This window comes from Notamacropus eugenii, chromosome 3 (genome assembly GCF_028372415.1).
Source record: "Notamacropus eugenii isolate mMacEug1 chromosome 3, mMacEug1.pri_v2, whole genome shotgun sequence".
In the NCBI taxonomy this organism is placed as follows: Eukaryota; Metazoa; Chordata; class Mammalia; order Diprotodontia; family Macropodidae; genus Notamacropus; species Notamacropus eugenii.
In genome coordinates this window covers 349796343-349868431 of record NC_092874.1, presented here as the reverse complement: position 1 = coordinate 349868431, position 72089 = coordinate 349796343, and the positions used below count along the sequence as shown (strand labels likewise).

The 72089-nt window shown below is 35.9% G+C and overlaps 2 pseudogenes; one reads left to right on the top strand and one right to left on the bottom strand.

The window, feature by feature from the left end:
* Window positions 1-35853: 35853 nt before the first annotated feature.
* On the top strand, window positions 35854-36622 carry LOC140531636 (protein N-terminal glutamine amidohydrolase pseudogene; annotated as a pseudogene).
* A 16648-nt stretch (window positions 36623-53270) lies between these two features.
* LOC140532171 (sn-1-specific diacylglycerol lipase ABHD11 pseudogene) lies at window positions 53271-55530 on the bottom strand (annotated as a pseudogene).
* Between the last annotated feature and the right edge of the window lie 16559 nt (window positions 55531-72089).

Sequence of the window (72089 nt, the reverse complement as noted above, 5' to 3'; positions counted from 1 at the left end):
AAGGATTTTAACTTTGCAAGATGAGTTATTTTTAGTTGCAATGGTAGCTCTCTTGCTTTCTGGAATATTGTATGCCATGACCTCCAATCTTTTAATATAGAAGCTGGTAAATCTTGTGAAATCTTCAATATGGCTCCACAATGTTTGAGTTGTCTTTTCCGTTTGGCTACTTGCAATATGTTTCTCTTTGATCTGAAAGGTCTGGAATTTGGCTATAATGTTGCTGGGCATTTTCATTTTGGGATTTCCTTTTAGGAAGTGATTGGTGGATTCTTTCAATGTCTATTTTACCCTCTCCCTTCTTGGATATTAATCATTTAACTCTTCTAGGAATTCTTGCTGGTCTTGTGTCCAATTTACTTTTTTTATTTTATTTTAAAACTTTACATGTAGCTGTTTTGACATCACTTCTTCTGAGTTTGTGTCTTGATCTTACCCACCATAGTATTTTTTATGGTCAGATTTATCATTGTAGTTTGCTCATTTTCCAGCCTATTTCTTGACTTTGAATTTATATTAAAATTGAGATCTGTTCCTGGGCTGGGGTTAGAGAGGCATTGCCTTTTTCAGATCTAGCTTTAGGGATTGAGAAGTTTTGGTCCTTACAATATGATATAATCTGGTCAATCTTTCCTTAGGAACAGAAATGATACTGCTCTTCAGTATCCCTGCTCCCTTGGAACTCAAGTGATACTGCTCCTCAGGATCCTTACTTCCTTGTGACTGAAAGTGATACTGCTCCTGATCCCCTGAGAATACAAATTATACTACTCCAGACCTCTGATCTCTTTGTGACAGAAAGTGTTTGTCTTCCCTATAGAATGGTGACCCAGAAGTGGGTTTAGGCAATGGAGTTTCCAAACAATGGTTTGTCCTTTGCCCAGTGCTAGCACAAGAGTCTTGTAAATTCTTTTTCTTATCACTTGCCCAATCTCCTTTTTGTATCTGGTTTTGTTGAAGTTTCATCCCAGGAAAGCCAAAAATTGTTGAGGTTTCAACTCTGGGACACCAAAAACTGTTGGGGTTTCATGATGTGTTGTGGTAGAATCATCTCAAAGAATTCGAAGTCAAACCACCTCTAATCCAAGTATAGTCGTTTATTGAGATTGACACCTCTCATGAAGCAGGCTAAATTCCAAGAAAACCAGCAACTTCAAAGAAAGCAAGATGGATTTTATAGGGTAAAGAAACAATTACATAACAGAATTTTACATAGAATATAGGAACATGATTAATATTTAAAAGGCAGGAGGAATTTGTAAAGGTAATGGAGGAGGGGGCCCATCTATGATTTGGTGGTTAAATATTTTGGTCATTCTGGCCTTCACTTGGCTGGCTATTGATAATGTGATTGTAATTCACTACAAGAGTACAAGTACAAGGGGAATGGGTCTGGGGGCAGCAGCTAGGTTGAGGCAGTGCTTGGGTTCTTGTCACATGGACATGCCTGCTGTTTCTGTGGGAACCAAGAGTTCAGGGATACACCTGTTGTTCTAGTGAGCAGTGAGACATACATGAAGAAGTCATGACATTGGTGAGGGTGGGGGTTTAGGTAGGCACAGTGGACCTGTAATGAAGTTAGAATATTGGGGCTGGGGGCAGCTCTATTAGGATCCCATTCTGTGTGAAAATTCCCAAAGCCATTGCTGTTGCTGTTCTCATCTTAAATACCCAGATTGTAATGCTTCTGTGTGGCTTCTGGGCTTGCCCCTACCAGCACATCATAGGCGTCTGCTTTCTGCCTCCAAAGTTGCTTAGATCTGGAAAAATATCTAACCTTTTATTCGTTTGTTCTTCCACTTCAGAATTTAATTTAAGGCATTATTTTAAGGGGAAATTTGAAAGAGTTCTGCTGCTTCCTCTGCTCTGCCATCTTGAATCCCCATTAGTATGTCCTCTGCCACTATCTTCTCCTTTATCCCTGTCTCACATGAAGTATTGCCCTTACCCATTATCAGATATAATCCTTCTTCCAGCAGAAGTGATTTTATTCTATCTCATCTCTTCCGAAAGAGATGAAATACCATCCAAACTCTATCATTTATTTTTAATCTGTCTCTTACTACTGGCTTTTTTGCTTCTGCCTACAAATATATCCATGTCACCCACATACTTAACCAATTCTCATGGCTTATATCTTTTCTAACCTTTGCAGCTAAATTCATTTTAAAAAGTCATCTATAATAGGTGTGTCTATTTTCTCTCCTCATTTCCTTCTTAATACCTTAGAATATGATTTCTAAGCTCCTCATTACACCAAAACTACTCCCTCCAAAGTGACCAATGATCTCTTGATTGTCAAATCCAACGGTCTTTCCTCAGTCCTCATTCTACTTATCTTCTCTATACCTTTGGTGCAATTGATCACCACCTTTTCCTTGATACTCTCATTTCTCTAGGTTTTCAGGAAACCATTATCTCCTGATTCTCCTCCTAGATATCAGATCTCTCTTCTTTCATTTCCTTTGCTGGATGCTTATCCAGATTGCACTAACTGTCAATGTCACTCGGGGGACAATGTCCTGGGCCCTCTTTTCTTCTCTCATTCTGCTTCATTTGGTGAATTCATCAGCTTGCATGTATTTGATTATCATCTCCATGCTAATGATTCTTAAATTCACCTATCCTTCTCTTACTTATCTACTGACCTCCAAACTCACATTTCAAACTCACTTTCATACATCTTGTACTGCATATCCAGGAGACATCTTTAGCTAAGCATATTGTCTTCCTCTCTAAACCCTCCTCCCCAACTTCCTTCTTTATTGTAGAGGGCAACACCATCTTCGGTTTGGCAGACTCAGAATCTCAGTATCATTCTTAACTACTTACTCTTTTACACCAGTTTCAGATCCATTGTCAAGACTTGTTAATTTACCTTTACCAGCATCTCGTAAATACTACTCTTCTCCATTGATATTATCATCACCCAGGTACAGGGTGCCCTATTACTTTATGCCTGGAGTATTGCTATAGCCTGCTGGTAGGTTTCCTTACCTCAATTCTTTTCCCACTCCAGTCCTTCCATTCAGTCACCAAAGTGATCTTTCCAAAGTGCAGCTCTAACCATATCTCATCCTACTCAATACAATCTAGTGACTCCTGATTATCTCCAGGATTAAATATAAAATCCTCAGTTTGATATCGAAAGATGTTTATAAGCATCTAGTTACACCCTCACCTTTCTAGTATTTTTGCATCTTACTACCAAACACATATTCTTTGATCCAATGACCCTGGCCTCTTTGCTGTTCCATGAACAAGACACTTTATCTTTGAGGTCTGGACATTTTCTCTAGCTGTCCCCAGTGCTGAAATACTCTCCCACCTCATTTCTGCTTACTGGCTCCAGTCTTTTAAGTCCCAAGTAAAGTCACATTTTCTCCACAAAATCTCTCCCAACCCTTCTTAATTCTAATCTCTATTCTATTTTAATTATTTCCTATGTTTTCTATGTATAACTTGCTTGCACATATTTTTTTCCTTGTTGCCGCCCCCATTAGATTATAAACTCTTAGAGGACAAAAACTCTTTTCTGCCTCTTTTTGTTTTCCCTTACACATAGTAGGTGTGTAGTAAATGCTTACTTCCTGGCTGACACACACTACTTCGGACTTGTCCCATGCTTCTCTCTCTGCTTACTGGGTGACATCAATGTCCTTGCTCTGTCAAATGTGCCACTCATGAGTATTCTGCATAATAGCTTGTTATTCACTGGAGATGAAGAGGTGACTCTTTGGTTCTAGCAATAATTCCTAACTACATATTAATAGACTGTGTAAATATTTACATGAAATGGATTCATATGTGAAAATCAAGGGTTTAGTTGTTCTTTAAAAACACATACATACAAGTATGTTACATTAACTTATATAAAACATAGACATGAGTAAGTTTCCCTCCCTAGTCCTAGCCCAGAGTTGAAAGAAGAAGGAGAGAAGAGTAGAAGGGAGAGAAAAGTAGGAAATTCTCAGAGGGAAAAATGAATTTGATTAGATTCTTACAAGTCTTCTCTATTGATAAATCTAGAACAAAACTTTATAAGCCCGAAGAATTGAAATCTACACCCAAGATAAGATATTCTACACTCAGTATCTGAATAAATTAACCACTTCTTTGCCATGAAGAAGAAAAGTAGGTATGGCTGACCAACGTACAGCAATAGTGACAGAATTAAAAGATGCAAATAAACTAACCTGCTTATCACTCAAGAGGTATTGCTTCTGACAAGCTTAATCAGCCTTCAATTACTGATCTCTTATACTAACCACCTTAAAATACCAAGAGAAAGTGGGAATAAATGATGGAAACATAGGCATAATAATTGTTTATTATGTGACGAGAATACCAAAGTTAATTTTATAACAGTAATTTTGAAAGCTACAGTTTCTTGCCTTCTTAAAATTAAATAAATTCAAGAAGAAGTCAATTTATATACTGAAGACCATATTACCCACTTCCCAAACTCCTTGGCATACAGAATTGCTTGCATTAATTTTACTAATTGATCAATGAATTTTTTATATCATTCCTATGCAAAAAAAAAAGAAACACTTTCTCAATGCACAAAAACTCAACTTTAAATCTGGAAAAGAAGAAGATGGAGGAGGAATATAAATCCAGTCAGTATGGGAACCATTATTAATGATAACAGCTCTGGCAGTAACTATGACAGTCCTGTCCTAAGGATAACAAATTTTTATTCTTCATATTCCAATCAAGTTAATCAGATTAAAAACCTCTGAGAACTTTCTTTAGTTGCCCTTGAAGTGAATATATGCAATGAAACAGTAAACATCTGGCAGAGAAGTGCCTGAGTCCATGCAACCTGAATTGAGAGTTCTGTTTCTTGTAAGAGCTATCATTCCCTTCCCTCTTCCAGGAAAGATTTTCTGGGACCCTGTATTTAGAATATGACAGAGACTTAGCACAGTTTCCAAGGATAGCTATTTCTCTTATTCCAAAGAAAGTATAATGAAGGAGCTATCCAAAGTCCCTGAATGAGGGTAACTGGCGTAGTGTGTTCACCTTAGCTGCAATGGGACTCAATCCCCGTGTGTATCCATGGAAGCACTATGTAGACTTGTAAGGGGAAAAAAAAAGAATCTGCATAATATGGGAGCACAAAGAGCATTGAGCTAAAAGTATAATGTGTTAAAAATGTAACTGGAAACATTTTTATCTTTCATGAATATTTAATTCTCCTGAAAGCTCACCATCTGTATATCACAATGTTCCAATGCTTGTGTGTGATTTTCTCAGTTAAGTTTTTAAAAATAAAACAAGCCATTTTCATTCTCCCTGCGATGCCCTGAAACTTGATTAATGCTCATTGATTTCTTTGATCTAATTGTCTTCGTTTTAGAACACAGTCAGCAGTGTTGCACAAATCTCTTTGTGGGGGAAAAAGAACAATTGAGAGAAAGCAGGACGTTCACATTGTTTTTATGGTGTCCTGTCCAACTGTTCATTGACATTTTGAATGCTGTTTAATTTTTGCTGATGTCTTTTAATCTTATGCTTCATGTGAATCTAAATACAGTTCCATTGATATTCAGCCTACTGTGTATTATGATATCCTGTGCCCTGTTGCACTGTAGAAGCCTGCAGCTGTCTAAAGCTTAATTATGCATGAATCCAAAGCCCAGATGCTTGGCCAATAGTGCCTCAACAGAGTACAGTTTCTCACTTGTTTTTGTTTGAATTATAATTGAGCAGATCTTTATTTCCAGCCACATTTTTGGTCCTATTCCCATGTTCCTTTGCCTCTGCTTTCGGTTTTATGAGTAAGCATCTGAAAGAACCTTTTTGCCACTCTGAAGTGCCATCGCAATCTGATCTGAGAAGAGTCATTCATGTGTCTTACAAAACCTTTCACCTTGATAACAATTATGAAAGGTAAAAAAAAAATCCTCTCCCTCCTCCCCTATTTTCTCCACAATCAGTTTAACTCCAGATGGTTGGCAGTTTGAAAAAAGGGAATAGTTAAATAGAGGCTGGCATGTCAGCTGAAACAAAGAAGGCAGGGAGCCAGCCTTCTAAAAGAGGAAGTTATTTCAGCAAATAAAGACCTACACCTGCCAAAAGAAGGTAACAGAAACCTGTAAAAGATTTGTAACCATAATAACCCTTTGTTCAAAGCTTTTGTTAACTGTTTTCAAGCAGATATGCTTGTTATCAACAGATAACTAGGTCACCAGGTGAAAAGAAATTACACAAATAGGGGACTCAAGGATTCTCAGAAGTACCTTCAAAAAAAAGAGAGCTAGATATTTCTTGAATTTCACATATGCTGAGTCTAACTTCTTACCAATGTTACAGTAGTTTCCTGAGTCTTGTCTATAACTAAGTTGCTAGTGATACTTTCTAACTGAGCATTGGTACAACTCTGTTGTTTTGTAAATGTGAGAATTCTGGATTTTTAAAAAATATTTCTTTTAGTTCAAAGTAAGTAAAAAATTAGAATCAGGAAAATAAATGGCGTTTTGATTAAAGACTGAAAGAAAAAATTACCTTTGCTACCCAAAACTTGCTTTGATTTAATGGGACCAGTTAGTTCAAACAAGAAATCAAAAATTATTCTTTGTAAACTTTTTTTGCCATATTATCAAATAATACCTTTTCAAAACATCCAAACCCAATATCTTTCCTGGCTTAGTTATGTGGCAACATATGATTCTCTAGTTCTTTTGTTTTTACCAAGCTCCTACATGTTCCCTTTATTATATAAAATATATTGTTTGTTTCTGAATAAAGTGCTAATACAGTATAATATACATTGATTACTAATATTACTCCTTGGCAAGTCAGAACATCTATTTAATGACTTGCTAGAAATTAACAAATGTTCTTTAAGAGAAAATGAAATTGTAATTGCTATAGATATGATGCCATGAACCATGAATATACATTGTAGCAGAAGGGAAGATTTTTGCACAGAAAATGTCTCTGTTATTATGAAGTGTGAGAATGCAAACAACGTTTCTCGCTGAAAGCCTCCGAAGTAGATCTAACTCCCATAATGACTCTTTGTGTAAGCATATGTGAGCACTTCTGAACACAATGTGAGTTTGCATATTATCTTCTAGCTTCATGGTAGCTCAGATTTTAAGCAATTTGGGGTCATATTCAAGGTCACACGATTTTTAAAAAATCTCTCAGCGAAAAGAAAAATAGGTGTCCACAGTTATCTTCTTAATAGCCATGTCTAGAGAGAGTAAATAGGCTCTTTTGAAATCAAATTACCTATAGCTAAATCTCATAGGCCAATGAAGGCCAAGAGGAGTTTAAACCTCCAGTTATGTTTTCAGCTAGGGAAGGGAAAATATTCAGAATTAATTCAGAAAGCATCTCTGTTACATGTGAGACATTGGGATAGGCTCTAAAAATACAAAGACAAAAATGAAACAGTCTCTATCCCCAAGGAGATTGAATGATACTGAGGGGAGAACCTGGTGACTTGTTCCATTTGTAAAACTGACTTCCTTACCTCACATAGGGATTACTTTTGTTCTTAAGGTTAATTCTTCATCTGATTTGAGCATGTCATGTGATGAAAATATTTACTAATTTAATTGCTGACATGCCAAACAGAACTTTATTTTTAAAATAAGGTTTTACTGATGTCTGGTGTTTTTACAACACCACAGTTCCCTCCCTCACTTCCTCCTCCTGCCCTTTAATAATACTGCCCCTTTCAGGAAAGGAATCCCATAGAAAAATAGTATTTTTAAAGGCAAAAAATATGAAAAGAAAAGAAAAATCAGCATAACTGATCAATACACATCAAAAAAAAATTGTAAATATATTCTGTGTGACACTTGTAGATCTTCCATATCTGTAAAAGGATAGTGTGGGAAGGTTTTCTCATATGTATTTTTTCAAGCCAAGGTTGTTTTTTATGACTATGCAACAATTGATTTTGATGATTTTGCAGTTGGTCTTTACATTTATATTCTTGTAGTTATTGTACACAATGCTTTGATACGTCTGCTTTATTCTGCATCAATTTATGTAAATCTTTCCATGTTTCTCTGTAGTTGCCACTCAACATTTTTTTAAAGCACAGTAATATTCCATTACATTCATATGCCACAATTTGTTTACCCATTTCCCAAATCAATGGACATCTACTTTGTCTGCAATTTTCTGCTATGACCAAAAAGAGGCTGTAATATTACTACAGTTTTTTGACAGTTACTACCATAAATATTTTGGTATATGCAGGGACTTTCTTCTTATCAATGGCCTCCTTTGGGTATAAGCACATAATGAAATTTCTAGGTTTATTAAAGGTATTGACATTTTAATCTCTTTATTCACTTAATTACAAATTATTCCCCAAAATGTTGTACTGATTCACAGGTCCACCAATAATACACTGCTCTTCTTATATTCTCACAACCCATCTAACATTGACTATTCCCATAATTTGTCATCCTTGCCAATTGGAGGGTATGAACTAAAAAATTATGATTTTTAAAATTTGCATTCCTCTTAATAGCATCAATTTGGAATATTATTTCATATGATTCTTTTTTTTAAATTATCTATCCAGAATATTTATTTCACTGCATTCCAAATGGTACAATTAAAAGGTAAAGGGGAAGCCAAACCAAACAAACAAGAACCAATTATTGACATGAGTTTTCCACCATTCTTCCTAGAACCACCACGATAAAAAGCTATATGAATAATACCAATAGTACTCAGTACAATTCAAGATTTGTTAATATACTTGGTCAAATGTGACAGAGGTTATACAGCTGCCTTCTTTAAGAAAGGCAGCACTCATGCTCATTTTGAAGCATAAGCTTCCTGGTGCAAAATTGATTATGACAATTTAAAAGACTTTAGAGATATCTAATAATATATTTTGCTAGACTCCCATATAGCAGAATTCAAATCTGTAAGTAGAGCAGGGAGTGTTCATCCAGTTTGCACCGCATGGAATCAAGCAAAGAAAAAAAAGCAGTACATGAACTAAGCTCTTAAAAGAGAATTTACATACAAAAGCTTACTATCTCAGGGTTTGGAGGGGGAGGGGAAAAGATATGTCTTATATCATCTATTCTAATTAACAGGCACTTCTATTCACCTGTATGTAGCTCCATATTTGTGTTTGTTTCTTAAAGCTGTTTTGGACTCCTTTAAGATATAAACAATATTTATCATTGTAGTAGACATTATTAACACTGATCGATACTTAGAAATATGTTCATTATAACACAGAATTAAGGGTTATTTTATCATTGTGAAGAAACATAGATTTTGTTCAGTTTTTCTAAAAGTCTAAAAAGGTCTTAGCACATAATAGAAGATGGGTGACTTTTGATTGGGTTCTCCTCCTCTCCAGAATGTCAAGGGTTGGATGTAGTTTGGCCTATCCACATTTTGCTACCTAGTTAAGTAGGGCTCTCTCTATGGAAATTTCACATTTCATACATACAAACAGGAAGCAAGTTCTGGACAGGAGCAAAGAAAGAAAAGCTATTCTTGCCATGGATTTAATGAACATCATGGGGTTACAGACATTTATTCTTTTCCTTTAGTGGAAACAAAACCCTCAGAGAAATTTCATATGAAGATTTCGTTTTCCCATTTGACTGAATACCTTATTCTATTTTCCTTAATTATTTTTATGCAGAATCTCTGCAATTTCATATAATCGAAATTTTCTATTTTGTCATTTATAATTCCCTCTATGGTTGGTTAAGAATACATCCAGTACTCCTATCCCTGAGACATATGTGATCCCTTCTAGTATTTTTATGATACTATTTCAAATGTTAAGGTTCTGTATCCATTTAGGATATATTATACAATGTTGTGTAAGGTGTAGGTCTATGACTAATTTCTACCGGATTGCTTTCCAGTTTTCCCAGAAGGGTTTTTTTAGTCAAATAAAGAACTATCTCCTCAGCAATTTTGTTTTCTACATGAGTAAACACAGGTTACATAGTTCCATTGTTTCTGATTTTCCCTCATCCAGTTTGTGTGATTCATATTCCTTTCTATTTTTAACTATTACCAGATCATTTTGATGGCATTTTTTTAATATAGTTTAAGATCTGAGAATGATATTCCCCCTTGATCCCTATCTTTTTTATCATTTCCCGTAGTTTTCTATATCTCTTGCTCAAATGAATTTTATTATCATTTTATCATATTCTTTAAGTATCCCTTTGATAATTTAAAGAATAAAGCATTAAAAGCATAAACGAACTTTGATAATATTATTATTTTTCATTCATTGTTGCAGACCACACATGAACACTGTATTCTTACATCTGTTAAAATCATTCTTTATTTCTTTAAGAAGAATTTCATAATTAAATTATTTTGTGTGCTTCGACACATATTTTCTCTGAAACATATATTTTATAGTTATTTGGAATGAGATTTTCCTCGTTTTGTCTCATGAATTATATTATTATATAGAATGAAGTTGTTTTTGAGGTTAGCCTGTAACTTTGCTGAACCTATGATGTTGATGTATTTATGTCATCCCTACTGTGTTTGAGGCATTGTGTTAAGCACTTCACAAATTAATCACATTAGATTTTGACCACAACCATAGGAGCAAGATACTATCGTTATCCATATTTTACAGCTGAGGAAACTGAAGCAAACAGAGGCTAAGTAACTTGTGCAAGATCACATAGCAAATAAATGTCTGAGGTCAGATTTGAACCTGAGTTTCCTGTGTGTTTTTTACTCCATGTCCAGTGCTGTATACATTGCTCCACTTAGCTACCCCAAATGATTATTTCCATTAATATCTTTACTGCTTCCCTAAAATTTTCCAAGTAAATCATCATATCTGCACTAAAGATGATTAGTTTTACCTGTATTTTACCTGTCTTTTAAACTTTTATTTTTTTGTCTTGTCTTACTGATATTGCTGTCATTTCCAGAATGATATCAAATAACAGTGGGGAGAGTGAACATGCTTGCTTCACTCCAATATTTTTGGAAACAATTTCTAATACGTATTGATTGTATGTGATGCTTGCTTTTTGTTTTAGGCTTTTGTGAGTCTTTTCATATAACAGCATTATACTTTATGAAAGACTCTTACTGCAAATATTTTGATAATTGTGGTTGTGGATGTTTCTGTTTATTATTAATCACATTATTTTCCCCACTTTGAAATATCTTTGCATTCCTTGAATATATTCATAATGTCATAATGAATTATTTTTAAATAAATCATTGTAGTCTTAGAATTCATATTCATTAGTGATATTAATTTGTAGGTGTCCTTCTGGATTTTATCCTTCCTTGGTCTAGGTTTTAGGACTCAATAAAGGATTCTGATAGGGTGACCTTTTTCTCATTTTTAGGAATAATTTTTTAGTATGCATACTAAACATTCTCTAAAAGTATGAAACTTTTCCTATGTATTCATCAGGACCAGGTGTTTTGTTTGTTTGTTTTTTTATTAGTTACGGTACAACAAGTACTATTTTCATTGCTAAGATTGGGTTATTTAAGATCAGTATTTGCTCTTCTGTCAGTTTGGATATGTATTTTAATGCATTCTTCTATTTCTTTTTTGTGTTCTAAATTTTGTGAATATGCAACTCTATAGAAGATGTTCTTAACACTCTTTTTATTACTTTGAAATTTTGTGATTTCACCTGACTTATTTGGTACTTTGGTGATTTCATTCTCTGCTATTTTATCTTTATTAAGACTGGCTAAAAGTTTATGAGTTCTATAAGTTTTGTTTTCATTTTATATTACCTTCCAAAGTGTTTTGGTTATTTTTAGTTTTGTTTTGAATGCGAAATTCACACACACACACACACACACACACATACATCTTTAATTGATTACTCTTTAAGAAGGCAAGAAAAAGAAAACCTATTACAAATATGAATACTATAAGAAAAGAATTCCTGTATTAGATGATTTCTAGGCTCTTTGTTGCAGTGTGGGTTTCAGGTATTCCAGAGCTTCCTAAATTATTTCTTCTGGATTTATTTGCCAGGACAGTTGTTTTTTTTTGTTGTTGTTTTTGTTTTTTTTTCCAATGAGCTACTTCATATTATCTTCTATTTTTTTTATTCTTTTGATTTAATTTGATTGTTTCTTGTTGTCTCATTAAGTCATTAACTTCCACTTGTTCAATTCTAATTTTTAAGGAATTATTTTCTTTAGCGATCTTTTGTACCTGCTTTTCCATTTGGCCAATTCCACTTTTTAAGAAGACCTTTGTTTCATGAATTTTTGTATGTCTTTTTCCATTCAGTCAGTTCTGCTTTTCGAGGCATTCTTGAATGCCTTGCTTGATTGCCATTCTTGAATGCCATGCTTGGAATTTTTGAGTCTCTTTTATCATTTGGCCTATCCTGGTTTTTTAAGTGTTATTTTCTTATTTTTATTGTTACCAAACTGTTGACTCTTTTTTCATGATTTTCTTGCATCATTGTCATTTCTTTCCCCATTTTTTCCTGTACCTCTCTTATTTGATTTTTTTAATCCTTTTTGAGCACTTCCAAGGCCTGAGCATGTTTTTTTTTTTTTAACTTTAGATATAGAAGTTTTAACTTTGTCTTCTGATTTTGTGTTAGCATCTTCACTGTCATCATAATAGCTCTCTATAGTAAGGATCTTTTTCTCCTGTTTGTTCATTTCTCCAGATGCTTTCCTTTTTTATTAATTTATTTTAAACTTAAATACTAAAACAAATGCACAATAAAAATAAGCATATTATAAACTTAAATACAACATAAGAAAAGAAAAAACAATTGCCATATGCACAGCAAAATACAACAAAAGATTGAAAGTATAGAGCAATAAATTTACATTTCACAAAAGCCTATATAATAAATACCATACATTATGTGCAGAGCTGTCTATCTCTTCTTTGCTTCCTTGTATGTTTTCTTTTATTCTCTGTTGTGAACTTTTTACTTTGCTCTTTCTTCTCCTTTCCTCCACCTCCTTCCCCAAGAAGGTTACATTTAAGCATGCATATATTTACATACATGCATATCTATGCATGTGTACATACAGACATATACATACATGTGTGTATGTATACAGAAAGACATATACACAGAGACATGTATATGCATATATGTACATATACACATACATATGCTTATATATCTATAATCATACTCACATATAGACAAATATGTTCATAGGAATTTATGTAAGACTGTACTATACTTATTTGTTCTCTTTGTCTCTGAGCGTGGATAACATCTCCCTTGATAAGTCCAAGTCCTTCTATGTATTTCTAAGTCCACCAACTCATCATATCCTACATCACAGTAATAGTAATATTCACAGTAATATTCCAACCTTACAATGTCTAGTAATTTTAAATACTCTAAGACAACATTAGTTAATAAGGTCTAGTATACCTATTTTTCTCTTCTGATTAAACCTATTTTAGGTTTGACTTTGGCTGAGATCATGATTGTAACCCCTGCTTTTTTTCCTAATAAATTCTATTTGTGATCTTTATTTTATCTCTTATTTCCTATGCCTTCTGGCTCCTCTACTTTACTTCTACCTGCCATTTTACCCTCCTGTTATTTAACCTACCCCTTCCAAAGATCTCTCCCTTATCCTCTCCCCCAATAATCTAGAAAACTTTCTATATCCCCCCCCTTATCCTATTCCTTCACCATCTTATTTCTTTATAAATTTAGAAGGCTAATGTATACATTGTTCTGACTTTAACCCAGATCTGATGTGAGTAGGCTTCCTTCTAAAAGCCTTAATCCTCCTTTATTCACTGTCCTCTTCCTATCCCCTTTGTCTTTTATTTCTTTCTGATTTCAGAAGACGTTTTTACTTGTCTAGATATATATGTACACACACACACATATATATAATATGTATGTATGTATGTATGTATGTATGTATTTTTCCCTCTTTAATATATTCTCATGATAGTAGAGATCTCAATACTTAGAGATCTCTGGGGACTAGCAGAATTTCCCCTTAATGTGTGTGTTCATCCTTCATTGCCAAAGAAGATCATGCCATCAGAGAAATAATGACATGACTTGCACTTGGCTTTGTTTTTGGTGAGGGAAAGCTGTGCAGGTCACCAACCTCACTCTTCTTCCAGGGCTGTCTGAATCCAGTGACCAGATATTCATCAGATGATTGAAGATGACCCAGGATGAAGCAATTGGGATTAAGTGACTTGCCTAAGGTCACACAACTAGTGAGTGTCAAGTGTAAGAGGTGAGATTTGAACTCAGGTGCTCCTGATTCCTGCACTGGTGCTCTAGCCACTACACCACCTAGCTGCCCCAAGGGTTAATGAACTATGTGCCCTCCTCGTCCTTCTAATTCCTCTGTGTCAGTTCTTCCTCTTTCTCTGTTCTCTGACAAAGTCCTGTTGCAGCACAAAGTGCTACCACTCCTCACTATCCTGGCACTCTTCACTGTGGTTTAATATATGTTTGATATATGTATGTATATTTATGCATGCACATCTCATTATTATTCTACAGAGTTTAATATGCTCTAATTTCTATTTATCTCAGATTACCTGTGATAATAAATGTTCTGTTCAATACAATATGGAACAGTTCTTCACCTTAGTATAAAAGATCCTGTGGCCTTAAATGATACAGACATTTACTGTAGGATAGTCAAGAAATACTGAAGGACTAGTTTTTCTCAAAATCATCCTCTTTGCACTATGAATGAAAAGCTACTTACAGATGGGCAAACTAACTCAGATGGCACATTCTGAGGTATGCTGTAGCAGATGGGAAAGACTGAAGGATTCTACAATGCATCAGTGTGACCTGACACAGCTAAAAAAGATTAACAGATTTGTCATCTATGATTCATTTATTTTCAAGGCAAATCTTCTTAAATATGTCAATTATAGTTCTTCACTGAAAAGATAGTGGTTAAGATAACTTGAAAAATTCCAAAGCAATGTCCTTGGTATGATATGAGGCAGCAAAAAGCAAAAAGTATAAGAAACACCAAACACCTCTGACCAACACTCAAAATACATTTCTTTTTCCTTCAAGTTTTTCCTCTTTCCAATTCTCAACACTAAGAAGTGTATAAGGATGTAAAGTTCCAGACTCACAAAACTCTTAGATGTAAAATTAGAAAGTTGTAAGGGAATGAGTCTTAAAATACTTTATGCATCTCATGAGAAAAGGTAATTTCTAAGTCTCATGTAACTTGCTTATTTCTCTCCTCAAATATTTATTGGTAGAAAACTTCCATTCAAATAGATAAGATTCTAGGCCAAGTATGGGGAATTTGTGGCTTCAAGGCCACATGTAGCCTTCTAGGTCCTGGAATGTGGCCTTTTGACTGAGTTCAAATTTTATGGAACAAATCTTTTTATTAAGGACATTTGTTCTGTGAAGTTTGGAATCAATCAAAGGACCACACTTAAGGACATAGAGGGCCACATGTGACCTCAAGGTCACTTCTATCCTAGGCTAATGGTATAAAGCATGCCTCACAGTATGCATTTCTGGCATAGATGGTATAGTAAATAGTAAACTTAGTCCAGAGTTGGAAAGGAAGAGGGTAGGCTGATCTTTTTGAGGGGAAAGAATTGCATTATTCTTTTACTGACCTCAAATTTCCCAGGGAAACAAGGGTCCACTTTTTCAGTACTAATGTTTTATCCTTCTGTATGGCAGCAAGACATGAAGCACCTCTGCTTCCAAAGAACTAAAACTGAGTATTGCACAGAAGACAATGGATCATAATAGGAGGGTGTAGACTATGATATATAACTGATGAGGACCTCTGAAGAAGAAAAGGAGCAAAGAATATCATCAAGGATTCATGAGAGAAAGAAAATGTGAAATGAACATGTTGCAAGAGAGCAAGATAACCAATAGACCTTCAGAACATGACTGAACATTCAAGAGAAAAGAAGGAAGAGCTAAGAATGATGGGCAAATCCTCTGTTGCAAATTCTGGAGAGAACATGAACAAGAGTTACACAAATTTTGCAGCTGTAGACAAGTTATAATCTATGTCACTGAAAAGAACTCCTAAATCAAATACATCACAGATCCATTTGAATATAACTATGACAAAACCGTTAGATCTTTTCTTTTCCCAATCCCTATGCCTTCTATTATTTCTCATATGATGTGGTTTCTAAATTCACCACCATCCTGATCACCTATTTATGGATATGTTCTAGTTTTAGTTTAGGTGGTTCTAGAACTTAACACACTAATACAGCTGCCATTTATTCAGTGCAGAATGAAATAGAATCATCCCCGACCTTGATCTAGATAATGCATTTTTGTTAATAAAGTTTGAATATATTGAATTTTTCATAATATAAACCCAGAATGAATTGAAATTTTAGATTTTACTATTAATGCCAAAGAAATTGAACTTTTCAGGGAGCCTCAGTGATGATGCCAGACTTTTCAAGACATAGGAGAGGCAGTGGTGTAAATACTTATGTATTTGGCATCAGAAAACTTGGATCCAATGTGCAACTCTTATGTCTACTAGCAATAGTACTGGGCCAAATCACTTAGGTGTAAAATAAGAGTTATACTAGTTAACTTGCAAGATCTTCCCTATTCTATCACTTTTATCCTATGAATTGCCTTAATTAGAGACAGATGTTATCACAAACATCATGGTTGATAATAAAAAAAGAATCTTATTAGAAAAGGGTGATCAAAATAATAGATAAAGGGAGCCTAAAACATAAATTTCAAAGAGATCGATTTTTTAAAGGATTTTGGAGAAATATTCAAAGAGAACAACTAGCCCATGGTTCACTTCATTGTGAAGACAATGATTTCAATGTGAAATAATCGATTAGACCTTAAACCCAGAAAGAAAGGAACATACTTCAGGGCCAAAAGTGATAGTTGGCTAACTTTACTGGATAGAGAATAAATCCGAATTGTTAGGGGAAAAAAAGAGCATACTTTTTTTAAAAGTCCCACTGAGTAATTAAGCTTTGTATCTATAATTTATCTATCTGTATATAGATCGTATCATTAAATTCCATATATATTAAGTAAACTTCACACTCCAGGACTGTATAGGCCCTGACCCTTCCATATTTACCTTACTGCCAAATAAAAAACAACAAAAAAATTACTAAGGATAGCTTGAATGTGTTTCTCCCCTAGAATATGGAGGAGAAAGTCCTCATTCTTTGAAAACACTAAGCCTGAAAGATCAATTTTTGTTTCTAGTATAAAGGAGTAAAATCTGTTTAGGGGAAATGGTCAGGTACCTGGAAAGGCAGGAAGTTGTGCTTTCAAAAGCACACATTTATTTTCAGTTATGGATGAGCACAAAACTTCCAGTTCACTAAATTAAGCATATTATCTATAACTATTTCTCCATGTTCAAAAATATTTTTAAAAAGTCCAGGTAATTGTGTGTATAAAACACATACAAATAAAATGTATGTGGACATAATTAATGTTGGATAATGCGTAGCAAAATTAATTGTTACTTCTCTAAACGCTTAATCTGCCAGTAGTTGAAAAAGATACTACCATACAGAACAGAGGTTTATATTTAGGTCATACAAAGTCATTGCAATTTAAAAAAAAAATTAAACAGCTGACAATTAAAACACAAAAATGTTTCAGGAGTACAGTTCAGAAATATTAGCAATGAGATGTCATTTGGTACAAAAAGTTTCCACAGAATACTCCAGCGACATGTTAATCAAATCTTTTTAATGGATTCAGTCTGATCTATGACAGGTTTTGTTCTCAAGATGAAATTTGCAGGATAGAGTTGCAAGTTATCAATAAGACACAGTAATTTCTGAGAGTGATTGAGTTCTGTTTCTTAGTCTTCATAATATCTAGTCTTTTTTTTCCAGTCAAGGACCAGGGATGTCTTATAGTAGGAGTAATGATGATGACTTGTTTCTTTTATCTGAAAACACATATTGAAAGAAATTTAAACAAGAAAATTGCAGTAAAAATCACGTGATCCTTTCTTTTCTCCTCCTTGCTTTATTTTTAAAGTCAGAATTGGACACCAATACTTTTTTAGCATGACCATATAAATTCCTTTTAACAGGCTTCAGAGCTGCTCTAAGGCCCTGCATCTTTCAATTTTACCTTTGTCCCTAAATTCATTCATTCTATTTATATTGTAAGTGCAAGCATACCAAGTTTTGAATTAATTACTACAGGTATGTAATCATCTAGAGTGTCACTTGGTCTGATTACCACTTCAGAAAACTAAGCCTCAATATTAAAATGAAAACATCTTGGTTTTCATTCAAAAAGTAACAGAAACTTTTCTTTTTATATTTTTAATGAAGTCACAACCTTCATTCCATAATGATCCAACTAAATCTAGAGTCAAGAGATTACAGAATGATGTGTGAAATATGAACAAGATAGAAGCAAGCCATAATTCAAAAAAAATCATTCTGATTTTAGGCATCTTTCAGTTTCACAATCACATAAAACTTTTCTTTTCCCTGGTACTCAAACAAAAATATCATTATAAAATATCTAATATCTGTCTAATTATCATTAATATCCAAAAAAATAGGTTAAAAATTTGACAATTTAGGCACACTTGAAAATGGTTTTATTTGATGTTTCTCCTGATGTCAATGTTTCTGCTATGGTTATTTTTTTTTTAGATCATCATTCTTAATTAGTAAAAACACATACTTTTGCTTTGGCGACAAAGATTGTTTCTGTCTTTAGCTGTCACATGGATTCTTACATATGTGGCCCCCCAGATACTGAGATGCAAAAATCTAACTACTTATGACATTTCATTGAAAATATATCAGGACTTACTTCCTCGGGTCTTTAAACTTTCTCTACCACTGGCAGTTACTAATACCACTCTCTTTGGTGGTATAACCACCTTTCTTCTGCTATACTGAAATAGGTCAAGGGAGAAGGAGAAAAGGAATTCTTTTTTTTTCTCTGAGGGTCAATAAGAGGAGAAAGTCTTCTGACTGGCTGGAGAAGAAGCATGATAGGATTAAAATATTTCCAAGTTAGTGCTTCTAACATTTTCACACAGGAAACTAGTACTTTTCAAAACCATAATAATATAGTTAGTGGATAATATAACAAAATTATATTAACATGTATCATACCATATTGTTATATATCACTTTTAGTTACTATGGTAATAGTATAGTAATAATTATATTAAATTGTTGATACTTCAATGACACTTGATTTATTTCCTTAGAGTATGCTTCCTCCTTTCAGCATCAAAATCTGCCTTAGACAACTGGTCTTTGTTGAGCTATTGTTGCCAATGGAATTATCAGAGATGAGCTTCTTTGTTAATTTAGGTGAACTGGACATCAAAAGACATGTTTATATTTAAGTGCCAGACTCACATTCATTTATTCCCAGCATAAAAGGATCTATCAAAACTTGTAGTCACTGGCATAGCCTTGAGATGACCTACTGTCAACATTGCACCATCATAGTAGAAGAATATTAGAGGATGTCTTTAATGTTTCTAATAATGTTAGTATCACTATGGGATTTTGTGATTTAACTTGGGAACCTGTCTGCCATTTATAATATTATTGCTTCAGAAAAATGAATTCTGATAGCCAAATGATAAACAAACATGAGTCCAACAATTTTTTACATGAAGGTCATCTCCTATATCTATATGAATCCATGGATAGTACACAGAAATATGTACCATATCCCTACCTACGTATAGAATTCCTTGACCCATGGCTTCTTTAAAAAAAATTGCATTGTATCTAAAATCCAACTCCCTCATATTCCAAGTATGAAGTTGATTGTTCTATTTGAACTCAGAGAAAGGCATTTAAATCCAGATAAAGGTAATTAAAGCAACCTACCAATTCATTTCTGCTATACACTGAAAACACAAGTTTCAAAATCTTTTTCTCTATGATAATAACTACTATTTATATAGAATATTAAGGTTGTGAAGTGCTTTACATATGTTAATTTGAACTTCATAACAACTCTGTAAAGTAGGTGCTATTTTTATTCTAATTTTGCTGAAGAAAAAACTAAGGCACAGAGAGGTTAAATTATTTCCCCCATTTATGTATTTGGTGCTTGAGGTAGGACTTGAACTCAGACTTTCCTGAATTAAAGTCCTGCATTCTATCTACTGTACCAGCTTGCTGTCTGCTTGTATTGTAGTATCATGATGCTCATTATTAATTATGCTATCAGCTTATTATGTATGAATGGTACTAAAATTATTTTACAAATAAACTTTTTAGGAATGAGAGCAGAAAAAAAACCACATAGGTTAATTTCTCAGACTAACCCATACAGATTCATTTAACTAATAATTTACCATAAGTACTTTTTGTGTATTCGAAACAACACTACATAAAAAGAGAGTTCACCCAGGAAACCTAAGGTCTTCCACTAAGTGTGTAATGTTGGACATCCTCTGCATGCCTCATTACCCTCAGTCTATAAAATGAAGGCAGTAAAACCAGTACCAAATGAGATAATGTATGTAAAGTATGTTATATTTGTCAACTAATAGTACTGAAGAAGAGACAAAACCAAGATGGCGGACTAAGAGGAAATAAGGTCCACCCCCTACATCTCAAAAAAAAAATCTAATGAGTGAATAAACTGGGATTGGAAAGGTCAAGAAGTAAAAGTGAGTCACTTTCCCAACCAGTGAAGCTTAGTGAGACATTCAGAGAGGTCTTTGTAGAATAGGGACGGGGACTGGACAGAAGTATATGGTAGTAGTGGAGAAAAGCATTTGTCAAGAAACAGAAAGTACCAAGATTTGGCACCAGGGCAGGAAGAAAAATGATTAAAAGAGATCTCAGGAGATGTGTGAGCTAATCCTTGGTGAGAAAATGGGTACCAATCCTCAGTTCTGTCACTCACTGCACTGTTTTGGGTCATAGATCAAGACTGAAGAGAAGTGGTTATCTGCAGTGGTTCTAGATGTGTCCTGAACAAGGAACAAATTCCAGAAGCAAATGATAGCTATGTGTCTCTGATCAAAGGAATAGATCACATGGTCTCAGACCAAAGAACACTGAACCCATAGAATATCCCCAAAACCTAAAGTGACCAAGAACAGTATCAGTCTATTGAAATTCCCAACCAGATGTACATCAAAAGATATTAAACCTGGGTAAGGAACTTACAGAATTCAGTAAGTAATGACCAAGAAACAGATCTCCCCTTGGATGATGACATTTTTGGGGACACTGAAAGTTTGCAGACCCAAATTTAAATACGAATACAGCAAAAATATGTAAGGAAACTCAAGCCAAATAGCTCCCCCTCCAAAAGTGTGCAATCTAGCAGCAACATGAAATCCAAAATCAAGACATAGGCTGGGAGAAAGTATTTTTTACATAAATATATATGCAAATAATTGAAGAAGTATTACTATTTCACAGATAGGTAAAAGCAATATAATGAAAATGACAATAGTACCTACATTGATTTACTTATTCAATGCCACATAATTAAAACTACCAAAAATTATTTTATAAATCTAGACAAATAATAATATTCCTATGGAGGGGGTAAAAGGCCAAAAATATAAAAGGAATCAATGAAAATGGGGTAAATGAAGGAATTTTAACAGTACCAGATCTCACTTATACCACAAAACTGTAATTCTCAAAAAAATTTGGAACTGGGTAAGAAATAGAGAAGTTGATCAGTGAAACAAATTAGGTATTCAATATATAGAATTAAATGAGAAAAGTAACCTATTGTTTCAAAAACCTAAAGACCCCAGTAATTGGTAATACAGCTCCATTCAATAAAAACCATTTGGAAACCTGGAGAGTAGCCTTAAAAAACTAGGTATACAGGAATATCTAATAATGTATACTATGATAAGCTCAAAATGAGTTTATGATCTAGACATAAAGAAATATCATAAGCAAATTAGTGGAGCATGGGAAGAAGTCACTTATAGATATAGGAACAGAGGAAGAGTTTATGACCAAACAAGACATTAAGAGGTTCAGAGGAGATAAAATGAATAATCTTGATTGTATAAAGATAGAAAGTTGTTGCAAAAGCTAAACTAATGCATCTAAAGTTGGTAGAAAAGCAGGAAACTTGGAAGAAAAGTCTTTTGATAAAGATTATATTTCTAAAATTTGTAGGGGGATGAATCAAGTTTACAAAAGTGAGAGCCATTTCCCAAAGGATAAATGATCTAAGGATATACTTAGGTAGTTTTCAGAGGTACAAATTCAAGCTATCAAAAATGCTCTAAATCACTAAAGTCAGAGAAATGAAATTTTTAAAAACTCTGAGGTATCACCTCACATCCATAAGACTGGATAAAAAAACCAAAAAAGGAATACAATAAAAAAGCTGCTGGAAGTGCAGGGAAAGCTACATTAATGTACTATTGATGTAGCTTTGAACTAGTTCAAGCACTGTGGAAAGCAATTTGGAACTATGCCCCTAAATATCTTAAACTATTTGGTTAGGGTACATTGCTACTAGATCTATACATCATTAAGATCAAAGAAAGGGGAAAGTACCTACGTTTATACCAACTCTTTCTGTGGTGGCAAAAAAAAATTGGAAACTTAGGGGACGACTATCAATCGGGGAATAGCTGAAAAAGTTTTGGTACATGAATGTGATGGAATATTATGGTGCTATAAGAAATGATCAAGGGCATGGTTTCAGAAAAATCTGGGAAATATGAATTGATGCAAAATGAGATGGGTGAACTATGAGAATGATTTATCAGTAATAGCAATATTATAAAAAAAAATCAACTTTGAAAGACTTGGGAATTCTAATGAATACAATGGCTAACTATAGTTCCTAATGCTGTTGCTCTATTTCCCTCTATCTTGACTTCCCTCTGTATTCTAAGTTTGACAAAAACTACTAGAAAAACTGGAAAGCATGGTGCCAGAAACAAGATTCAAATTTAAATCTTACACCGTATAGCAAGATAAAGGTTTGATTCTCTTCCAACTAAACATGTCCACAATGAGTACATATTGCAAATACAAAAGAAATCAATTTGCTTAAGTCTATAGCAAAACAGAAATCATAGAAATTATACACAGAAGGATATATATGTATGTATATCAATATCAGAAAATACAGAGTGAATAAGCTCTCCCTTTGAGAATTAAATAGCTCAACTCAGCAAGAAAGAGTCCTCCCCAAAGTCTCTAGGGTAGTAAGGTTACAATGGGGACATCATCAAGGTTGTCAGCTTCTCTACATTGTTGACCTCTTTTCAGAGTCTTTCTCTACCTTCACAGTCTAGAAGCAAGTCTGAAAATGTGTTTTCTCTCTCAAAGTTGGAATTCAACAGATCAGAATCTCTCTTGCCTTCAGCTCTTACAAACTCTGCCCCTAATGAAAATTCAGAATATTTAATTGATCAATATTCACCATTGTAAATTTCCCTTTAAAATAAGGATTATCCAAAACAATTTCAAAAGAAAATAGGAAAACTGGAAAATCTCAATACCAAGTTTCTCTGTTAAAGGTCTCATTTCTAAGATGTATAAGGAACTGAATCAAAATTATTTTTTTAAAGAGTTGACGATACAGAATGGTCAATGAATGTTATGCTTATGCTTATGAATAAACATAGCCTAAGCTCCCAAAAGCTCTGAAGTCCCACTTTAAACTCAATAGATTGACAAAAATTGATAAAAAATAAAATGGCAATTGTTGGAGAATTTCAAGGAAAACAGACACAGGAATGCACCATTATCAAAGTTGTGAATTGGTTCAGCATTTCTGGAAATCAATTTGTAACTAAGTTATTAAACTATATGAGGCAGCTGCTGGTTAAGTGGATAGAGTATTACTTCCTGAAGTAGAACAACCTGAATTCAAATCCAGCCTCAGACCTTTCTAAGCTATATAACTCTGGACAAGTCACTTAACCTCTTGTTGCCTAAAAGGGTCCACTGAAAATAGCAAATCACGCCAGTATGTTTGACAAGAAACACTCATGGCCAGAAACTGGTTTTGCTTGACTGACCATATTTGTTGAAAAGGTTTTATTTTTCTTCCTAGCTTTGTCATACTCTAATGTTATACTCTGTTTTATATAGAGAGATAGAGAGATAGATGTATAGGTATATGTAAATATATAGAGAGACAGAGAGATACTTTGTTATATTCTAATGTGCACCTGTCTATCTGCTAAGTTCAATTCTTTGTGACTCCCATAATGTTGCAGTATCATGACCTTCTGAAGCATTGCTGCGCAATCTCTGGCTCATGAGTGGGTGAAGCAAATGATTAAATCATAGGTCTGAAAATAAGTCTCCAGGGATCAAATGATTCTTTTTGCTTCTCTTAAAATTTTAAGTAAATTGTTTTATACTATTCACCAACCTGAATAAAGTACTTAATTGGATATTAGGTGCAGCAAAACACAGAATATAAATGATAGTGCAATGGAGGACAGAGAGAGGGAAAGAGACAGACAGACAAAGAGACAGAGAGAGAGAGAGAGAGAGAGAGAGAGAGAGAGAGAATTTGACTGTAAAGTAGAATGAGGAGAATACAAAGTTGGATCCATTGTGGAAGGCCATTAATGTCAGGCTAAGAAACTTGTGGTTTATGCTATATGATTTCCAAAGTGAAAGCTTCTAACGGTTGTTGGGTTGTGGTATGTCAGAAATCTAATAGGCAGAAAAATGGGTTGCATCCCATCTTCCCCACAATAATCAATCACAGAGTCTAGAATCTGTTAAACTCTTTCCCCTTGCCTATTGTCATTCACCAATCCCCCATTCTGTTCCCTTCCCCTGCTAGACTCCCTTGAGCAAGATCTCTAAGCGCTATTATTACCCTACAGCAACCTGAGGATCCAGCCCATTATTTGTGAAGGCAAAACATCATAGGCTCCCAGTATACCCACACTCTCTCCCCTACAATACACACCCTATTTCATGCTGTTTCTGTAGCAGTTACACCTGCACAAGTTCTGTGCTCCCAGACAGTAGCCAATAGGGGTCCAGTCCTCTGCAGAGAGCCAGTACTGATGAAGTCCAGAATGTGAGGTACTTGGGACTTGTACTAGCGTAAAGACTGACATTCCCAGGACTGACACACCATCCTACTCCTGAGAAGCAAAGATGAGATTGTCCTGATTCTGAATGTGTACCTGAAGGTTGTTATGGAAAAGGAACTAAGACATGGAAATACAAGATGTAAACTAAAAATGTTCTCATGGGAATAACCTTGTTTGCTTGCATGCTTAAGAGAGTATATAAATTTTGACCCTCAGATGAATAAATCAATCATGTACCAGTCATGTACAGATGATATAGGCTCCCCTAGCCCCTGCTGATGCTATTTCTTTCTTCTCTATCAGCGCTGCACCTCTGATCTGCCAGTTGCTGGCAGTCCTCCATTTTTTGTCTTTGTTGGGACAAGTGAGTCACAAAATATGGAGAATCTTAGATGAATGGTAAAATGCATTATAGGTATCATTACATTATCTATCCCTCAGATTGACCATTGTGAATTTTCCTATTTCTATGATGGCCATCACCAATGTCCTAGTTACCTAGGCTATTAGCCATAATATTATCCTTGACTTCTTGATTCTAACTCCACAATACCTTGAAAATCCATATTCTCTCCATTTTCACAGTTACAACCCTCATTGACCTCTCATCACGTTTTATCAAGACTATTCCAACAGTATCCAAGTTACTTCCCTGTCTTATACCTCTCCATGCTCCAAGCCATCTGTGAAAAAGGTACCTAATTGTTAACAAATACAGATCAGATCATGTCAATTCCATACTCAATAAACTCTAGTAATATCTATTGGCCCTAATACCTATTGGCTATAATATCAAATATTATTTTAACTTTTACTCATCTTTTTATATTTCTATTTTTGTGTTTCATAATGTACATAATTATAAGTGTAGTGGCATATGTATAATGTTATAGGCAAATACGTGTATACACTATGTAATACATATATGTATACGTATGTACATGTGTGTATATATATACATACACACACACACATATTTAAATGGCATATGGTCCAAAACATTTACTGATGGAGTAGAAAAACAAAAACTGTTTCAAGATCACTTCCATAACCACTGTAGGTTTTTGAATAGGAAAGTTGCATTAAGAAGATTATTTTGCAGTTGTTTCTTGATTGATGAATTGTAGAGAAAAAAACTGGGAAGCAGAGGGACCATAGAGCACCTTAATACAAAGTGCTAATTGTAGATGTTAAAGAATTACTAGAGAGACAAGTGACAATAACTCACATACTTTTGGTCAGACTATTTCTTGCTCATTTATTAAGTGCTTATTATGTATGCAGTTAAGTATCTCAGTGGATAGAGGACAAGACTTAGAAAGACTTGACTTTGGATTTTACCTCGCACATTAGCTACGTGACCCTAGGCAAGTCACTGGACTGTACAAGTTATCATTTCCTCATCTGTAAAATAGGGAAGATAATAACACCTACTCCCTAGGGTTGTTGTAAGGATAAAATGAGAAAATATTTATAACACTCTTCATATCTTACAAAGTGCTATGTAAATTCAAGCAATTTCATTACAAATGTTTTTGTTGTAGACTAGGAGCTGGGATACAAAGAGAAAAAATGCAAATAAATATAAGATAATTAACTCTGAAGTAGTTTGAGAGAGAAAACTATCAACTGGGAAAAGAATTCTTGTAGAAAATAGTATTTGAGATGCATCTTGAAGGAAAAGAGGGATTCTATGAGACAGAAATGATATGGAAATACATTCCAGGTATGAAGATGTTAAGTGTAAAAGCATGGAAATAGGGGATTGAATGACATATAGGAGAAACAGAGAGAAAGTCAGTTGGGATTGCAAAGAGGAAGGAAAGAAATGTGTAATGAGGATAGAAAGATAGGTATAATCCAGGTTGGGAAAACCTTAAATACTAAACAAGGGAGTCTATTATCTAAGACACAACTAAGAGTCTCTGGACTGTCTTTAAGTAGGGAAATGATAAGATAAATTTACACTTAAGGAAAATCACTTTGACAGCAGTGTACTGGATTGACTGAATTTGGGAGAGATGAGTCAGGGAGACCAATTAGCAGAGTATTTGCAATAATCTAGCTGAAAGATAAGGAGGCCCTAAACCAAGGTGGTAGCCATTAGAGTCTTTAATAAAAATATGCTGTTTGAGAGAAAAAGATAATGGGTTCTTGATATGATGAACTTTAAATGTATCCAGACTAAAATTTCTAGTAATCAATTGACGATTTAGTACTCAAATCAGGGAACAGACTGGAAGTGGTTATATAAATCTATTAGTGATCTATACACAGATTGTACTTAAACCCTTCTTGAAAAGGTCACCACACTAAGAGTAGAGAGAAGGAAGAATTTTGCCAGAAGCCTAGCTTGGTGAGGCACCACTTCAGCTCTTAGGTGTGACCTTCTTGAAAATGCAGCAGTGAATGAACTCGACAGACAATATACCATTTTCTACAAGGAAAAGAGAAACGTTTTTCATCAGCAATGCTGCATTTGAAGTGAAATTGCTAGGAAAAATTCTTTGTAGCAACCACTTTAGTCTTAAACTCACTCCTTCCAAGGATCAAAGTGGTATAGAAGAGATTGTGACCCTTAATTTAAGGGTTTTTCCATTTCAGTTATGGTTCAGAGATAGAAAGTTCAAATAAAAATTCCTTTAGATAAAAACATATTCAGATAGCAACAAGTAAAAGCAGACTCCAAAGGGATTAAAGGGCATGTACCAAATGTAAAAGTCACCAGCAAAGAAATCAAAGCCAAGGAAGTTCCTTGGGGTCTCAAGAGCTCCCTGTGAAGCATGGAAAATCACGTTTATATTCTTCTTAGGTAAACATATCACGATTGGGTACCAGTTCAATCCACTTGGGCTCAAAATGAACCAAAACTCCTCCAAATCTGCATCATAGCTTCTTCACTCATGACAATCTCAGTTTGTAATGTCAGCACCGTTACCCATCACAAGAGGAGAATGAGCAAAGAGCTTAATAAATATTCCTTCATAAAAGCTTTGTAAAAGTCAAGACTACTTGACACTAGTTAGCTAAATGATACTGAGGTACTAATCAACGGGTCAAGTGATGATATTAAAAATATATTAACTGGGATTGGCAATGGATTAACAAGAATAAAGAATAGACAAGAATGAGGGCCCCAGCTGATAGTGTAACAAATACATCCTCAAGTTTTCCACTATACCCTTACAGTTCTGAGAGAGTTATGCATGTAACCTTACAGGGGGAGGGGTGACTACTCAGTGGAAGTTGAAATATGTGACCTTCACTGGGATTGGTTACATACAAAGTCTGGCATGTGATTCCAGTTCCTGGACTCCTTATTTTTTTTGTTTCTGTCATTTCAAAACTCAAAAGGTCATAGCCTAGTCCAATGCTCTACCTAAGAGATGAAAAGTTCAGAATAATAGGTGTTTGTGGTGGGGAAGTTAACATTTAATAAAAATGTCTTTGAGGAGTTAAGTTTAAAATACCCATACGTCAATGTTAAATAGTCTAGATTCAGTAGCAACATGGAGGCTACAGGTGAAGACTTTCGATTCATTTCCATACAAGTGATAATTAAATCCATAGAAGATAATAAAGTCACCAAGAAAGAAGAAAGTGAGAGAAGTAATCCCACCATATCTGGAGGTAAACCCAGCAAGTGATATAAATAAAAAGACAGAAAAGGAGAGTGAGAAGGGTGAAAACCAAGAGAGAACAATGTCGTTAAAACACAGAAGAGAAAACCCCTCCAAAAATCTTAAAAAAAAAAAAAAAACTCTAAACAAATTCTAGAGCAACAGAAGCAAAAAAAAAATTTCCAGTCCAAAACAACATTTTTCTATGCTTGTGATAACTCACAAACCAAAGCACAAACCAGGAGAACAATAAACATATCTCCTTAGATAATATCACCTTGGAAGAACTGAAAGCTTACAGATCTCTAGAAGTATCTCTGTACCACAGTTGCATAAAATCTCTGAAGCTTGAGACAGTTCACCCTGCACCCTGGAGGCAGAGATCTACCTTAAAAAATAGTTGAAAAGTCAAAGAATAGGCCAAGAAAATGAGGAAACAATGGGGAAAAAACTCTCATTATATATAGTTAGATGTTGACAATGAAGATTAAAACCCAGAAACAGACAACAAAGTTGAAGCTCCTATATCCAAAACCTCAAAGAAAAATATGAATTGGTCTCAGGCTGTGGAAGAGCTCAAAAAGGATTTTGAAAATTGAATGAGATAAGTAGAGGAAAAAATGGGATGTGAAATGAAAGTAAGGCATGAAAATCATGAAAAAAAATGAGTCAACAGCTTGGTAAAGGAGACAAAAATTGCTGAAGAAAATGACACCTTAAGCATGTCAGTCAAGATGGAGTAGAAGGAAGTAGCTCTTCCCCCATAGCCTATGAAATACCTGTAAAAATGATTCTAAACAAATTGTAGATAATCAGCAGAAGGCACAAAAAGAGAGAATGAAGGATTTCCAGCCCAAGACAGCCTGGAAGGCTGACAGGAAAGGTCTATAGCACCAGGCTCAGAGTAGAGTGGAGGCCAGCCTTGATCACACAGCATGGAACTGACAGGACTGGAGCAGGCTTCAGGACACAGAATGACAGGTAGCAGCTGCAGAGATCCCAGATTTCTCAACGCACAACCAACAAAGACAGCTTCAAAGGCTAGTAAGAAAACTTTCTCCTGGATGAGAGGGGGATGTGAATCCAGCTTCATTCCTGACCTCAGGGAGGTTGCAGTCACTGCACTAGCATCCACTTTTGGAGCCCTTGGTTTAAAAACTCTAAAGGCAATGAAGCAGCTGATCTGGATCTCATCACCCAGAGGAGGTCCTGGAGTGAGAAGGAGCACTGTCACCAGTATGGTGGAGTTGGTGGTGAATGTGGACAGAGAATCCAGCTCACAGATCCTGGGAAGAAAACTTGTGGCTGCTCACAGACCAGAGAACAAGTGAGAAGCAGAGGAAATTCCTCTCGCTTGATTGTGCCACTGTGGAGGAACTGAGAACTTACAGATCCCTAGAGTATGCCGTCCTCTTGACAAAGGACTGAAAAATCAAGTAACTGACTGGGAAAATGCCCTGAAAGGGGGAAAAGTTAAGACTATAGATGGTTATTTTCTTGGTCAAAATGTATTTTCTTCCATCCTTTCAGATGAGGAAGAACAAAGCATACCATTAGAGGAAGTCATCAAAGTCAAGGCGTGTACATCCGAAACCTCCAAAATAAATACACAATGGTCTCATGCCATAGAAGAGGTCACCTACCCAATAAAACTCAGTATAATACTTCAGGGGGAAAAAATGGTCATTCAATGAAATAGAGGACTTTCAAGCATTCTTCATGAAAAGATCAGAACTGAAGAGAAAATTTCACTTTCAAACGCAAGAATGAAGAGAAGCATGAAGAGGTAAACAGGAAACAGAAGTCATAAGAGACTTTTGAAAGTTGAACTGTTTACATTCCTACATGGAAAGATAATATTTGTAACTCTTGAGATTTTTCTCAATATTTGGGTAGTTGGAGGGATTATACATACACACATACACACACAAATATGTGTGTGTGTGTGTGTGTGTGTGTGTGTGGAGAGAAAGAGAGAGAGAGAGAGAGAGCACTTGGTGAATTCAATAAGAAGGGATTGTATCTAAAAAAATAAAATTGAGGGGTGAGAGAGGAATATATTAGGAGGAGAAAGGGAGAAATGGAATGCAGCAAATTATCTCTCATAAAAGAAGCAAAAAAAGGCTTTTTCAATGGAGGAGAAAAGGGAGAAGGTGAGAGGGAAAAAGTGAAGCTTACTCTCCACATTTGGTTTGAGGAAGGAATAGCATGCTCACTCAATTTGGTATGAAAATCTATCTTACACTACAGGAAAGTAGGAGAGACAGGGACAAGTGGAGTGGGGGTGGGGGATGATAGAAGGAAGGACAAATGGGAGGAGGGAGTAATTAGAAGTAAACACTTTTGGGAAGGGACAAGTTCAAAAGAGAAAATAGAATAAATGGGGGGCAAGACAGGATGGAGGGAAATATGGTTAGTCTTACAGAGCATGAATATTATGGAAGTCTTGCAAAACTATACATATGTAGCCTATCTTGAATGGTTTGCCTTCTCAGTGGAGATGGTTGGGAAGTGAGGAAGGGAGATAAGTTGGAATGAGACGTTTTAGGTACAAATGTTGAGAAATGTTTTTGCATAAAACTGGGGAATAAGAAATACAGCTAATGGGTTATAGAAATCAATTTTGCCCTACAAGAAAAGAGAGATGATGGGGATAATGAAAGGGTGGGGTGTGTTAGAAGGGAGGGCAGATTGGGGGAAGGGGTAATCAGAATGCAAGATGTTATGTGGTGGAGAGAGCGAGAAGATGGGGAGAAAATTTGGACCTCAAAATTTTGTGGAAATGAATGTTGAAAGCTAAAAATAAATAAATAAACATTAAAATAAATAAAAACATAAATCGATAAATAAATAGATGGATAAATAAAAAGCAGAACTGGCAAAATGGAAAAGGAGGTTCAAAAGCTCACTGAAGCAAACAGCTACTTTTTTTGACATACAATTTATTTATTTTTCAGTTCTTAATATTCACTACCACAAGAATTTGAATTCATAATTTTCTCCTCACCTTTACCCATCCCCCACCCCAGAACAGAATGCAATGCATCCATCCTTTCCTACAGTCCATCCCCTCTTCTATTACTCACACTTCTTCCATTCCCCTTCCCCTCTATTTTCCTGAAAGTTAAAACAGATTTCTATACTCCAGTGCCTATGTACCTCAATGTTCAATGGCATGCTAAAACAATTTTTAACTTTCATTCTTAAAACTTTGATTTCCATATTTCCTCCCTTCCTCTATACCCACCCTCACTGAGAAAATAAACAATTCAATATAGGTCATACAAGTGTACCAATGCAAAGCACTTCCTTAATAGTTATGTCAGAAAAGACTGACCAATCACGTTTCCCTCTGTCCTAAATGTCCTTCATTTATTTCATTCTCTCCTTTGACCTGTCCTCCCACAATAGTGTTAGCTTCTGATTATCTCTTTCCCTAATTTGCAATCCCTTCTATTATCTTCCCTCTCGTGTCCCCTTCCACCTTGCCTTCCTGCAGGGTAAAATAGATTTCCATATCCAATTGAGTGTGTTATTCCCTCCTTAAATCAAATTCCATGAGATTAAGGTATAATTATTTCCTTTCATTTTCCTCTTCCCTTCCATTGTAAAAGCTCTTTCTTCCATCTTTTATGTGAGATGATTTGTTACATTCTACCTCTCCTTTTCTCTTGCTCTTCTAGTACATTCCATTCAACAGTATATTTTATTTTTTTGGGTATTCTTTCTTCATATTCTGCTCACCCTGTGACCTCTGTGGATATGTGTATACATGTGTGTGTGTGTGTGTGTGTATATATATATATATATATATATATATATATATATATATATATATATATATATATATATATATATATATATATATATATACACACACACACATACATGTATATATATGTGCCCTAATACTGAATTACAAATGACATCTTCCCATGTAGGAATGGAAACAGTTCAACTTTAATGAGTTCTGTAAGGCTTCCCTTTCCTGTTTGCCTTTTCATGTTTCTCTTTATTCTTGTGTTTGAAAGTCAAATTGTCTATTCAGCTCTGGTCTTTTCAACAAGAACACTTGGAAATATGCCATTTCATTGAAATTCCATTTGTCCCCTGAAGTATTATACTCAGTTTTGCTAGGTAGATGATTCTTCATTTCAATCCTATCTCTCTTGACGTCTGGAATATCATGTTACAAGCCTTTAAATTCCTTAGTGTAGAAGCTGCTAAATGCTGTGTTATTCTGATTATATTTCCACAATTCTTGAATCATTTCTTTCAGACTGCTTGTCATATTTTCTCCTTGACCTGGGAACTCTGGAATTTGGCTACGATATTCCTAGGTGTTTTCCTTTTGGGATGTCATTTGGGAGGTGATTAGTGGGAATTTTTTCCATTTCTATTCTACCCTGCAGGTTTAGAATATCAGGGGAGTTTTCCGTGATAATTTCTCAGAAGATTATGTCTGGGCTCTATTTTTGATCATGGTTTTCAAGTAGACCAACAATTTTTAAATTATCTCTCTTGGATGTATTTCCAGGTCAGTTGTTTTTCCAATGAGATGTTTCATATTGTACGGTATTTTTTCATTCTTTTGGTTTTGTTTTATAATTTCTTGGTTTCTGATAAAAGCATTAGCTTCCATCTAGTCCAGTTTAATTTTTAAAGAACTATTTTCTTCAGTAAGCTTTAGAACCTCCTTTTCTATGTGGCCAATTCTGCTTTTAAAGCATTCTTCTCCTCATTGGTTTTCTGGACCTCTTTTGCCATTTGTGGTAGTCTATTTTTAAAGGTGTTATTTTCTTCAGTATTTTGGGGGGATTCCTTTAGCAACCTGTTGACTTGCTTTTTATGATTTTCTTGCATCGCTCTCTTTTTTCTTTCCAATTTTTCCAGCTCTCTTACTTCATTTTCAAAATCCTTTTTTGAGCTCTCCCATGGCCTGAGATTATTATTTATTTTTTGGAGTTTTGAATGTAGATGCCTTGACTTTGCTGTCTTCCTCTTGACTTTGTTCTTCCTCATCTAAAGAATGGTAGAAAATACCTGATCACCAAGAAAGTAACTTTCTATAGTCTTATTTTTTCCCTTTTTGGGGCCTTTTCCCAGTCAGTTACTTGACTTTTGAGTCCTTTGTCAAGTGCAGTGTATACTCTAGGTACCTGTAAGTTCTCAGCTCTTTCAAGGTGGTACAATTAAGGGAGAGGAGTTTACTCTTCTCCTGGTCTATGCATTGTTCTTTGAGCAAGCACAAGCATCCTTATCTGCCCAGGATCTGTGAGTAGGATTCCCTCTTCACAGTCACTACCAGCGCCACAGTACCATCCACCATGCCAGTGCTCTTTCTTAACCCAGGACTGTCACTAAGAACTGAGATCCAGATGAGTAGCTAGATTTCCCCAGGGTCTTTAGACTGAGGGCTCCAAAAGTGAATGCTATTGCCTCAGTGACTGCCACAGTCCTTGGGTCAGGGCTGAGAATGCACAAAGTTTCCCTCTCATCCAGGTGAAAGCACATTCTTACTGACCTTTTGGCATTTTTGATTGAGAAACCTGAGAAGCACAGCTGCTACCTGTCATTCCATGCCCTGAAGCCTGCTCCAGTCCTGTCCCTGCCATGCTGCACAGCCAAGCCTGGGCTGTGCTCTGCTCTGAGCTCAATGTGATAAACCTTTCCTGTCAGCCTTCCTGGCTGTCTTGGGCTGAAAATTTCTTTCCCTCTGTCGTTTTGTGACTTCTACTGATCTAAAATTTGTTTAGAGTCACTTTTACAGGTACTTTGTGGGCTATGGGGGGAGAGTTTCCACAGGTCCATTTTTCTGCTCCACCATCTTCGCTCTGCCCCATGTCTATGTACCTTTGACAGAGTTTTTATTCTTATTTTGTTCTTAAATAAAATGTTACCTCAAAAATTACTAAGGTATTTTAACATTTTTAAACACTTAGACCATAGTCTAACATTTCACTGAATTATTCACAGATACTCTTACACATCGGTGAATCATTTAAATTAACTTTTAGTTAACTATTAAATTTTACCTCCAAATCCTATAAGATTCTGCTGTGTTTTTTTTCCTAACAGTTACAAAAACCTCTAAACCACAACATGGAAAGTTGCAGAAAGGCTTCCACATTAAATTTTACTTACTTTCAAACTTTCCCTGATTAAAAACTTCTATTCTTTCATGGTCAAAAAGAATCAATAACAGGCAGATTTTTAAGAATGAAAGTGAAATAGTTTGTGTTTAAAATAAAAACACCAGAAATTTCAAACTGTGAACCAATTTACCCTGGAACTCCAGTTCCCCTTCTTGTGTCAATAAAAAACACTCGTGTAGCCCATGTAGTTAACTACCAAGGCTCAAAAGGGAGCCAGATATGCTTGGACAGTGACCAATATTAGTTGAATTTGCAGGCTAGAGCTTTCTTTAATTTAAATCGATCTAATGTTATATATCCAAATCTTTCTTGAAGATGAAGGATGCTGATAAGTTGTCCCTCATTTTTAAAAGGAAGGTGATGCTCTACCCTAGTACAGGGAAATTAAGAGGGAGAAGCAGAAGTCAGTAAAGCAGGATAGAGAGAGAGGGACCCTTTAAGGAATGATGGTGGGCACAGACCACTGGACATGGCTGCCTAGGACTCCTAATAGTATACTCACATAGCTTTCAAAAAAACTATTATACTGGTAAATTAGAGCATCTTTATGATTCAATCAAAAAGAGGACAGAACTGTTTGTATAAATTCTGCTTCAAACCTTGCTCCATTCTTGAGGATTTATGTCCTATTTGAAAATTCAGTTTAAAATTACTTCAACATGAATTTTTCTTTTAAAAAATCAATTTCAAGGCTTTGTTGCCAATTTCTTTCTCTATTTATGTTGCAGAACAGAATAGCCAGCAAAAGGTAGGATTACAATCAATAATAACATACCCAGCAAAATTGAGTGTAATCCCAGGGGGAAATGGATATTTAGTTAAATAGAGGACTTTCAAGCATTCCATATGGAAAGTTCACAGCTGAATGGAAAATTTGACGTTCAAATGGAAGACTCCAGGCTCCTCCCCCTCCCTCCCCACCTACCCCCACCCCTCTGAGGTCTCTGCCTCAGAGTCCACCTTCTCTTCAGCTGTCCCCTTCCCAGACTTTCGGACTGCGCTACTCTGGCCTGTTGAAGGATGGCAAAGGGATGGCCCCATGTATCCGGCCCCGACCTGCCCACCAGCCCGCCATGGATGGAGAGGGATCCGTTTCCCAAGGCTAGCAGCCAGCAGCCCACCGCAGGACGCCTGCACCTACAGCAGCTGCTGTGAAGAAAATATCTGGAAGCTTTGTGAATACATAAAAAGCCATGATCAATATCCTTTAGAAGAATGTTATGCTGTCTTCATATCTAATGAGAGAAGAATGATCTCAGTTTCAAAGCAGCAGGTCAGACCTGGAGGTGGACCTATCATTTGGGATTACTATGTTCTTTTGCTTCATATTTCAAGTGGAGGACAGGGTTTCATTTATGATCTTGACACTGTATTGCCATTTCCATGTCCCTTTGACACTTATGTAGAAGATGATGCTAACTCTGATGATAATATCCATCCACAATTTAGAAGAAAATTTAGAGTGATTAGAGCAGACTTGTATTTGAAGAACTCTGCATCTGACTGATCTCACATGAAAGATTCCAGTGGAAATTGGAAAGAGCCTCCTGCTCCCCCCTACCCCTGCATTGAAACTGGAGCTTCAAAAATAAACCTGAATGATTTTATCAGTATGAATCCTGAGGTTGGATGGGGAGCTTTATACACACTACCTGACTTTGTACATCAATTTGGCAGTAAGAACTGATTTCAGCATATAGACATGGAAAATGGAATAATTCTGGGGCACATATTTTCTGTTCCTTTTGCATGATGTAAATACCAACACCTTCCAGGTTTGTAAATAGTTTACAGTGAGATTGGTGCAAAATTAGATTTTTCTATTTTACTTAATAAAATTGAAATTTGAGTGCACACATGTAAAAATTGAGTAAAAGTATTTTTGTATATCAAGAGAAAAAAACAAATAGAAGATTCAAGAGAAGCATAAATATGTAAACATAAAAGAGTAATCAGAAGGGACTAAAAGTTAAATTGATTATATTCCCATATGGGAAGATGAGAGATACATAGATAGAATTCCTAATAACTTCATCATTATTAGAGTACTTAAAAAGACTGTATTTAGACAGAGGGCATGGGCATGAATCCATTATTTGAGAATAATTATTCCTAAAAAAATAAAGGGATGAGAAAGAGGGATGCTCTGGGATAAGGCAGAAGGAGGAAGAAAGAGGTATAAAGGGGAAGCTTTACTCACATAAAAGAGGTACACAAGGAAAAACTTTTACAATGGAGAGGAAATTAGGGGAGGTTGTGGGCAATGTTTAAGGCCTACTTTCATCAGAATTAGCTCAAAGAAAAGACACACACATACACACAAACACACAAACTCAGTCTGGTAGAGAAATGTAACAACAAATAAGGAAATAGAAGGGATGGAAATAAAAGAAATGAGATTAATGATTAAAAAAAAGGCAGGTTAAGGGAGGCAGTGGTTAATACTAATAAGGGAGAAGACAGAAGAGAGACTAATAATGGGATAGGTATCTCACATAAAAGAGTCCCACAAGGAAAAGCTTTAACAGTAGAGGGGAACACTGGGGAGCAGGGCAAACAATGCTTGAACCTCACTTTTATCTGAACTCATTGAAATAGGGAAGAATACATACACACACATACACACACAGACACACACACATACACACACACATCCTATTCATATACATTCAGTTATGAATAAAAATTTGTTACCCAGCAAGGAGGCAGCAGAGGAATGGGATAAGAGAAAGGGAATTCAGAATTACCATTCAAAACCTTGAATGTAAAACCAGAACCTAATAATATTTTGCTAAAATGTACCTTAGATAATGAAGTAAAGTCAGAACTAAACATATATGCACCAAATGGCATAGCATCTAAACTCTAAGAGGAAAATTAAAATGCATTATAGGAGGAAATAGTAAAATTGGACTAGTGGGGAACTTCAACATTCCCCTCTAAAAAAACAGGTAAATCTAATCATAAAAATGGGCTGCTAAGTAGCACAATGAATAGAGCGCTGGTCCTGGAGCAAAGAGGACCTGAGTTCAAATCTGGTCTCAGACACTTACTAGCTGTGTGACCCTGGGCAAGTGACTTAACCCTACTTGCCTTGACTTCTCATCTGCTAAATGATATCTTAGAAGGAAATGGCAAGCCATTCCAGTATCTTTGACAAGAAAACCCCGAATGAGATTATGGAGTGTTGGACAAGAGTGAAATGACTCAACAATAACCATAAAATATATAAACAATAACAAATATATTACTAGAATTTTAGAAAAATTAGATATGATAGATTTCTAGAATCTGAATTCCAGAATAGAAAGGAATATATCTTTTTCTCAGTTGTATATGGAACCTTCACAAAAATTGACCATTTATTAGGGCATACAAACCTCTCCTACAAATACAGAAAAGTAAAAATATTAAACACACCCTTTGGGGACGCTTATACAATAAAAAATACATTAAATAAACAGTCCTGAAAGTATAGATTAAAAATTAGTTGAGAACTTTATAATCTAATTCTAAAGAATGAGTATGTAAAAAAAAAATCATAGAGACAATCAGTAATTTCATTAAAGATAATGACAATGAGATAACAATCAAACATTGTAGCATATAGCCAAAGTAATACTTAGGGGAAAATTCATATTTCTAAATACATACATCAAAGAAGGAGAGAGAGAGAGAGAGAGAAAGACAAAGAGAGAGAGAGAGAGAGACAAAGAGAGAGACAGAGAGACAGAGAGAGAGAAACAGTACAAGCAACTAAAAAAAACTAGAAAAATCAAATTAAAAGCCCCAACTAAACACCAAAATAGAAAACCTGAAAAATCAAAGGAGTGATTAATAAAATTGAAGTAAAAAACCTATCGAACTAATAAACTAAACTAGGACCCAATTTTATGGGAGGAAACCAATAAAACAGCTGTAGCAGTAGATGTGGCTCATGAAGAAGTACATAGCAAGAGTAGAAAAAGTTATCATTGGCACAGGAGAAGGAAATGGGCAGGGGGAGGCCAGGCCAGTCCAGAGACAAGTCCTCACCATACCCATCCACAAAATATATGTCAAAACCCCAAGCATACAGAACTTCATTTTCATTTTACTTTTAATGGAGTTAAGCATTACCTTCTTAGAAACAGATTAACTATCATGTTTGTAAATCCTGTTGAGTTCTTATTTTTCTTGCACCAGATTCTGAAATTCCCCATCATCTTTTGTCAAACCAGTCTTCATGTTTGCAAGTGTTCTATTCCAGATGAGTAAATGCAGTATTCTACCCCAATCTCTGAAAGCTTGACAACTCCTCTTCTCTTCCACTGTTTCCAACTGCCTATCAGCTCTGCTTTTCCTCCAAGTTAACAAGAAACTCTTTCCACTGGGAGAAGCACTATTTAGTTGACTTATGTTAACAGTCCTCTGGTGGTTGTCTTTCTTTGAGGCCACTGCTTTTGTTGAATGTGAATATTTAGCTGAGAGAGAATAAGTCTATGATCATTCCAGCACTCTGCATCACCAATCACCTTCATCCTGTCTGCATCTATTCCTTATATTGACATAGTCTATTAAATGTCAATGTTTGCTACACAACTGTATCCACAAAGTTTTGCTGCATTTAGGTAAATGATAAGGTTTACACTCACATTGCCAGAGCTAGCTTAATATTTGGGAGGCTCAAAAAGAAAGTGTGGGGGAGAGAGCTATTGCACTGACTTCATTTTTATATCCCTGTGAAACCTAGACAGTGACATGTCAGGAAACTGAATCATTTCCATTTGAATTATTTTAAGAAGATTCTGAAGGTGACTTGGTAAGATAAGGTACTGGACACTGAGGTCCTTCCTTGAGCTAAACTGCCACTAAAGAAAGCACAACTCTGATAGACTGGCCATGTTGTACAAATGTCAAATGTACGTTTTTGCCTAAAAGACTATTTACATAGAATTTACACAAAGCAAGCACTAATATGAAGGTCATAAGAAGACATATAAGGACACTCTCAAAGTCTTTCTGAAGAACTTTGGGATCTATGAACTACCCAGCATGGGAGGGCCATGTCAAAGAAGGTTCTATGTTTTGCAAATTTCTTATATCATAATATTATTCCATCACAATCATATTATGTAACATTTTTTTTTGCCATTCTTCAATTGATGGGCATCTTTCCAATTTGAATTATTTGCCATGACAAAAAGAGCTGCTATAAATAATATATGCATATGATGATTTCAAAGAAAACCTGTAAAGACTATATGAACTGTTACAAAATGAAGTGATCAGAATCAAAAAAAAAAAAACAAGGTAATAGTAATATTGTAATGATAATCAATTATGAAAGACAGATAACTTTGTGAAACATGGACATAGCTTTAATTTTTCTGTATCTTTTTTTCACATGTAAAATGGGAATAGTATTTACTTCCCTGTCTCAAAAGATCATTGCAAAAACGATAAAATATATTATAAATGAAAGTGGTTGAAAAGTAAAGAGCACTATACTCATCTAAAGTGTTATTGGTGTGAAACTTTACCAAAATCTGTAGAAAAGGGATTTCTTCTCATTTCCCCCCATAACATACATCAGGTCAATCAACTTTTAAGATAATTAAATATAGATTTCTAGGTGGCATAACTAATAAGATAAAAATTTTCTCTAATCCCCACAAACTCAAACCTCTCCAAAATAAGAATTATGGATAAACAACAAAACTATCACAGCTGTCTCCACAGTCTAAGACTCCTAGCACTCTGTTGAGGTAATAATAGGGAAAGCTAATCCATACTCTCAAATGTGTTCACTAAGCCTCCCCACAACCACCATCCACCACATCCTGACATAGTTACAGAAGCCAGTCTTTGGGTTTATAATAGAACTCAATCATCCAACCACCCCTCACACTCAGCCTCCCTCTTTCATCCCCTCAAAACACACACAAACACACACACACACACATACACACATGCATGCATGCACACACACTGCAACAGAAAACAAAAGCAAAAAAGATTGCTCTGGCTTCTATGGCAGCAGGGCAGAACTCTACTGACATAGAGCTCACACAGAAAATTAAGGAACAGAGAGAACTGAGACAAGTCACTAGTATGTGTATGAATCTACCAATCCTGAAGCAGAAGGATTAGCAACCATCCAGGACCAATTCTATTCTTGTAGACATCACCTGGGACAAAGATTGAGACCAAAGCTGGTGAAATTTGAATAACTTGGAATGGAAGAAGGCTGAAGTAATTTGAGAATCAGCCACTGTGAAAATTGCTATCAAACACAAAGGAATCAGAAAGTAAATAGTAAGAGAAAATAAGGGGAAAAGACAGAAATTAACAAAGATATGCATTGGAAGAAAATGAAGTTCAAGACTGTGAGCATAAGAAAATCAACCAACAAAGAAGATATTATTGACAAAAATGAAGATAGTCTCTTGATCTTCTACATGAATATAGATATCTATGAAAAGATATAACAAGACAAAGGAAAATGAATCAATTCCTGATGAAACAGAATAAAGAGAGGAGTAGAATGTTTCTGGATGGTTTAGAAGGAAAATAAAAACTGTGAAAGCAGAATTTCTGATCTACAAAGTAGAAATAATTAGCAGAATTGAAATCTCATGCACACAGTGGCAATTCTTGCTAAAAAAAATCAAAAAGAAAACTATTGGGAAGAAAGGAAATATAATCTCAAAGAAGAGAAATAAAAAGTAATAATATTTAAAGAAAATACAGTCTCTAGATAAACATAACACCTTGAGCTTGAAAGATGTATTGGAACAACTTAACAATTATAAACCTTATGGAAGTGAACAGAGTTTAAAAAATGCAATGTAGTAAATAATACCAAAAATTGCCCAGAACTTGTATACAGAAAACAATAGTGCTAACTGAAAAAATTTAAATTGTCTCCAGGAATAAAAGGGGGGGAAATATGAATTCACAAAATCTAAGAAAAATAATGGAGTGACAAACAAAATCTGCAAGTGCCTAGGAGAAAAACCTTCAAAATCAAGGAATAAAAACTTCAAATAATGAAAGATTACTTTGCTCCCGGCAGAAACCACAGGAAGGAATAAAATAATGTATACTAGAAAGAAATGTCCTGCAAACTTCCCTATCAATTAAAAAGTAATTATACAATAAAGAGAAACATTTGAAGCATATTTATGGATAAAATCATATTTGAAAAAGTTATTTGCTTTATTAACACTGCAGACAAGAGAACTATAAGAAAATTTAGCAAATGCAGCAAGCAATGAAGGCACAGGTAATGTAATAAATTATGCCATAAAAAAGAAGAAAAAACAATTATAGACTTAGTGAGAAAATGGTAAAATAGCCACAGAGAGACTATTAAGATATTGCTTTGAAAAGGAAAAAAAAGCAGACTAAGGTGAACGCAGAGGAAAACAGGAGTGACGATGGAGATATAGTCCTGAAACATTGTGAACTGAACCTCACAACACCTGGACAACAGGTGAATCAAGAATTTAATTTCTTTTGTGGAAAAACTGCAGAACAGGAGAGTGAGTAAACTAGAAGAGTAGAGGAAGGTAAACAAGAGTTGTACCAATATCAAATAAATCATTCATAGTAAGAGAAAAATAACTACTGTTACGTCTCAGGAAGAAGAGGAAATAATTGAAACAAGAATGTGAAGGGGGAAAATCATGTTGTAGTCGTGGAGGAAATATAGCTGAAGAATACTCCCAAAACAAAGAGAGATATTTTGTAAAAGGAAATAGATACATTACACTAAGAGATATCTGTCTCAGGAGAAGGGGAATTGGAACTTCTGGGTGGCAACTGGAAGCAAAAGAGTGTGGGAGAACAGCAATGCCAAGCAAAGTTGTACTGGAAGATGGGGAAAGATTATCAGAGAAATTGAACAGTAGTAATGAATTGCACAATTAATGATATTTGAAATTCAGAAGATGGGACAACACTTCTATCATCTCTATCACCTACAGGACTTAGTATTTCTAAGAATAAGACAGAGAAAGTGGGCCTAGAAACAAAATTTACAAGGTAATAATAGAGCAATATTTAGAACAGTGCACTCAAAATAGGTATGTTGTAAGCTTTCGCTCCATTAAAAATACAAAATCTTACAAAGGGAAAAATATGCATGGAGTATGAATCCAAAGAATAAAAACTAAAGAAGAGAATGAAGGGGAGGAAATCATGATTTAGAAAAAGCATAGGAAATGAAATTTTAAAAACTAATGAAAGAAGAATAGTTAAGGAAAGGGGATTTTACTTAACTATAAAACTGAGAGAAAAAAGTGGGGATGTAGAAGACTAGATAAAAGAAAGAAAAATGTAATTAGTAAGTAAAGAAAACAAGAATTAGAGAAAGAGGAGGTAAATGAGAAAGGGTATATAGATAGTGAGGAGAAGAGACTCCATGGCAATTGATTTTCATTTAAAATAGATTATGATAAAATTACTGATGAGACAAAATGATGTCTTTACAGTGGAATAAGAAAAGAGAGTTAAGAAAAAATGTATGAGTTAAATTAAAAATAATAAACAATGTTGTCTTAAGTAATCCAATAAAAAGAAACAGAGGACAGATTGGATACAAAAAAGAATAAAATTCACAGTCAACAGACTTAAAAGAAATAGCAGAAAAGACATACAAAGAAAAATGAGGTTCTGGAAAATAGTTAACTTTATGAAATTGGTTAAGGCATTTAACCTCTCTGTATATAAATCTAAGTATCTTAAAATTAAGTAATTTGATTAGATTACTTCTACAATTGATTCTAGCTATAAATATATGATCTTGTTTTTTACATTTTTAATTGTTTTCTTAATTACACTTTAATAAAAACTTTAACATTTTTAAGGAATTTTGAATTCTAAATTCCTTCCCTTTCACCTTTCCCTCCACCTATTGAGAAGACAAGCAATATAGATTAAAACTGGGCAGCAGTCATGCAAAATATTTCCGTATTAGCATTTCTCCAAAAGAAAATGAAGAGTAAAAAAACAGGAATAATAAAGTTTAAAAAGTATGCTTCTGTCTGCATTCAGATTCTATCAGTTCATTCACTAGAGGTGAATAGCATTTTCATCCTAAGTCCTTTAAAACAGTATTAGATTGCATTTCTAATTCATTCACTGTTGCTTATTATAAACAGTGCTGTTACTCTGTACAGTGTTCTGATTCTCATTTCATTTTGCATCCGTTCATGTAAGTCTTGCCAGATTTTTCTGAAAGTATCCTTGTTGTCATTTCCAATGGCATAATAGTATTCAATCACAGAACACAATTTATTAGCCATTCAGCAATGGATGTGCAACCCCTAAATTTACAGTTCTTTGCTTCCACAAAAAGAAGTGCGATAAACATTTTTTTTTTGTAAATGTAGGTCCTTTTCTCTTCTGTTAATCTCTTTGGGACACAGACTTAATAGTGATACTCCTGAGCCAAAGGATGTCCACAGTTTTATAGCCTCTTGGGCACATTTCCAAATTGCTCTCCAGAATGATTGGATCAGTTCACAACTCCACCAATAATGCATGTGTCCCAATTTTTATACATTCCCTCTAATATTAATTTTCTTTTTCTATCCTACTAGTCAATTTGATAGGTCTGGGGTGGAGCCTCAAATTTGCTTTAATTTGCATTTTTCTATTCAGAAGTGATCTAAAACATTTTTTTCACATTACTAGAGATAGCTTTGATTTCATCTAAAAACTGTTCATTTTCTTTGACCATTTATCAGTTGGAGAATGACTTGTATTTTTATAAAGTTGAGTCAATTCTCTATATATTTAAAAAATGAGGCCTCCTATACCAGGGAAACTTCCTGTAATTTTTTTCCCCAGTTATCTGAGTCTTAACTGCATTGGTTATATTCATACAAAAGCTTTCTTTTAATTTTATGTAGCCAAAAGTATTCGTTTTATACCCTGTAATGCTCTCTATCTTCTTCACCCATAAATCCTTCCTTTACTCATAAGTCAGACAGACAAATGATACATGCACTCCACATTTGCTTATGACATTATACATTATGTCAAAATAATGCACCTATCTTAACCTCATTTAGAATAAGGTGAGAGATGTTCATCTATACAAAGTTTCTTCTAGACTTGTTTCCTGTTTTCTCAACATTTTTCTTAAAGTTTCAAGACAAAGAGTTTTTAATGTTTCTGGACCAATAGCATGAAAAGTACAGTTATAGTTCAAATCTCATTTTTATTAAAATTTCTTGCTTCAGACTGATTTCCTTTAGTCTGAGCCTCATTTCTTTTTTCTACTTTTATTTTTTTAATTAAATTATTTATTTGTTTTCAGATATTAACAATCACTTCCACCTATCTTAGATTTTTTTCCCTTTCCTTCCCTTCATTTCCCCCTCCCTCCTCATTCCCTGCCTGAGATGGCATATAATCTTACGTAGGTTCTACATGTACATTCCTATTAAATACATGTTGCATATAAGAATTAAAATGAATAAGAGAAACCATCACAAAACAAAACATATTTCAAAAGAAAATTGTCTGCTTCTATAAGTGGTTCAATTCCATAGTTCTTTCTCTGAATGTGGAAGCATTTTGCCTCTAGAGTCCACTGGAAATTTTTTAAGTCATTTCAATGAACTACTAAGTCTACCAGAAAAATTTCTCACACACTATGGTTGTTGCTGTGTACAAAGTTGTCTGGTTCTGCTCCTTTCACTCAGCATCAGTTCATATAAGTACTTCTAGGCCTCTCTAAAGTCTTCCTGTTCATCATTTCTCATAGCACCATAGGATTTCATTTTATTTATATACCACAACTTGTTCAGTCATTCCCCAATTCATGGACATGCCCTTGATTTCCAGTTTTTAGCCACTACAAAGAGAGCTGCTATAAATATGTTTGTACATGTGGGACCCTTGTGTATTTCTATGATTTCTTTGGGATAGTCCCAGAAGTGATATTGCTGGGTCAAAAGGTATGCAGGTTTTTGTAGCCCTTTGGGCATAGTTCCAATTTGCTCTCCAGAGTGGTTGGATCAGCTCACAGCTCCAGCAACAATGATTTAGTGTTTCAACTCTCCCACATGTTCTCCAACATTTGTCATCTTCCTGTTTTGTCATGTTAGCCAATCTAGTAGGTGTGATGTGGTACCTCAAAGCTGTTTTGATTTGCATGTCTTTAATCAATAGTGATGCAGAGCAATTTTCATATGATTACAGATAACTTTAATTTCTTCCTCTGAAAACTCCCTGCTTATACTCTTTGACCATTTATCAATTGGAGAATGACTTGTATTTTTGTACATTTGACTCAATTCTCTATATATTTTAGAAATGAGGCCTTTATCACAGACACTAGTTGCAAAAATTCTTTCCCAGTTTTCTGCTTCCCTCCTAATCTTGGTTGCATTAGATTTGATTGTGCAAAAACTTTTCAATTTAATATAATCAAGATTATCCATCTTGCACTTCATAATGTTCTCTATCTCCTCTTGGGTCATAAATTTCTCCATTCTCCATATATCTGACAAATACACCATTTTTTGCTCCCCTAATTTGTTTAAGGCATCAATCTTTATACCTAGATCTTGTATCCTTTTGGACTTTATTCTTGTGTACTGTATCAGGCATTGGTATTTGCCAAGTTTCTGCTGCACTGTTATTCACTTCCCGAGCAATTTTTGTCAAACAGTGAGTTCTTATCCCAGCAGCTGGGTTCCTTAGGTTTATCAAATAGTAGATTGCTACATTCATTGACTACTCTGTCTTGAGTACCTAACCTATTCCACTTGTCTACCCCTCTGTTTCTTAGTCAGTTTCAAGTGGTTTTGATGATTGCTGCTTTATGATACATTTTGAGATCTGGTAGCACTAGGCCACCTTCGCTAGCATTTCTTTTCATTAGTTTCATTGATATTCTGGGATCTTTTGTTCTATCAGATGAATTTTGACATTATTTGGTATTATTTTTTTCTAGCTCTAGAAAATAATATTCTGGTAGTTTGATATGGCACTAAATAAGGAAATGAATTTAGGCAGAATTGTAATTTTTATTATATTGTCTTGGCCTACCCACAAGGAACTGATGTTTTTCCACTTACTTAGATCTGACTTTATTTGTGCAAAAAGTGTTATGTAATTATGTTCATATAATCCCTGGGTTTGTTACCAGATATTTCATAGTGTCTCCCTTATCATTAAATGGGATTTCTCTTTCTATCTCTTGATGTTGGGTTTTGTTAGTAATATATAGAAATGCAGTTGATTTTTCTGGGTTTATTTTGTAGCCTGTTACTTTGCCAAAGTTCTTTATTATTTCAACTAGTCTTTTACTTGATTCTCTGGGATTCTCTAAGTATATCATCACATCATCTGCAAAGAGTGATAACTTAGCTTTCTCTTTGCCTATTCTAGTTCCTTCATTTTCTTTTTCTTCTCTTATTGCTACAGCTAGCATTTCTAATGTCATATTGAATAACTGTGGTGATAATGGATATCCTTGTTTCACCCCTGATATTATTGGAAATGCATCTAAATTATCCTCATTGCATATAATGCTTGCTGATGATTTTAGGTAGATACTGCTTATCATTTTATCAAAGTTTCCACTTATCCCTATGCTTTCCAGCGTTTGCAATAGGAATAAATGTTGTACTTTGTCAAAAGCTTTTTCTGTGTCTATTGAGATAATCATGTGTTATCTGTTAGTTTTGCTGTTGATATGATCAATGATGCTAATAGTTTTCCTAATATTGAACCAGCCCTGCATTCCTGGTATGAACTCTACCTAATCATAATGTATTGTTCTTGTGATAAGTTGCTGTATTTTTTTTTTTTGCTAGTATCTTATTTAACATTTTTGCATCTATATTCATTAGAGGAATTGGTCTATAATTTTATTTCTCTGTTTTGACTCTTCCTGGTTTAGGTATCAGAACCATATTTGTATCATAAAAAGAATTTCGTAGGATGCCTTCTTTGGCAATTTTTCCAAATAGTCTACATAGTATTGAAATTAATCATTCTTTAAATGCTTGATAGAACTGCAAAAGCAGTTCTTAGGGAAAGTTTTATATCTTTGAATGCCTACATGAATAAAATAGAGAAAGAGGAGATCAATGAATTGAGCATGCAGTTGAAAAAGTTAGAAAAAGAACAAATTGAAAATCCCCAATTAAATAGCACATTAGAAATACTGAAAATCAAAGGAGAGATTAATGAAATTGAAATTAAGAAAACTATTGAACTAATAAATAAAACTAAAAGTTGGTTTTGTGAAAAAACCAATAAAATTGATGAACTCTTTGTCAATTTGATTTTAAAAAAAGAAAGAAGAAAACCAAATTACCAATATCAAAAATGAAAAGGGTGAACTAACTTCCAATGAGAAGCAAATTAAAACAATAAATAGAAATTACTTTGACCAACTATATGTGCACAAATTTGACAGTCTAAATGACATGCATGATTATTCCAATTTTTTTCAAAACATTGTATCCTGTACCAAAATCTTAGACCCTTGGATTTCTCAAGCCCTAGCTTACTATTGTCAGTCATTACTGTGTATTGTGTACCTGCGGTGTAGGGAATGTTCAGGGAACACTAGCACCTCCGATGTGAGGACTGCCAAACTCTTGTCAGAGCTACTTTCTACCTTAGTTGTCCATTTGATTTACCTAACTTTTATCCATACCTCCAAGAAACTGAAGTATGTGCAGGAGGCACACTGTGGTAAATTTGTTTTGACAGATGAGGATAATTTGTTCCAATCACCATGAAGGCACTGAAGCAAGTGCTGTGGAGGGCTTAGAGCTTTGTCAGACATCAAAGATGCCAAAAGCATCCACTGCATTTGAACCCATCATTAGTCATCTTGATTTTTGTCTAGTCATTGGATTTTGATGTCATTGGAAGAGAGAGAATGAATCCAATGACTTTGTGCAACTCTGCATCAATTAAATCCAATTTATGTGCAAATCTAAAAACTCACTCATACCATTTCACAACTATTACCTATCTCAAAGAGATGTGTTAACAAGCAAATGACAAAGAAACACAAGCAGGTATACAGGGAGATCATTGTCATAATCCTGCACACAAGTGACCCAGGTCATTCAATCATCTTTCCAATGGACTGAAGTAACTGTGAGATTTGGATGCCCCAATTGTCTAAGCAGTGTTTCTGAAAGACCACACTGCATGCCTCCTGGCACAAGAAAAGGAAAGGTGTCACAAAAGATATCTTAAAAATTGTCTTCGTCACCTAAGACCTGCTTATCTTAGCTGGTGTGGATCCTTCCCTGTGGTTAAAACACACAAAAATGCACCAAAACTTTTGTAAAGGTGATTCCACTCATCTTTCATACATGGAATGTGTACATACTTATAGACAACATGAAATCCAGTAGACCTGAAAGACAAACAGCTCTTTTTGTGAGAGAATTCAGCAGGAATCTGGGTGGCAAATGGAGGCCTGCTTACTGAAGCTGGATATACATTTTTATGAAATGGACACGGTGAAAGAAAACACATGAAGCTGGCATATGATTTTCAATTAAAAGTATTCTAGTCAAAAAATCTGCATGCCCACCAAAAGAAATGAACAACAGGCTCATGACAATATGGTGGCCACTTAGAGGGAAGCCTCATGCCATCATCATCAGTGATGGATATGGAATGTGGAAATCATCAATTTCCAATATGATGAACCCTAAAGAAGTAAAAGAAAAATTTTATGAAAGTCTAGAGGCCCTCATCATCAGTATGCCAAAAGAGGACAAGATTATAATTCTGGATGACATTAATGTAAGAGTGGGAATAGACTATAAGACATGGCAGGGGATTCTTGGGAGAAATGGAGTCACAAACAGCAACAGCAATGGTCACTAACTACTGAGGACTTGTGTATCTCATGACCTTCGTATCACTAATATCAACATTCATGTACCTAAATGCAATAAGACTTTATGGGTTCACCATTGCCATAAACATTGGCATTTAATAGATGATATCATTATAAAAAGAAGAGACAGACAGGATGTGAGACTGGCAAAAGCAATGTATGGTACAGAATGCTGGAATGATCATAGACTTACCTTCTGCAAGCCAAATATTTGCATTCAACAAAAGCAGTTCACCAGAGCAAGGAAACTATCAAGAAGACAATGTCAACAGATTACAGTACTTCTTCAGTGGGAAGAATTTATTGCTAACTTGGATGAAAAAACTTAGCCAACACATAGTGGACAACAGTCAACAAAAAAAAGAGAGAAAAGCTTTCAGATATTTGTTGTACAGCATGAAATTTACTCATTTCTTCCAGAATACTCATAAACATCAAGGTTGATTGTGATGGGGAAATTAAGAAGCTGCTGCATGAAAAATGAGAACTCTATGGGGCTTATGAACAGAATACTCCATCCATCTCTAAGAAGGTAGCATTTAACTCTATGAAAAGTAAATTGTTCGAAAAGACTTCAAGAGCCAAGATGGTGTAGTAAGTAGTAAATCACCATAACTCTCCAGTATTCACCTCCAAACAACCATAAAATAATGACCCCAAACAAATCCTGGAACAGTAGAACTAGCAAAAGGCCAGAATGCAACAATCTTTGAACCCAAGAAATTTGGAAGATTGATATGAAACATCTGTCTCACTCAGGTAAAAAGGGAGCATATTCCAGAATTGAAAGTGTCTCAGAAAGCCCACAAGACCCACTTTGGCTAAGCAGAAGTAAATTCTGAGACCCAATGCTTTGTGGCAGGCAAACACAAATACCAGGAGCCACCCACAACCCAGGTACCTCCACATAATCAGGAGAATAGGCAGACTCCAACTCTGAGCATCATCACTTACTTCTGAATAGCCCTGGGCAAACAGGAAAACTGCAGTGGCCAGACCTTCACATGCTTCAATGTAGTACTGGGGAAGCAGGTAGGTAACAATCATATGGATGCCTAAGCAAACAATAGACCACCAGCAACCAGACCTCCATATGCTTCAGTGTATCCTAGGGAAATGCAGAAAAAGCTGATTGATCTTAGCACATGACAGACACCAGCACTGGGACCCTGGATCAATACCAGGTAAATTTCCAGAAACTTATGGACTCTGGCACTCTAAGCCACCCTCAATATCATCCCCTCAGTACAGCACCAGACAAGAGAATCCCCTGTAGGCCTCTGAGCAGCATTAGTTCACCAGCAGGTAAATAGTGAGAGTCTGTGTCAGCAGCACAAGAAGCCTAAGACAGCACCCCTTCCACTTCAGGAACAGAGTTCAAATTTAAAAGAGAAAAGACCAAAAAAGATGAACAAGAAACAACAACAAAAACATCTGACAATAGAATGTTATTATGATGGCAAGAAGGATCAAGCCACAAACTCAGAAGAGGACAATGATGTCAGAACACCTATGGGTAAAACTCCACAGAAAGATGAGAAGTGATCTCAAGCCCAGAAAGAACTCATAGAAGAGGATTTTGAAAAGGACCTTAAGAAATGGAGCCAAGAAGGCACATATTCTAGCTCTTCCACCACAGCCCATAAAATACCTCTAAAGAATGACTCAACAAACTCTAGAGCAACAGAAGCCACAGAACAATGGAGTGGAGAAGATATCTAGCCCAGTGTGACCTGGAAGGCTGACGGGAAAAGTCTGTGTCACTGATTGTGGAGTGGAGCCCAGCCTTGGCCACAAGGCACTGGGAGGAGCAGGACCAGAATAGGCCTCAGAGGCAGAATTCCCAGCAGCAGCAGCAGTTCCCAGATCCCTTAACCTACAGGTGCCAAAGGCAGCTTAAAGGGTCACTGGGAAGACTTTTTCAACCAGAGGAACAAGGAAGAAGGGTCCCCTACTATCTCAGTCCAAGGTAGCAGTAGCAGCAGCAGCAGGCAGCAATGGCTATGGTGGAGATGGCTGCAGCAGGAAGCAGCCAGCATCCATTGCTAGAGCCTCAGCTTAAAGCCCCTGGAGGAATTGAGCAACTGATCATAATCTCACACTGAGTAATGGCCCTGTCCCTGCCTAAAGCCCCTGGGGGAATTGAGGAGCTCATCTGGACCTCAGCCCTGAGCACATTCCTGGGGCATGGCGGAGCTGGAGACCCCTGAGGATTGTGCCACCTTGGAGGAACTGAGATCTTACAGGTTCCCATAGTGTACCCTACTCTTCAGAAAGGATGCAATTTAGATATCAGGGAACCAGAATCAGGATTACACAGAACTTAGTAGCTACAACATTAAATGATCAAAGGTCATGAAATGTAATGTTTTCAGGAGGCAAAGGAGCTAGGAATACAGTCAAGAATCACTTACAGAGCAAAATCAAGAATAATACATCAAGGGGGAAAAATGGTCATTCAAAAAAATAGAAGGATTTCAAGTTTTCATTAGCAGAAGACCAGAATTAAACCAAAAGTGTGATCTCTAATATCAAGACTCAAGAGAAGCATAAACAGGTAAAAAGTGAAAAGAAAACATGAGGGATTCAAAAGAACTAAACTCTTTACATCCCTGCATGGGAAGGTGGTATCTGTAATTCTTTAAAACTGTAGCACTAAGAATACAGCTAGAAGGAAATAAAGATAGAGGGTACAGATAGAAGGTGAATTTGAGGAAATGACAAAAAAAATTAAGGAATGAGAAAGAGGAGTACAATGGGTACGGAAGGAAGGGAGAAGTAGAATTAGACAAATTATTTCACTAGAAGAGGCACAAAAGTCCTACTACCATGGATGGGAAAATGGGAGAGTAGCTGATGGACATTGCTTGAACTTTATTCTCTTCCATATTGGCTCAAAAAGCATATGATATATACAATAATTTGAACATAGAAATCTATCTTGTCTGACACGGAAGTAGGAGGCAAGGAGATGAAAAAAAGGAGGGAAGATCAGAGGAGGTGCTAGACAGAAACATAACACTGGTGAAGATGGAAAGAATGAAAGAAGAGAGAGGACAAACAGGAGGGAAAAATAGGATAGAGGGAAATACAGTTAGTAATCATAACTGTGTATGTGAATGGAATGAACTCACCCATAAAACTGAAGTGGATGGCAGAGTGGATCAAAAAACAGAATCCTACAATCTGTTGTTTTACAAGAAACAAACTTGAAGCAGAGACAAAAAAAGTAAAGAAAGGGGCTGAATGCTTCACCAGAAAATAAATAGGGGTAGCAATTCTGATCTTAGACAAAACAAATGCAAAAAATAGATCTAATTCAAAGAGATAAGGAAGGAAACTGCACCTTACTATAAGGCACTATAGACAAAGAAGCAATATCAATACTAAATATATATGCACCAAGTGGTATAGCATCTAAATTTTTTTTGAAGGCTGGGAATAGCTTTATCAGTTAAAGTCTGAAATACTGGCTGTGTTGCCCACTCTGAAGTCAATAAGAGTTAGGATGTAGAGTTTCCTTCATCACCAGTGGGAGGCACACCCCAGTCCTTAGGGTCCTCTGAATTCTTGAGATCTGGTAGAAATGAGAAGGGGAGCAGCAATCAATTGCTAGGTCAGGAAGCATTTAACACTGGTCATGAAGTCTTGGGGTTGGTCAACATGAAACCAATGGCCTGCCCCTGGGATGGACAGTATCTGAGCTTGAGGGAACAGATGCTTGATCTTGGAGAAATGACTAGGCTGGATGAATGTGAAGTTAGCACCACTGAGGAGGAGTGTGGGGTCAGGGTAGGGTTTCTGGAGTTGGGGGAAGTCCTTGATCTTGTCCATCTGCTGGATCAAGGCTTCAATGCTGATTCTCTACTTGAACTGCCCAGTGGTGGCTTTCACCAGATTGGTGAGGGGGAACTGCCTTACTGTGGAGTACTGGATAACAGGACGAAGCTGCTGGTCTGCTAATTTGCACAGCTGAGAGAGGGGCAGCTCCTTGGGGATCTAGACAGACTTCATGGTTTCCAAACAGGAAGAGAAGTCTGAGATGGCTATGGTCGGCAACGGGCTCCTATTCACTGAGATTAGGCACTCCACCAGCTCTGGCTTCTGCAGTGCCAGTATCATGGTTATCTTCCCCCCCCCCGCCCCCCCACCATGTTGTGTCTAATGAGGATGCAAGGAGCCAGGCCAAGCTGGGCCAGGAAGGCCTCCATGTCAGCACCCATGGACTAGTAGTGGGATTCAGGGCTGTGTGGGCTCTCTCCATGGTTCTGAACATCCACTATCAGCACCTTTCAGCCCATCTGCTGCTGGAGGGTCTTGCTGATGGTCTGGAAGTTAGTTTTGCTGCCAAACTAGTCATGCAAGAAGACTATGGGTGAGCAGCTGTCCTCTCAATCCAGCATCCTGTAGGAGAGCAGCATTGACCTGAGGCCACTGTTCCTCTGTGTAGCCAGGGTTCCATCAAAGCCAGGACTCTCGGAAAGCAGTGGGGGCTTCAAAGCCACCACCAGAGGCACCTTGAGGCCTGGATCAAGTGTCACATGCTCTGTGCTACCCCCAGCCGAACCTAGGTAATCACCAAACCCCTCCGCTGACCTAGCATCTGAATTCTTAAAGAAGTTAAGTGAGTTACAGAAAGAAATAGATGGAAAAACTATGCTGCTAGGGGAGCTCAACTCTCTCTTCTCAGAACTTGATGAATCCAATGAAAAAATAGATGAGAGAAATTAAGAAGATATACAGAATATTAGAAAAGTCAGATATAAAAGATCTGTGGAGACAACTAAATGGGAACAGAAGGGAATATCACTTTCTCTCAGGAGTACATGGCACCCACACAAAAATTGACCATGTATTTGGGTTCAAAAAACTTAAAATGAAATGTGGAAAGGCATAAATATTAAATATATTTTTTATGGATCATACTGCAACAGAAATTACACTCGACAAAATGGAGTGGAAAGACAGATTAATAGTTCATTGGAAATTAAATAATCTAATCCTAAAGAATGGGGGTCAAAGAACAAATCATAGAAACAATCAATTTCATTAAAGAGAAAGACAACAATGAGACATTTCAAAACTTATGAAATGTAGCCAAAGCAGTACTTAGAGGAAATTTTATTTCTCTAAATTTTTACATAGATAAAATAGAGAAAGAACAGATCAATGAATTGGACGTATATTTTTTTTAAAAAACTGGAAAAGGAACAAATTAAAAATCCTTGAGCACCAAATTGGAAATCCTCAAGGTGAGACTAATCATATTGAAAGAAAAAAAACTATTGGGCTAATAAGTAAATCTAGGAACTGGTTTTATGAAAAACCAATAAGATAGATAAACCATGGGTTAATCTGATTTTTAAAGTAAGGAAGAAGAAAATCAATTATCCGGTATCAAAAATGAAATAGGTGAAATCACCACCAGAAAAGAAGAAATTCAAGCAATCATTAGGAAATATTTTGCTCAAGTATATGCCAATAAATATTGAAATCAGAATGAAATCAAAAGAGTATTTATGAAAATATGTTAATTGACAGATGAGAAAATAGAATGTTGAAATAACCCAATCTTAGAAAATGATATTGAGAGGGGCGGAGCCAAGATGGTGGAGTAGAAACACACAAATACGCTAGCTCTGAACCCGCAGCCCATGAAATATCTGTAGTAAAGAGCCGCCAATAAATTCGGGAGCAGGAGAAGCCACATAACAGTGGAGTGCATAAGATTTCTTTTCCAAAGGGACCTGCAAACCTCTTGCAAAAGGTCCGTCGCGCTACAGGCGCGGAGCCCAGCCCAGCCCTGCACCGGCACCGGCACCGAGAGGAATAGATCCAAGTGGACTTCAGAGATGGGATCTCCAACGGCCATGGGGGGTTCCTCCACCCACAGGTGACGGGGGTCAGTGAGAAGGTCTCTTTGGTGGGTCGAGAGGGGTGTGGGGTACCCCCATTCTCAGGCCCCCTTGGGAGGCAACAGTGGAGGTGGGAGCAGAACGGGGCTCCCCAAGCAGGCAGGAGCCCAGATCCATTGTTGAAGGTCTCTGCATAAACCCCCTGAGGGAACTGAGCCCGGGAGGCGGCCCTGCCCCAACCTGAGCACCTGAACATAATCTCACACTGAAAAGCAGCCCTGCCCCCTCCCAAAGCCCTGAGGCTGGGGAGCAGCATTTGAGCCTCAGACCCCAAGTGCTGGCTGGGAGGATCAGGAGGCAAGGTGGGTGTGAGGAGAATATTCAGAGCTCAAGTCACTGGCTGGGAAAATGCCCAGAAAAGGGAAAAAAACCAAGACTATAGAGGGTTACTTTCTTGGTGAGCAGGTTTCTTCTCCCCTCCCTTCTGATGAGGAAGAGCAGTGCTCACCATCAGGGGAAGACACGGAAGTCAGTGCTTCTACATCCCAGCCCACTCAATGGGATCAGTTCTGGGAAAAGGTCATAAAGAGCCCAAAAAATTTTGAAAATCAAATTAAAGAGGTGGAGGAAAAACTGGGAAGAGCAATAAAAGACTTGCAAGCTAAGTATGAACAACAAATCAGCACTCTGCTAAAGGAGACCCAAAAAAATGCTGAAGAAAATAACACCCGGAAAAATAGGTTAACTCAATTGGCAAAGGAGGTTCAAGAAGCCAATGAGGAGAAGAATGCTTTCAAAAGCAGAATTAGCCAAATGGAAAAGGAGATTCAAAAGCTCACTGAAGAAAATAGTTCTTTCAAAATTAGAATGGAACAGATGGAGGCTAACGACTTTATGAGAAACCAAGAAATCACAAAAAAAAAACCCAAAAGAATGAAAAAAGGGAAGATAATGTGAAATATCTCGTTGGAAAAACAACTGACCTGGAAAATAGATCCAGGAGAGACAACTTAAAAAATATGGCACTACCTGAAAGCCATGATCAAAAAAAAGAGCCTAGACATCATCTTTAAAGAAATTATCAAGGAAAACTGCCCTGATATTCTAGAACCAGAAGGCAAAATAAATATTGAAAGAATCCACTGATCACCACCTGAAAAAGATCCAAAAAGAGAAACTCCTAGGAATATTGTGGCCAAGTTCCAGAATTCCCAGGTCAAGGAGAAAATATTGCAAGCAGCTAGAAAGAAACAATTCAAATACTGTGGAAATACAATCAGGATAACACAAGATCTAGCAGCCTCTACATTAAGGGATCGAAGGGCATGGAATAGGATATTCCAGAAGTCAAAGGAATTAGGACTAAAACCAAGAATCACCTACCCAGCAAAACTGAGTATAATGTTTCAGGGGAAAAATTGGTTTTTCAATGAAATAGAGGACTTTCAAGCATTCTTGATGAAAAGACCAGAGCTAAAAAGAAAATTTGACTTTCAAACACAAGAATGAAGAGAAACATGAAAAGGTAAACAGCAAAGAGAAGTCATAAGGGACTTATAAAAGTTGAACTGTTTACATCCCTACATGGAAAGACAACATTAGTAACTCTTGAAACTATTCAGTATCTGGCTTCTTGGTGGGATTACACACACACACATGCACACACACACACACTCATAGAGACAGAGTGTGCAGAGTGAATTGAAGAGGATGGGATCATATCGTAAAAAAAATGAAATCAAGTAGTGAGAGAGAAATATATGGGAGGAGAAAGGGAGAAATGGAATGGGGCAAATTATCTCTCATAAAAGAGGCAAGCAAAAGATTTTTTTAGTTTGGGGAAAAAGAGGGGAGGTGAGAGAAAGACATGAAGTTTACTCTCATCACATTCCACTAAAGGAAGGAATAAAATGCACACATTTTGGTATGAAAACCTATCTTACAATACAGGAAGGTGGGGGACAAGGGGACAAACAGGGTGAGGGGGATGATGGAAGAGAGGGCATGGGGAGGAGGGTACAATTTGAGGTCGACACTCACAGGGAGGGACAGGATCAAAAGAGAGAATAGAAGTAACTGGAAGCAGGATAGGATGGAGGGAAATATAGTTAGTCTTATATAACACGACTATTATGGAAGTCATTTGCAAAACTACACAGATTTGGCCTATATTGAATTGCTTGCCTTCCAAAGGGAGGGGGAGGGGAGGGAGGGAGGAAAAGAAGTTGGAACTCAAAGTTTTAGGAATAACTGTCAAGTACTGTTCTTGCCGCTAGGAAATAAGAAATACAGGTAAAGGGGTATAGAAAGTTATTTGGCCCAACAGGACAGAAGAGAGGATGGAGACAAAGGCAGAGAGGAATGATGGAGAAGAGAGTGGAGTGGAGATGGGGGCAATTAGAATGCTCAGTGTTTTGGGGTGGGGGGAGGGGACAAGGGGGTAGAAAATTTGGAGCCCAAAAATTCTGTAAAAATGAATGTTAAAAGTGAAATAAATTAATAAATTTAAATTAAAAAAAAAAAGATATTGAACAAGCCATTAATGAACTTTCTAAGAAATAATCCCCAGGGCCATGTAGATTAACAAATAAATTCTACCAAATATCTGAGGAACAATTCATTTCAACACTACATAAGCTATTTGGAAAAATAGAAGAAGAAAGAGTTCTACCAAACTCCTTTTATAATGCAAATATGCTATTGATACCTAAACCATAAAGAACTAAAACAGAGAAAGAAAATTATAGACCCATTTTCCTAGTGAATATCAATGCAGTAATTTCAAACCAAATGTTAGCAAGATGATTACAGCAATATATCATAAGGATTATACAGTATCACCAGGTGAGATCTATATCAGGAATGCAGAGTTGGTTCAATAATAAGAAAAGTATCAACATAACTGAACATATCAAAACCAACAATGACCATATGATTATCTCAATAGATGCCAAAAAATATTTTTATCTTTATTTTTAGTTAACTTATTTATTTTTAGTTTCCAACATTCAATTCCACAAGATACTGAGTTCCAAATTCTCTCTCCCCTCCCTCCACCCCAAGATGGCATGCATACCCCAGTTTTCCTTCCCTTGTGTCATCCCACAACCCCACTCTTATGCCCTTCCCCTTTACTTTCTTGTAAGGCAAGATATTTCTTTACCCAATCACCTGTATATTGTATTTCCCAGTTTCATGTAAAAATAATTTTTAAAATTTGTTTTTAAAACCTTGAGTTCCAAATTCTCTTCCTTCTTCCTTCCCCACTCACCCTCACTGAGAAGGAAAGCAATTCAATATATAGTCATGTTGTGAGACTATATTTCCCTCCACCCTATCCCACCCCACCAATTTATTCTATCCTCTCCTTTGTCCCTCTCTCTCCTCAAAAGTGAGGATCTTCTGACTATCCACTGCACTAATCTATCTTTCCTTCTATCATCCTCCTTCCCTCCTATCTTGTTCCCTCCTACTTTCCAGTAGGGTAAGATATCTAATGGAGTGTGTATGGTATTTCCTCCTAAGGCAAATCTCATGAGAATAAAGTTCATTCATTAACCTGTTACCTGTCTACTCTACCCTTCCATTGTAAAAGTTTTTTCTTGTCTCTTTTATGTGAGATAATTTATTCCATTTTATCTCTCCCTTTTAAACTCTCTTAAAATATTCCTCTCTGACCCTTTAATTTTATTTTTAGGTACCATTCCTTCATATTCAACTCACTCTGTGCCATCTGTCTATCTATCTATCTATCTATCTATCTATCTATCTATCTATCTATCTATCTATCTATCTATCTATCTGTCTGTCTGTCTGTCTGTCTGTCTGTCTGTCTATCTATCTGTCTGTCTGTCTGTCTGTCTGTATGTCTACCATCTATCTATATACATATGTATACATATATAGATATATGTGTGTATAATCTATATATGTATCCACACATACATAATTTTATATTTTTATATAAAATTATACATATGTGTGTATGTGTGCATGTTCCCTCCAACTACCCTAATACAATGAAAGGTCTCATGAGTTACAAAAATTATCTTTCCATATAGGAATGTAAAGAGTTCCTTTTAATATTTAATAAGTTTAAATATTTAATAAGTTCCTTATGATTTCTGTTTCTTGTTGACCTTTTCATACTTGTCTTGACTCTTATATTTGTAAGTAAAATTTTCTATTGGGCTCTGGTCTTTTCATCAAGAATGCTTAAAAGTCCTCTATTTCATTGAATGTCCATTTCTCTCCCTGAAGTATTGTACTCAGTTTTGCTGTGTGGGTTGTTCTCGGTTTTAATTCTAGCTCCTTTGACCTCTGGAATATCATATCCCAAGCCCTCGGATCCCTTAATGTAGAAGCTGCTAAATCCTGTGATATCCTGATTGTATTTCCACAATACTTGAATTGATTTCTTCTGGTAGCTTTCAATATTTTTTCCTTAACCTGGGAATTCTGAGATTTGTCTGTAATATTCCTAGGAGTTATCGTGTTGGAACCTCTTTCAAGAGGTGATCAGTGAATTCTTTCCATTTCTACTTCTCCATCTGGTTCTAGAATATCAGGGCAGTTTTCCTTGATAATTTCTTTTTTTTTTCAATGTTTATTTATTTTTAGTTTTCACATTCATTTCCACAAAATTTTCAGTTCCAAAATTTCTCACCATCTCTCTCCTCTGCCCATTCCATAACACCTTGTGCTCTGATTACCCCTTTTCCCAATCTGCCCTGCCTTCTATCAAACCCCAGTGTTCTCTTATCTGCAACTTTTCTCTTTTCTTGTAGGGCAAGATAGATTTCTATACCCCATGACCTGTATTTCTTATTTCCCAGTTGCATGCAAAAACAATTCTCAGTGTTCTTTTCTAAAACTTTGAGTTCCAACTTCTCTACCTTCCTCCCTCCACAATCATCCCCACTGAAAAGGCAAGTGATTCAATATAGGTTATACATGTGCAGTTTTGCAAAAGACTTCCATGATAGTCATGCTGTATAAGAATAATTATATTTTCCTCCATCCTATTCTGCCACCTATTAATTCTATTCTCTCTTTTGACCTTGCACCTCCCCAAAAGTGTTTACTTCTAATTACTCCCTCCTCCCATTTGCCCTCCCTTCTATCATCACCACACTCCACTTGTCCCCTTCTCCTGTACTTTCCTGTAGTGTAAGATAGATTTTCATATTAAATTGAGTGAGCATGCTATTCCCTCCTCAAACCAAATGTGGAGAGTAAGCTTCACTTTTTCCCTCTCACCTCCTCCCTTTTCTCCTCCATTGAAAAAGCCTTTCAGTGTCTCTTTTATGAAAGATAATTTGCCCCATTACATTTCCCCCTTTCTCCTTCTAGTATATTCCTCTCACACCCCTTAATTTTATTTTTTATGCATCATCTCTTCTTATTCAACTCACCCCGTGCTCTCTGACTATATGTGTGTGTGTCTGTGTGTGTGATCCTTCCAAGTACCCAAATACTGAGAAAAGTCTCAAGAGTTATAAATATTATTTTTTCATATTTGAATGCAAACAGTTCAACTTTAGAAAGGCCCTTATGATTTCTCTTTTCTGTTTACCTTTTCATGCTTCTCTTGATTCTTGTGTTTGAAAGTCAAATTTTCTATGCAGCTCTTGTCTTTTCATGAAGAATGCTTGAAAGTCCTCTCTATCATTGAACGACCATTTTTCCCCTGAAGTACTATACTCAGTTTTGTTGGGTGGGTGATCCTTGGTTTTAATCCTAGTTCCTTTGCCTTCTGTAATATCATTTCCAAGCCCTTTGATCTCTTAGTATAGAAGCTGCTATATCTTGTGTTACCCTGATTGTATTTTCACAATACTCCAATTGTTTCTTTCTGACTGCTTGCAATATTTTCTCCTTGACCTAGGAACTTTGTAATTGGGCTACAATATTCCTAGGAGGTTTTCTTTTTCAGATTTCTTTCAGGAGGTGAATAGTGGATTCTTCCGATATTTATTTTACTCTCTAGTTCTAGAATATCAGGGCAGTTTTCCCTGATAATTTCATGAAAGATGATGTCTAGGCTCTCTTTTTGATCATGGCTTTCAGGTAGTCCAATACCTTTTACATAATCTCTCCTGGACCTACTTCTAGGTCAGTACTTTTTCTAATAGGATATCCACATTGCCTACCATTTTTTTTCATTCCTTTGGTTCTGTTTTATAATTTCTTGATTTTTCATAGTCATTAGCATCCATGTGCTCCATTCTTATTTTGAAGGAATTATTTTCTTCAATGAGTTTTTGGACTTCCTTTTCCATTTGACCAATTTTGCTTTTTAAGTCATTCTTCTTCTCATTGGCTTGTTGGACCTCTTTTGCCATTTGGATGAGTCTGTGTTTTAAGATGCTATTTTCTTCAATATTTTTTGGGGTCTCCTTTAGCAAACTGTGGACTCATTTTTCATGATTTTCTCAGTTCTCTTCCCAATTTTTCCTCTACTTCTCTTACTTGACTTTCAAAATCTTTTTTTGAGTTCTTCCTTGGCCTGAGACCAATTTCTTTTTTTCTTGGAGGCTTTGGATGTAGAGCTTTGACTTTGTTGTCTTCTTCTGGTGATATGTTTTGATCTTCTTCCTCAAAAAATTAAGATTCTATAGTCTGAGTTTATTTACCCTTTCTGTTCATTTTCCCAATCAAATACTTGACTTTCTAACTCTTTGTCAAGATATGACTCTGCTTCCAGTGGGGTGAGTGTACTCTCCCAAACTTCAGGATTTTTGTGCAGCTGTTTTCAGAGATATTTTTAGGAACCTGAAAATTTTCAGCTCTTCCAAGGGGGTATGATCAAAGGAGAGGTGTTCACTCTCTTCCTAGCCTGTGCTCTGGACTGTGAGTAAACAGAAGCTTTCTTTTCTGCTTTGAAAATTTGAGGAGGATTCCCTCTCCACCACAGCCACAAGTTCTGCCACAATGGTGTTCCTCCTCACCCTATGACAACTCCCAGGCCTGTGACCCAGATCCAAGCAGGGTAAAGCAAGAGAATCCTAATCAGCACCAGCAAAAAGATCCCTGCACTCCCTCTCTGATCCACCACTTGATTCCCCCCACTGTCTGTGGGTCCAGAGATTCAGAAACAATCACTGCTGTTTCTGCTGCTGCCACCACTGTTGCCACTGCTGCCACCCTAGGGTTTGGGCCAGACCATGCACCTCTCTCACCAAAGTCTGACAGAGTTTTCCCGCTGACCTTCTGTGTTGTTTTTGGCATTTGCAGTTTGAGAAATCTGGAGACTGCGACAGCTGCCAGTAATTCAGTCCACTGAGGCCTGCTTTGGCCCTATTTATATTTATGAGGCCCTGGACTGTACTCCAGTCCCACCTGGTATGATAGACCCTTCCTATCAACCTTCCAGGTGGTCTTGGGCTGGAGATTTGTTTCAGTCTCTCATTTTCTGGGTTATGTAGATCTAGAATTTGTTTGGAGTCATTTTTTTTACAAGTATTTGGAGAAGTTTGAGTGAGAGCTCAAGCAAGTATCTGCTTTTACTCTGCCATCTTGGCTCCGCCCCTGAAAACACTTTTGACAAAATCCAGCACCCATTCCAATGAAAAATAATAGAAAATATGGTAATAAAGGGATATAGTTCCTTAAATTGAAAAAGCCTATCTGTCTAAAACCACCAGCAAGCATTATATGTAATGGAGATAAGCTAGAAGTCTTGCCAATAAGACTAAGACTAAGGTAAAGATTCCCATTATTACTACTATTATTCCATATAATACTAGAAATGTTATCTATAACAATAAAAGAAGAAAGGTGAATAAGGAAGTATAATAAGCAATAAGGAAACAAAACTATCAATATTGCATGGGATATGATGGTATACTTAGAGAATCCAGGATAATCAACTAAAAAACTACTTGAAATAAAACAACTTTATCAAAGTTGAAGGATATAAGATAAGCTCACACAAATCATCAGCATTTCTTTAAATGACTAACAAATTAAATAACTAACAGCAAGACATAGAGAAATTCCAATTAAAACAACCATAAATAATATGAAACACTGGGGAGTCTACCTGCCAAGATAAACCAAGGAACAATATGACACAATTACAAACTCTTTCCACACAAATAAATTCAGATCTAAACCATTAGAAAAATATCCATTGCTCTTGGGTTAGCTGAGCCAAAATAATAAAAATGACAATTTTACCTGAACTAACTTACTTATCCACTGTCCTATACATCAAACTACCAACACACTATTTGATAGAGGTGGACAAATCATAACAGAATTTATATGGAAACACAAAAGTTTAAGAATATCAAAGAAATTAATGAGAAAAAGTACAAAAGAAGGTGGTTTAGCAATACTAGATCTCAAACTATTTTATAAAGCAATAATCATCGAAACTGTCTGGTACTGGCTAAGAAATGGAATGACTTCATAGTTCTTTCTCTGGATGTGAATAGCACTTTGCATCATGGGTCTTGTGAAATTCTTGATCATTGCATTGCTGAGAAGAGCTAAGTCTATCAAAGTTGGTCAATTTTGCTGTTAGTGTGAGCAATGTTCATAATGTTCTGGCTTTACTCACTTCATTCATCAACACTAGGTGGAAGTCTTTCCAGGTTTTTTTCTAAAATCAGACTGTTCATCAATTCTTATTAAACAGTATTCCATGACATTAACATACCACAACTTTTTTAGCCATTCTGCAATTGATGACAATCCTCTCAGTTTCTAATTCTTGGCTCCCAGAAAAAGAGTTGCTATAAATATTTTTGTACATAGGATCCTTCCCCCCTGTCTTTTTAAATATCTTTGGGATACAGACTGAGTAATGGTATTACAGGATCAAAAGATATGCACAGTTTTTAGCCCTTTGGGCATAGCTCCAAATTGCCACCCTGAATGGTTGGATCAGTTCTCAACTCCACCAACAATGCATCAGTGTACCAATTTTCCTATATTGTCTCTAGCACTTATCATTTTCTTGTTTTGTCATGTTAGCCCATCTGTTAGATGTGATGTGTTACCTCAGAATTGTTTTGATTTACATTTCTCTAATCAATAGTGATGTAGAGCAGTTTTTCATATGATTATAGATAGCTTTAATTTCTTCATCTGAAAATTGACTGCTCCTATCCTTTGACCATTTATGTCAGGAAATGACTTGAATTCATATAAATTTGACTCAGCTCTCTCTGTGTTATGGAAATCAGATTTTTATTGTAAACACTGTAAAAAAAAATTCCCTACTTTTCTGCTCCCTCTCTTATTTTACTTGTGTTGACTTTGTGCAAAACTTTTTCTTTAATTTAATGTAATCAAAATTATCCATTTTGTATGTCATAATGTTTTCTATTTCTTGTTTAGTTACAAAATTTTCCATTCTCCACAGATCTGACAGGCAAGCTATTCCTTAATCTCCTAAATTGTGTATAATCTAGTAAAGGTTATGTATTTCTTTTACTTTTTCAATGTGGAATTGGGGGAGGAAAATAGAAGACTCCTTGTCAAAAATAATAAAACTTTAAAGAGGAAATTGGAAGAAAAAGATTACTGAAGCTCACTATAGGCTTTAGTCATTATCATTTCCTCATATTCAATATTTTATTGGATTAATTTTCCATATTTATTAAAATCAAAAACATTTTTATTAAAAAAATTTTTATATATTTTCTCTTTTCTGCTGAGCAGCATCACTCTCTCATATCCTTCACACTGGTTCCAATTTCCATTTTTGATAATATTTCTTCAGCTTTTTTGCCTTCACTGACCTAAATATGGTTATAATTTTTATGGTGGTTTAGCCTCATTTTCTGAACTCATCTTAAGTTCATATATTTAAAAGGTAGAGCCAAGATGGTGTAGTAGAGAAGCACTTGGCTAAGCTTTCCCAAGTTCCCCTGTAAAACAATGCCTCATATAAAATTCTGGAGTGACAAAAGTAATAAACAGTTGGGTGAAACAATTTTCAAGGCAAAAATCACTTAGGAGATTGGAGAAGTTTGTTCCAATGGCTGTAAAGGCAGCTGAAGCAGGTGCTCTGCAACACTTAGAGCTTGACTAGACTTTGAAAATGCTGAAGTTATCCACTATATCTTGAGCCCTCAACAATTATCTTGATTCTGTTCTGCCACTGGACTATGATGACTGTGGAAGATAGAGTGAGGCCAACAACTTTGTGCAACTCTGTCACACAAATTCAATTTATACATAAATCAAAAGGCATCGTTCATACCATTTTAGCTATCTCAAAGCCCGGTGGTGACAAGTAAGTGATTAAGCAGTAGATGCTGATACACTGGGAGCTGTAGTCATAATCCTGCATACAGACAGCCCAGACAATAGGGTGTTTTTGTCACTGGAAGCAGCAGTGGGATTTGGCAGTCCCCTGGGTATCTGAGCAGTCTTTAAGGACTGCACTACTCACCTCCTGGTGAGGAAGGGCCAAAAAAATGTATCCTAAAAATTTTCTCCTTACCCAATCTGGCCTAATTACCACAGCAGGCAAGCAATCCCACTCTGCAGTCAAAACACACACAAAAAGTGTAAAAAATCTCTACAATGCATGCACACTTCTAAAGAACACAAAATCCAGTAGACCTAAAAGAAAAATACTCTTGCTGCAAGAGAACTCAGCAAGTATCACATCCAAAACGCAGCCCTGAGAGAAACCAGGCTGGCAAATGAAAGCCAGTTTAATGAAATTACAGCAGGATACATGTTTTCTGGAGTGGCTACAGTGAAGGGGATTGATGTGACTGGTGCAAGTTTTGTAATCAAAAATAATCTAGTACAATAATAATATAGTAATAAACTTGTATGCCTACCAAAAAAAGTGAATGACAGATTCATGACAATGTGATTGTCACTTGTAGGAAAACATCACACCATCAGTGCCTATGTTCCCACCATGATGAATCCTGATGAGGTCAAAGAAAAACTTTGTGAAGACCTGGAGACCCTTATCATCAATGTGTCAAAAGAGGACAAACTTATAATTCTGGATGACTTTAATACTAGAGTAATCTCAAACTCTGAGACTTGGTCTAGGATAGAGCCAGATGAAGACAATGAGGGCCACAACGAAAGGGCAGTTGACTAACTGGAGGGGCTCACTATCCCAAGCAAATGCCAGGGACCTGAACTGCATGGTAAAATCCAGAGTCTTTTAGGGATCCATCATTAGCATCCCATCAGTTCTCTTACTCTTCGGTCAATAATGTGCTGAGCCTATTCATAGCTCTGATACTGCCTTCACGTCTCTGTTTTCCTATTATTAAAAGTTATGTTGGTTCAGTGAGCCAATGTTCCCAGTCCTGCTTGTCAGTTAATTTTGGGGAAGGTGACACCAATTCTGGATTTTTTTGCATTGTCTGCTCTTAGCCATACACACTCTACCTTTGTACCCCTACTTGCAAATGATCACATTCTTTCTACCTTAGGGAGGAGCTGAGATGCTGGGGACCAAGCTCTTTAATTGAGGTGTATCTAACTAAAATGTCAAAGTTTCCTATAAAAGTTGGCCCCATTTTGAAGTCATTGCTGATTTACAGTGATTAGCCTGTCAAAGTGTTTCTAACTTGATGCAACAAACTCCTTTTAATTCTCTTTGTCCTGAGTTTTGCCTCCTTAATCAGGGTGAAATTCCAACTGAAAAATTTTCCTTTGAACTGCATAGCAATAAAATATTTGTCTATATACTTTATTGTCTTTTTTGCCAGTCTACTAAGTTAAGACAGAACCTCAAGATAGCTTTAATTTGCATTTCTCTGATGACTTGGAGTCTTTTTATATATCTGTTGATAGATTAAAATTCTTGCTGTGAAAAGAGCCTGCTCATATCCTTAGATAATTTAGCAACTGGTAAATGGCTCTGTTGAATTTTTGTAAAGATATTTTAAGTGTTGGCAAATATTCATCCTCTTTTCTATTCCTATTTAATAGTCAACAAAGCTTTATCATATTTAGCTTTTCATAAATTCTATTCATTTTCTTTATTTCTTTTTTTGTTGTTTGTTGCTGTTTTGAGTTTTATCTAGAATAGCAATGAGTATATTTAACTCACAAGCTATTATAATTTTCTTTTATTTTTCCCTCTAATGTCTAGAATTTCTATTAAACATTTACATGTTATGCAATTTATCACCTTTTAATGATACTAGCAATAATATTGATAATGTGGAATGAAATTTATTGTGAGCTAACTGAAGCTGACTTTGCCCCCATTCCCAGATCCTTGAATTGCCTGTGACTGACCAGACTTTATCATTCCTACCCTCTGATTATTTTGTAAATGTCCTAAACTCTCCCCTTTGGGATTCTCAAGTTTCCTCTATGCTCCGTCAGTTGTTATGAAAAATAATTTACCTTGTGAAACCGTAGAATGTTCCAATCTCCTAGAATATACAGTCTCTCTCCCTCTGCCCCAATATATATAAGAACTCTATGCCTAACCGCCCCCATGAGTTCCCCCAGAACTTGTTGCTATTTGGTACCCCAGTTGCAACTTCTTTGCCCTGGCTAAAGATTATAACTTTTGTTATATTTACTGTTTTCTCTTTAATTTTGGTTGACTTAAATGGAGAAAATTAAATATCCCAAATGGGATACTTTAAATAAATGATTACTTAAAACCACCAAGTGAGAAATCTTTTATAACTTAGATTCCCTTAAGAAAACCTTGGAATTATCCTGTCTATATGTCTTGTCTTATCATTTTGTTTGTTTGTATCTTTGTAAAATGTATGTGCTTTGTTTCTGTTGTTTGTAGGTTCGGTTTCCTTGAAAGATTTAATATGCAGACAGACAGAAAAACTTGCAAAGATTGTAAGTAGAATTTAAAACACTGGAAAGGGGGTAGAACCAAAATGGTGGAATAAAGACAGCTAATAGTCAGGTAACAGGCTGGTGAAATGAGCAAAGAATGGGAAAAAATTCTGAGTCTAGGAAAGTCTTATACTGACAAGGAAGATCAAAGCACACAATCAGAAGATAGCATATTCAAAGCTCCTGCATCCAAAGCCTCCAGGAAAAGTAAGAATTTGTTTCAGGCCATGGAAGAGCTCAAAAATGATTTTGACAATCAAGTAAGAGAGGTAGAGAAAATTTGGGAAAAGAAATGAGAGGGATGCAAGAAAATCATGAGAAAAGAGTCAACAGCTTGCTGAAGGAGATATAAAAAACAAACTAGGCCAAGTGGCAAAAGATGTTCGAAAAAACAATGAGGAGAAGAATGCCTTAAAAAGCAGAATTGACCAAATGAAAAAGGAGGTCCAAAAGCTCACTGAAGAAAATAATTCCTTAAAAGTTGGAATGTAGTAAATGGAAGCTAATGACTTAATGAGAAAACAAGATGTAATTAAATGAAACCAAATGAATGAAAAAAATAGAAGACAATGTGAAATATCTCATTGGAAAAACAACTGACCTGGAAAGTAGATTGTGGAGAGATAATTTTAAAATTATTGGTATATGTGAAAGCCATGATCAAAAAAGGAGCCTAAACATCATCTTTCAAGAAATTATCAGGGAAAACTGCCTTGAAATTCTAGAACCAGAAAGTAAAACAGAAATTGAAAAAATCCACCCATCACCCCCTGAATGAGATCTCAAAATGAAAGCTTCCAGGAATATTATAGACTAATCCCAGAGTTCCCAGTTCAAGAAGAAAATGTTACAAGCAGGAAGAAAAAAACAATCCAAAAATTGTGGAGCCACAATCAGGGTAACACAAGACTCAACAGCTTTACATTAAAGGATCAGATGGCTTGGAATATGATATTCTGGAGGGCAAAGGAGCTAGTATCACAATCAAGAATCATGTACCCTGAAAAACTGAGTATAATTCTTCAGGGAGAAAAATGACATTCAATGAGATAGAGGACTTTCAAGCATTCTTAATAAAACTACCAGAGATGAATAGAAAATTTGACTCTCAAATACATTACTCAAGAAAAATAAAAAAAGGAAATCATAAAGGACTTAGCAAGATTAGATTATATTCTTACATGGGAAGACAATATTTGTAACTCATAAACCTTTCTCATTTTTATTGCAGTTGTAAGAAGTATATATAGACAAGAGGTCATATGTGTGAGTTGAGTATAAAGGGATGATATGTAAAAAAAATTAAGGGGTGGGAAAGGAATGTACTGGAGAAAAGAGAAAGTAAGAGGTGGAATGAGGTAAATTATCTCTCACAAAATAGATAAGAAAAAGCTTTTACAGTGGAAGAAAAGGAGGGAGAAGAGGGAGAATGAGGGAAACTTACTCTCATCAGAATTGGCTCAAAGAGGGAATAGCACACATAGACAATTGGGTATAGAAATCTATCTTATCTAACAGTAAAGTAAATGGGGAAGGAGATAAGAGAAAGGAGAGGTTAATAGAAGGAAGGGCAGATTGCAGGTGGAGCTAGTGTATCACCAAGGCAATATTCACTGCACTAGTGGTGACTATGAATATGCCAGGGTAATTCTCAATTGCAAAATACACAAGACTCTCCATATAGAAGACAGGAGAAAAACATTTATTTAAACACCAGAAAGCCAAATCTCAGAGCCAGAAAGCAAAATTTCGTCATGGTGACCAAGAAGTTAATAACCATGATCACAGCAGGGGGCAAAACCACTCTCAAACCTCCCCTCCCCCAGTCAGGGGCTTCTCACTATCAACTGTCACAATGTGCCAGTCTCAAACCTCCCCTCCCCCAGTCAGGGTCTTCTCAACTGTCAACTGTCAAAAAGTAACAGTTGGGCCTGTGTCAGTTGACATGTGTCAGTGGGCCCGTTTGCTCCACCCTTCCTGTTCCACCTCTTCAGCAAGCTGTTCCCACCACATGTGACCCAGACTTCCAGGCAATTTAAGCAGATCTTATGGGCCTATTAATTAATGAGAAAGATATTTACATTAGTATTATAGCTAGTCAGAAGCAAAATCTTTTGAGGAGGGACAGGTTGAAAGAGAGAGTAAAATACATAAGAGTAGGGAGAATACAATGGAGGGAAATACAGTTAGTAATAGGAAATTTGAGGAAAATTTTGAAGTAATTTTCTCTGATTGAAAACATCACTTCTCCAATATATAGAGAACTGTGTCAGATTTATAAAAATGAGTCATTCCTCAATTGACAAATGATCAAAAATATAATCAGTTTTCAGATGGCTACCTATAGCCATATGAAAAGATATTCCAACGCAATACTGATTGAAGAAATATAAACTAATTCCAAATTACTACTCATGCCTATTAGATTGGCATTAATAGAATAGAAAAGGTGAATAACAAATATTGGAGGGGATGTAGGGAAAATGAGACATTAATGCACTGTTGATGGAGCTGTGAATTGATTGAACCGTTCTGGAGAGCAATTTAGAACTATACACAAAGAGCTATAAAACCAAAAGAACTATAAAAACTTTCACATAGAAATACCACTGTATTTGGGTCTGTATCCCAAAAGAGATAGAAAATAAAAAAGGAAAGGATCTATAGGTACAAACATATTTATAGTATTCTTTCCTGGCAGTAAAAACTCAGAACTTGAAGGGATGCCCATCAACTGTGGACTGACTGAACAAATTGTGATATGTAATTATGATAGAATAATGTTGTACTATAAGAAATTGTAAGCAGCATACACTCAGAAAAACCTGGAAAGGCTTGAATGGGCTGATGTAAAGTGAAAAGTACTGTGCACAAACTAATAGCAATATTGTAAGATGATCAGCTTTGAATGACTCAGCTATTCTCAGAAATACAATAATCCAAGACAACTCTGAAGGACCTATGGTGAAAAATGCTTTTGTTAACATTATTTTTCCAGAGATTTTTTTCTGTCTGTTTTCTTTCACAACATGACTATTAAGGTTATGTTTTGCCAACTACACATGTGTAATAACCTGTATTGAATTGCTTGCCTTTTCAAAGGGGAGAAGGGGAGGGAGAAAGGGATGCAATTCGGTACTCAGAGTTTTAAAAACAAATGTTAAAAATCGCTTTTGCATATACCTGAGGAGAAATTAAATACTAAATAAACATACATATATACAATAAAAAAAAAAACCTCTGGGAAAGATTAATGAACTTTCATATTTGAAGCAATTGTTCCAATAAGCAGAACTGATTCCCACTTTAGGCTGTCTGTGGGAAATTAGTTTATGGGGTGGGGAGGAATCCTGTAAAACACGTTACTTTGCTGTCGTTTCAGCTTTGGCCATGTTGAATTACAGAAATAAAGTTAAATAACCAAAGTCTGTAGAACAGCTAAAAACATCTTGGTAGATTTTAGAGGTTAAGGAGATTAATCATTGAGTAATTTGAATATTTCTCATTTTTAAGATTACATGGGAGAATTCCTGAGATTGTAGGTAATTCCAGGAACTCAGTCCTCTCTTAAATATTTAGTAAATTCTCAGGTACCACTCTGTTGAATTTGTTTTAAGGAAAAGTAAGAATTAAATCATAGAAAACGTAAAATGCTATTTGGACTTCCCCTGAAAATCAATAGTTTCATTGTTTTAGGGCAATGAAAAATGGAGCTAGTTTGAAAATCATTCTAGAGTGAGGGGAAAATATAGCTCTCTGAAAAGAGAAG